The sequence below is a fragment of the Tiliqua scincoides genome, chromosome 2 (assembly GCF_035046505.1).
Source record: "Tiliqua scincoides isolate rTilSci1 chromosome 2, rTilSci1.hap2, whole genome shotgun sequence".
Lineage (NCBI taxonomy): Eukaryota > Metazoa > Chordata > Lepidosauria > Squamata > Scincidae > Tiliqua > Tiliqua scincoides.
The window spans coordinates 111,844,217-111,905,817 of record NC_089822.1 but is presented as its reverse complement, the minus strand read 5'-3'; the positions used below and the strand labels follow the sequence as shown (position 1 = coordinate 111,905,817).

At 45.5% G+C, this 61,601-nt stretch overlaps 2 protein-coding genes across 5 annotated transcripts; both read left to right on the top strand.

Moving 5' to 3' along the window:
- Positions 1-3,988: 3,988 nt before the first annotated feature.
- On the top strand, positions 3,989-7,222 carry RLN3 (relaxin 3). Its single transcript, XM_066612695.1, has 2 exons — positions 3,989-4,148; positions 6,969-7,222. Exons 1-2 carry the CDS (start codon positions 3,989-3,991, stop codon positions 7,220-7,222), a joined length of 414 nt encoding a protein of 137 aa, XP_066468792.1.
- Positions 7,223-12,655: 5,433 nt separating this feature from the next.
- On the top strand, positions 12,656-40,470 carry IL27RA (interleukin 27 receptor subunit alpha). Of its 4 annotated transcripts, none has more exons than XM_066617904.1 (15): positions 12,656-12,724; positions 15,205-15,368; positions 17,980-18,112; positions 20,296-20,462; positions 21,444-21,598; positions 21,770-21,920; positions 23,298-23,374; positions 27,244-27,442; positions 31,192-31,383; positions 31,815-31,916; positions 32,510-32,674; positions 35,913-36,041; positions 36,540-36,630; positions 36,801-36,915; positions 39,473-40,470. In XM_066617904.1, exons 2-15 carry the CDS (start codon positions 15,302-15,304, stop codon positions 39,626-39,628), a joined length of 1,899 nt encoding a protein of 632 aa, XP_066474001.1. In that variant the 5' UTR covers positions 12,656-12,724; positions 15,205-15,301; the 3' UTR covers positions 39,629-40,470. The 4 variants fall into 4 exon arrangements, with proteins under 4 accessions (XP_066474001.1, XP_066474002.1, XP_066474003.1 ...); XM_066617905.1 differs by having other exon boundaries at positions 12,658-12,724; positions 15,167-15,368; XM_066617906.1 differs by having other exon boundaries at positions 12,662-12,724; positions 15,294-15,368.
- The last annotated feature ends 21,131 nt before the right edge of the window (positions 40,471-61,601 follow it).

The window sequence follows — 61,601 nt, the reverse complement described above, 5'->3', positions numbered from 1 at the left end:
GGAGCAGATTGATAGGGAGTTCATTCTCTGTTCATCTTCTAGCCTCCGCTGGTCCTCTTTCTCTTTCCACTCAACTCACTGGATTGGAAAAGGAAGAGGAGGTGAGAGGAAAAGGAATATGGAAGGGAGGGGAGTGCTGAGCTAGAACATTGCAAGTGGAAGGAGCAGAGGCTGGCATAGCATTGAGTAAGGGCGGCAGCATTGTTAGCAAAAAGGGCTGTTATGTTTTAAGGGGAATTATTATATTACCCTTTTGGAAACTTCAGGATCACAGGCTAGATAACAAGACAGCATAATGCAAAGAAATTCCTTTTTAGCTTGAAAAGAGACTGGGAGAAAGATAACTTTCAATCAACGATTATATTTATATTACAAAAACACACAGGTAAACATAATGCACATGGAGAATGGCAAGTATATGTTTCTTGGTTCCTAGTACTTGGATCCTGTGTACGTAGCTTTATGGTGGTTGCATGTGCCGTGTATTTGGTGCATCCAAAGAAATTAGAAAAGGATAGGTTGTAGGGAAGGATTTTAGGGGTCCCTGGTCTGCATAACCCAGTTGCTAACTAAGATGGGGAGAGAAGGGGAGAAATAGGTAGGATAGAAGGGAGAGAGTTCCAGACGCAAGATATAGTTACCTGTCCTGAGAAGCAGTTGGGGGTGGTGGAGAGTCCTATGGAGGACCTCTGCCTTAAGGGCAGCCAGAGAGAGAGAGAGCATGTGCTCGGAGCCTCTCTTTTAAAAGGGTCTTTGCTGACCTGGATGCTGACCTAGAATGACCTGGATGTGTCCCAGAGCTGATCTGGATGCGCATGCTCACTACACACAGTGGGGCACATGGAATATGTAAAACATTGAAAGGATCAAGAAGTCAGTTATCAGCAAGGACTGGCTTCCTATGTGGGGGAACTCGCCAACCCCTGGAGGCAGTTTGCATAGGGTACTTAAGAGTGATTGAATCACAACAATAGAACAATAGACTTCTTCCCCAGAGGTGCCAGCCGACTTGTTTTGCATACAGGGTGAATGCATCAGGAGACACTTTTGCATATAGCTAAGTGGGGGTTGTGCACTCCATGTGCTTGTGGCTTGACTTGATTGTGGCCTGTATGTTGAGGTTTGGCCTACATGATATTTTAGTAACCAAATATAAAATCACAACTTAGGAAAAAGGGATTTTCACTTGGCATGCCACCTCAGGCATTAGGAGGGCTGGCCCTACACCCCTCTAGTCTATGTAAATATTGGTATCCCACCCTTCCTCATGGAAATTCATGGGGTTATTTCCACTTTTACCCTCAAAACAAGGTAGGTTAGGCTGAAGGAGGGCAACCAGATGACTCGCAGCAATCTTGTGGTCAAGAAGGGGACCATTTTCTTATTACTTTGCCATGTAAACCACTTTGAGAAGTTGTTGAAAAACAGTACAGTATATCAGTGTTCTGAATAGTGGTATTTTGAACCTAGGTAACACCAACTCAAGCTCAGCATTTTGTAAGCACATGGTTGCTCATCCTACCCAACCCTAAAGTGGTCAATTTATGCTTTTGTGATACTTTTACAGCGCAGTCCTAGGCTGGGAACAAAATTGGACCTGCTCCTGAGTAAACACGCATAGGCTTGTGCAGTAAGAATATGAAGAGCCTTAATGGATCAGATCAAAAGCCCAACAAGCCTAGCCTCTTGTTTCCATCAGTGGCCAGCTAAGCGCTTCCTGGAAGTATATGTGAGACCTGGAGTCAATTTCACTCCCCCAAAGCAAGTGGGGATGCAATGAATGGCATATTGCCTCTGAAACCTATTAGTTCCATTTAACTATCATGGCTAACAGTTATTGATCCCCCCAAGAACTTTCCTCAGCAGCTTTGTTTTCTTCACTGGTTTCAAAAAATAAGCCCAATGTGAACCCTTCTTGATCCCAATTGTTTGTTTGGCAGAACAAAATTTTCCTTGCTCGCCCCAGTTAGAATGTCAGTCGAGCTGTGGGTGAGACATTGCTCTTTTCTCTGAAATGTTACACTTATCACTGCAGTAGAGGGCAACCAGCTAGATGACACTTGGGCCAAAGTTTATCTCTTCTGCAGCAGACCTGGATGCTGGCATTTGCTACATTCTGGAGATGCTCTGAATTTCTTATGGCAGTACAGAGAAGCAAGGCTCCTTATCTCCAGCAAGAATGAATTCAAAAAGATAAAGAAAGTTCAGCTATGCTCTTGCTATCAGCACAGCATGAAAAATAACTTGTGCAGACAGAATACAAACCGTGAGGCCAGGTGGCAGATTTTGGGTGCCATCAAGAACAGCAGGGTGGACTGATTCAAGGTACACAATCCACTGGAATGTTTTCCTATGCAAGTGCCAGTGAAATGAATGGGAATCTATGCAGGGGTGGGGTAGAGCTCTTTTGCAGCTTTGTTTTGCAAGGACCCTGCAGAATTGGGTCCAGCACTTCCCAAGGCTGGCCCTGGGCTCTTTGTCAACCTGAAGAGGTATTGAGGGGAGTACTACAGGCCTCTTTTTTGGACCCTCTGCTGTTCAAAATTTTTATAAGTGATCTGGGTGATGGAGTAGGATACTTATCAAGTTTGCAGATGATACAGAACTTGGGGTAATAGCTAACAACCTGGAAGACCAAGTTAGGTTCAAAATTGTCTTGATTGGCTCCACTAATGGGCCCATGCCAATATGATAAATTTCAGCAGAGACAAATGTGAAATCCTGCATACAGGGACAAAAAAATCAGAAGCACAAGGACAGGATGGTGGAAACCTGCCTTGGCAGAAGCATGTGTGAAAATGATATAAGACAAAATGGACCACAAACTGAACATGAGCCAGCAGTGCGATATGGCTGCAAAAATCAGATGCGTTGCTGGGCTGCATTCAAAGAGGATAGAGTCCAGCTCATGAGAAGTAATACTAGTTTCACTCTATGCTGCACTAGTCAGACCTCATTTAGAATACAGCACCTAGTTTTGGGCACCATGTTTTAAAAAGGGCAGTGAGAAACTGGGGCATGTTCAGAAAAGGGCAAACAAGATGGTTTCCATCTTACCATTTATATTATTTATATTTATAATATTATGCCAATAAAGGTTCCCATACACTTGTACATACATAGTTTCCCCTCGAAGCCAGTCAGCAGAGTGACACAAGACTTCATGCTGCCACCTGTAGCTGCAGTAGCAGCAGTGAAAGAGGACTCTTGCTGGTCCACTGCCTGGTTCCTAGCTATCTGCACTGATGGTACCTGACTGTGAAAGCCAACCAGGTAGTGGCCAGTTTACAAGTTCTCCTTGTAGCAGGCACTACAAGGAAGACACTGTGTCAACTGTTCTACACTGTCTCCTTGTAAGCTTCCCCTTTGGACCCTGGCTGGTGTACCAGGCTAGGGTGGAGAACAACAGCAGCAGTGGGCCCTCACTCTCTCAGGGTTAGCTAGGGGACCAGACTCCCAGAGCTACCCCTCCAGAAATATGTGCAGAGCCAGCTACTAGAGGGAGGACACTAGTTGTGCAGAGCCTGTTGGTCTTCCTGTGTTTGCACATTTGCACCAGCAACTGCCTGTATATGCATACATAGGGATGAGAAGACTTTGGGAGTTGCTCTGCCTTTGCTACCCCATGTGTTCCATGCCTGCCTCTGTAACTCTCTGTACTGGGGCTAATATACCTGCATGCCATTGTGTGCCAGGAAAGGCCAGGTACACTCTGAGCACAATTCTGTAACCGCACAGTGCTGATAAGGAGGGAAAGGTTATCTTAGAGTAGCTAGCACAGTCAGCAGCAGAAAGAACTCTGTCCAGTCTCCAGGAAAGGTCTCACCCCTCCCTGCTGATAATTAGGTAGATAGCCTGGGCAGATGTCCTTAGCCTAGCTGGATGTACTTCTGAGTGGCATAAATAGAGGGATGAGGCATACTGAGAGAAGCTGCCGAATGGGAGTGATCCTGCTGCAGGCATCTCGCTTCCTGACCTGTACCCAGCCATGCACAAGCTCCTCTTGGTTCTGGCGTTCGGGATGCTGCTGTCTGAGATGAGGCTGGCGAGTGAGGCCAGGACTCCCCCATACGGTGTTAAACTGTGTGGCAGGGAATTCATCCGCGCAGTCATCTTCACTTGTGGAGGGTCCCGGTGGAGACGGGCAGGTGAGCACTTGGAGTACTGGGGACTGAATGGGGTCTAGCCTTGTTATTAAGGTAGGGGCCTCGGAATGCCAGATGCAAGGGATGGCACCAGGATGCCAGTCTTTTGTTGTTTTGTGTGCTCCCTGAGGCATTTGGTGGGCCACTGTGAGATATAGGAAGCTGGACTAGATGGGCCTATGGTCTGATCCAGCGGGGCTGTTCTTGGGGGCAGTTAGGAACCAAACCCTAAAGCCCAACCCTTTCTGAGTTGCAACCCAATCAGTGGTAGAGAAGCAGGCATGCCTCCCTCCACTCCACCCCTATAGGTGGTCTACTTAGAAGCCCGTACCAGATTTATACAATCATTCTCCCCTTTTTGTGGAGGAAAAATTGTATGAATCAGGCTTCTGTGCACATTACTGTAAACGCATGGGAGGGCAGCATTTGCTGATTCACCCAGGTACTCTGATCATCTGTATAATCCTACCAAGTGTAAAGGAAAACCACCGATGTATGTTCATACATGAGGTGCAGACATGCAGGACAGTGTAGTCTATGATCGTCTCTATCCACCCTACTATTCGAGGAATAGCTGCTCACAAGTTTGAGAAGAGATTAAGTTGTGGAAAAGTAGACAGCACTGATATTCTTTAACTACACCCTTGATACACCATTTGTAGAGAGTCAGAAACGCTAATAGTAATAAATAACTCTGAGTGAGAGATGGAGTTGTACAGCATCTATCTTCCCCAGCTTCTGCTTGCAAAACTAAAGGAAGACACCATTATCAAAGGTGTAAGGAAAGTTGCATCAAGGGGGGCAGGTGTCGGAAGGACTGGCCCAAGAAGTCACTGGAGGTGGCACAGGCTTTAGGGGCATAAACACAGGGCATTGCTTGCAGTTTCTAGCAAAGTTCTTGCAGGGCCTAGGAGAGGAGGGGTAAAGGGGGTAATTTGTACCCGGGCCCAGAGTCAGAAAGGGGGCCCAGGAGCCAAAGGAGGGGGCCCAGAAATTTCCTGGGATCTTACATTTTCCTATCTACTCAGACGTTGCCTGCATGGGATGCTGGGCACACTATCACAAGCACACAGCTGCAGCTACTGGCAAGCCCATATATGCTCAGGAGTGTGTTTGGTTTTCCGTGTTGTATCTATCTGCCGTTGCCACATGGGTGGGTAGACCAGGGCTCAGAAGACTTTTCAGCTGTCTCCACCCTCCCCCCATCCTGTTTTATTCCTCCCAGCCCCCATTCTGCTTGCCCATCACCACTCTCCCCCACTCTGTTTCACTTCCCCCCCTTTGCAAAGGGACCCAAAAGAAACTGTACCTGCTGATAAAATTTCTCTCAGAGGCCCTGAGTTCTTGACTCCTTGCAAGCTAAAAGATAGCTTGCAATTTGAAAATCTAGAAATGGCCACAAAACAAATAGACTTACATCTTTGTCACATATAAATTGCACAAACATCAAGGAAGAAGTATCTGGAAAGCGCTGGGAGATTTCTCTGCTGTCCACACAGCTCAGATCCCCATATGACTTGTTTGTACACTACAGTGTCAATGAGTTATGCATCTGGAGCTGTTTTCTGACTGCTTCTTATCTAGAGAGAAAATATAGCAAAAGTCCTAAGTAGCAGCAGCAACAGACAACAGTCTAGAACAGTGAAGGAATCTGAAATCATAGAGAAATATTGGAAAGGATGGAGGGTGCTCCTTTGACCCTCGCTCAAAGAGATCACCCTCTCCGTTGTCACAGCTCCTCAGATATCATCAACCTTATGCCATCCAGACCAAGCAGAGGACAGTTCCATGTTGATGTCCATAAAAGCTTCCTTTCTAGGTCTTATAGCAACAGCTCAAGGGACTTTTTTTTTTTTTTTAACATAACTGAAACAGTTAAGGTTAAGTACTTACTTGCCAAGCACCGCAGTCCTGATCCTGATTCTTCCCCTGCCATGGATGCTAATTAAGATATTTTTTTAAATGGTGGCAGGACAAACTACACATTTAAAGTAATAGCTAGTTTAGCACTTAGCTGCTCTAGACAGATCAACAACCTCTATACTGTATGGGTTGAATCCGAGGTTTCTACCTTCACACATTTTTTTTCATTTTCACTTAGGAAGAACATCTACTTTGCTTTCAGGCAGTGCAGTTTGACTTATTTCCAGTTGTTTTAAAAACAGCTGCAAAAGCTATGCTACTGGCAAAATCAAATCTAGCTCAACATTTTCCCATGAGAGAAACTGAGGCTGCAGCAGAAATATATTTGTCCCACAGATTCCCTTCAAAATTCTCCTCTGTGTATTGACATAGCAAATATTCTCAGCGTTATCTCCAGGTGTGTGAATATTTGGCATTCATGATCCAGAATTTAACATCTGCCAACATTCTTGGCAGCGGTCAACATTTGACAAATACCTGCTGGCTCACATAATGTTTTTACTAACCTAATTCATACAGCTGCTCCGAAAACATTGCCTTGACTGGAAGAAAAACAGAGTCACACTTCAAATTTGGATGTCAATGTGTTTATTTATTGCATTTCCACATTATCTTTGAACATAAATATCTCAAGGTTCTTAATTTAAATTCTGAAATATGAATTATAATTGAAATAATATGAATAGCCAGATCTGAAAATCTGCTGAATTTAGAATTTACTGAAAATTTCGTTAAAGTTTACTATAATTAATCTCACAGTTTCATTCAATGCCTGACTTATGCTGGCATTATGAAATGACTTGATTTTGACTTGACCATCTAAACATTTCCAGTTTGCAGTGTCATGTACTGTAAATCCCTCTTCCACCTTCCATTTTTCATGTTTGCCTCTCCTTACAGGAGATCTTGGTGCCCTTCCTGGAGGAGATTCTGCAGAAGCCTTTATTGCTACTTCCTCATCCAATGAATGGGACCCCATCCACGTACCTCCAAAGGATCCTGATTATTATGGGAGCTGGCGGGCCCAGCAGAGCCACAGTCCCTCAGAAGAAACTTGGGCTTTGGATCGCGGAGGCCGTGATGTAATGGCAGGGCTGAGCAGTGCCTGCTGTAAATGGGGCTGTAGCAAGAGTGAAATCAGCTCACTTTGCTAAGTAACTGTGTGCACATGCAGGCATGTGTGGCAAAAAAAGGAAGTATACTGAAATGGTTATGAGCTTGTAGACCATCAGCTACTAAATTTATTCACATAGCTGGCCACAGACATGTCCATTAAACAGCATTTTTGAAATCGTAACACCTGTGGACTCACTCATTGTTCTAAAATTGACATTTGGGGGGGACTGATTTTTTTGGCTTTAAATTGGTGCAGGAAGAATGAACCTCCCCATCCCTACATGCCCTGGTCCCAACTGGGGTTGCTCCCCCCCTTGCCCCAAAGCAGAGGAGCTTCTAGTTGGAAGCATCCTTGGGTCAGACACTTTTGCATGTACATTTAGTTTGACCCTAACAGTAGCCTGCACTGGTGGAGTGCAATGAAGCAATCAATTTGTGTGAGAGGCTAACTACACAATTTAAGTCACTCTAACTATACTGAGCAAACCCATTACGGCTGCGAAGATGTTACAGGGATCTATCTTCCAGCCTCCTGCTTTGTGGTTAGCTCTCCTCTCATTGCTGAGGTTGGTAGACCTAAACATTTTTTTCCTGAAGTTACTATAATAATAGAATGTGCTTGCTGGTGCAGAACCAAGAAGTCCTCCCCGCTGGTGCAGAGAAGTGCTCACAGCAAGGCATGATGCACAGGGTCCCTTGAAGGTGTGTTTGAATTTGTAACAGGGTTTTGATTTGAGCAGGGTGGCATCACAAATCGCCTTTAGGCAGTTGCTGTTTTTTTGTTCATGACTTCCTTCCTCCTGGAGAAAGGACAATGCCTTCTCTGAGACCAAACATACTGTATATGTCAAAGCTGAAATAAAAAGGTGAAATGAAACAGTGGGGTGGACTGTGTTGACTTGAAATGGGCCCCTCAAGGTGGAGGGAATGCCGGTGATGCATGCAAGCCTAAAACTAGAAAATGCCACAACCAGAATGCTGAGGGGAGTCAAAAGAGTTGGGGGACAGGACAGGACACACCAGCAAAATTTCACAGAATGGTTTTGCTCATCTGGATGAAAAACCATCTCTTCAGTTCTTCCAGGCAGCATCAAAGTCTTGGCCATCTATAGGCAATATTAGTGCTCCCTGGGGCATTTGGTGGGCCACTGTGAGATACTGGAAGCTGGACTAGATGGGCCTAAAGCCTGATCCACTGGAGTGGAGAAGGTTCTTCTGTTCTGTTCTGAAGGCTGTTATGTTCTTAATATCGACATCTCAACTGGGCTAGATACAAGGAGCAACTCTTATGAGGTTCTGTGATGGAAGGAAATAATGATTGGGAAGTTTAGAAAACAGATCCTCTCTATAAGAAGTTGCCCTTAGAGAGCTGAAGCAAACAATATTTGTCAACAAAACTTTACACAATCTCTGTTTGATGTCACTATTCTATCCCATTGGCCAGGGCGGGGTCACCTGATCATCCTTACCTGACTCTGTGAGGTGTGCTCATCTGACAGTCTGGGCTCTGGCCTGCTCTGGTAGCCCAGTCTAGGCTCCGGTCTGCTCTGTAGGAGTGATGAGCGAGGCTGCTGCCACCTGGGATAAAGGAGCTTAGTTCCCCAAGCAACAGATAATGTGCTTAATTCATAATGATGGTAATTCTAAAGAATTCATCAAGTCCTTTGCGGGAATGGTGAGGTAAGAGCCCCTACCTATCATCACAGGATCGAATGGAACTCCAGACAAAGTAAATGTAATAAATACCCAATGACCTACTTCTGCACTGTAAACCAGAATAGTGAACAATTTGAAGCAGAGAGGTTTCAGGGGAGGGGGGAGACACTAAAACCTTCTCTTCTCCAGTGATCCCCCCCCTACCCTGTGGGCTTCTAAATGAGCATTTACCTCACAAAAATATGTGATGTGGGCGGATTGAATGTGTGTGGTTTGCAGCAGAAAAGCGGTGGGGTGATTATCAGTGGAAAAATGGTGGGTGGACACAAGGTTAAGCACCCTCTCCCCACCCCAGCACTTTTCCACTCCAAATCACCCCCTCTGTTTTCAGCAAATGAGAAAGACACCAGGCTTTTACTACATATGATTGCACATAGTCTGCATGTACATAATTGAATGTTTCATTCAGACCACCCAGAGACTTGTGCAGACCTGGTATTTTAAGGCCCTGTCTTCTCTCATATTCAAATCTCATGAATCTCTTTCAAAGCTAGCATATTTTATTTTGTGGTTACATAAGATGACTCTACAATAAGTTAAAGTAAGGTAGCCACATTAGGGCCCAATCCTATCCAGTTTTCTAGTGCCGGTGCCAATGGGGCATGCACGCATCTTGTGGTGGGGCAGCAGTCACAGAGGCCTCCTTGAGATATGGAAACATTTGTTCCCTTACCTTGGGGCTGCATTGCGGCTGCACCAGTGCTGGAAAATTGGATAGGACTGGGCCCTGAGATGGCAGGCTTAGAGTGCCATTAAGGACCAGAGAGTGGGAGACAGACAAACCTGAACAGTGGGGCTCGAGGCCCTGGGAAATTTTACAGTAGCTAGGGCAGTAGTGCTCTTATGTAGCTCCCACTTAGTTCAACTGGGCTTCTCGAGAACTTCCCTATGGATTGTACTCTGCATTAATTCTTCAACTGATGGTTGATGGTTGTACCTTATTAGAATTGTCTAGTTATAATGTTGATCACAAAAAGAGACACCCAGGATCTGTCTCAAGCATCTCATTTGGAAGGCTTTAAGCTTGTTCATGTCTGATTTGAGCAGAGTTCATGTTTCCGATCCATATAGGAAAATTGGCAGGATCAGTGTTTGGAAGAGCACAATTTTGGTATTGATGGAGATATTGATCTTCTCCAGAGGCACTATTTGAGCAAGGCAAATGATACTGTTGCCTGGCCAATCCTATGGTGAACTTCGGTGATGGATCCCCATTCTTGTGGATCCCTGGCAGATACCGAGGCCCTATCTGTAGTTGCATTAAGGTTACAATCTTATGCAACATTTCCTGAAAATAAATCCTACTGAACACAATGGGATTTACCTCTGGAGTCAACGTGCTTTTTATATTTATGGTATGCTTTTTATATTTATCTGGGATATTTTTTAAATATCGTTTTTCAATGTACATAATTTGTTTTGAAACTATTGCAATGTGCTCCATGAATCTGAGATTGAAATCAGCTAGTTGTACAGGTTGGGCCCTGTTGGCAACCTTCAGTCTCGAAAGACTTGGGCGTCCCTTATCCATAGTGCTTGGGACCAGTAACATTTTGGATATAGGATTTTTCCATATTTCGGAATACCTGAATATGCATAATGAGAGATCTTGGAGATGGCCCCAAGTCTAAACACAAAATTCATTTATGTTTCAATTACCCCCTTTACACCTAACCTGAAGGGAATTTTATACAATATTTTTAAAATAATTTTAGGTTACCCCAGAATACCAGATTTAAGGGAGGACACCAGAATGCAGGGTCTCTTATCTTGTGTGCTCCCTGAGGCATCTGGTGGGCCACTTGTGAGACACAGGAAGCTGGACTAAATGGGCCTTTTGCCAGATCCAGTGGGGCTCTTCTTATGTTCTTATGCGCAAGGTTTGCGCATGAAACCATCTGTGATTTTATTGGCACTCAAAAAAGTTCTGTATTTCATATTTTGGAATTCCGGATAAGGGACGCCCATCCTGTAGTAAATTTCAGAGAAGGAATATGTAACAGGAGAAGAAGACTCTGCAATGAAGAAATTTTAAAGTGGGCTTTTTAGGTTCTGTACGGTGTAGCCTTGGAGGCTGTCGTGACCCGCTCTTGCACTTCAAAATTTACCATCACTCAGGAGAGGCCAGGGCTGGCTGTGACCAGGGTGATCAGACATCCTCTCTTTCCAGGACATGTCCTCTTTTTTAGCCTTGGGTCCTGGAAAAGAACTTAAAACACCCTCCTTTCCCCTGTGAGCAGGCAGCGCATAGTCTTCTTGTTAATAATAAATTATGAGCACAATCCTAACCAACTTTCAAACAATGCAGCTCTGAAGCAAGAGAACAAACATTCCCTTACCTTGAGGAAACCTCCGTGACTGCCACCCAACTGCAGGGTGCAGCACATGAACCATTGCCACAGCTACAATCCTATAGGCTACAATGCCACAGGCTACAATCCTATCCACACTTTCCTGGGAGTAAGCTCCTTTGACTACTGAGTAGACAGGCATAGGATTGGGCTCCCAGTTCTGGAAGCTGGTTAGGATATGTAACAAACTGTAAGTGATCTAGGGTCCAATCCTATCCAACTTTCCAGCTCTGGTGTAGCCATAATGCAGGCCTCTGGTAAGGGAGGGGAACACAAGTTCCCATACCTTAAAAGGCAGCCATTTTCAACCACTGTGCCAAGGCACACTGGTGTGCTGCGAATGGTCCGCAGGTGTGCTGCAGAAGTTTGAGCAAGGGTAATTTATTAGTAGGACCATCTGGGGATGTGAACATAAGAACAGCCCCACTGGATCAGGCCATAGGCCCGTCTAGTCCAGCTTCCTGTATCTCACAGCGGCCCACCAAATACCCCAGGAAGCACACCAGATAACAAGAGATCTGCATCCTAGTGCCCTCCCTTGCATCTGGCATTCTGACATAATCCATTTCTAAAATCAGGAGGCTGCACATACACATCTTGGCTGGTAACCCATAATGTGAGCCCCCCACCAATAGCATGGTGTGCCTTGCCACTTGTCAAAAGACTGATGGTGTGCCCTGTCAATTTTAGTACCTTGACAGTGTGCCATGAGATGAAAAAGGTAGAAAATCACTGCCTTAAGGAGACCCCAGGGACTGCCCCTCCATCACAGGATGCAGTGCACAACCCTCTGGCACAACCACACCAGCACTGGCAAACTGGATCAGATTGAGCCCATAGTGTTGAACCAGCTGAAGTCCATATCCATGGATGTTTGCAGCTTTTAAATGGTCACGTCCTCCGTTTTTCTGGGATGCCCTACATCTTGGTCCTCTTTAGTGGTGATGACCTCTGGTCACCCTGGCTGTGACTGAGCCCGCTCAGCGCTCCCCAGCAGCACGTGCCCCCAGAAGCGTGGGAGGGCAGCGCCCCTCGTGAGTCATCTGGCTTCTTCTGCGCGTTTTTGCGCCGAGCCACTTCCTCTTTAGGACGGCAGCAGCGCCTTCCCTTTTCGCCCTCTCTCGCTTCCTCCTCATCCCCCCCTCCGGAATAGAGAGGACGGGGAAAGGGGCGCCGCTTGGCATTCACCCTCCAAGCCACTGGCTGCGAGGAAGAGGACCGAGGAGGCGCCTCTGGCAGCCGCCAGCCCAGCCCAGCCCAGCCCGATGCTTGCTGGGCTCGTCACCCCCACTCCGCGCGGAGGAGGAGCCTGAGCCGGGCTGCGAGCTGGTCCGTGCCTGCCTGGCGCTGGCTGAAGTCAAGGGCGCTCCTTTGCTGCGGGGCTTCTTCTATTGAGCAGGGTCTGAGGTGGAGTGAGAGCATCGGCAGGGGGGCGCCTTTGCCGCGGCGTCCCCCCCTCCTCCAGGGAATCAGGTTGGTTCTCTTGTTGGGAGTGGAAAAGATGCTGAGCAGGGCGCGTGGCGCTCAGTTCCAAGCCGGTGGGTTGATTGGGTCCCTAGATCTTCCTAACTGCTGCTAACTGGGTAAGAGGCACTTTTTCAAGTGGGTGGTCCTCTTTTATTTAGCAGAGGGAGAGTAATTGGCCCACCTCACCCCAGCACTGTCTGTTCTAGTGGCTGTCTGCTGGTATTCCTTTGCATCTTTTCAGATTGTGAGCCCTTTTGGGACAGGGAGCCATTAGATATTTGATTTTCTCTGTAAACCGCTTTGTGAACTTTTGTTGAAAAGCGGTATATAAATACTGTTGTTGTTGTTGTTGTTCCTAGGGAGCCGGGAGAACAGGCTTTGGGTTGGATGGATGGGTCCGAAATCTCACCCTGGGAAAGCTGGACTCGGGTTAACTGAGAGTTTGAACTACTAGACCAGCGATTTTCAGCCTTTTTCCATCTCATGGCACGCTGACATGGCACTAAGGGCCCAATCCTGTCCAGCTTTCCAGCACTGGTGCAGCCACAATGCAGCTCTGACATTAGGGAACAAATGTTCCCATACTTTGAGGAGGCCTCCCCACCACAGGATGCAGTGTACACCCCATTGGCACGGCTGCACCGTCACTGGAGAATTGGATAGGGTGTGTCAAGGCACACCATCAATTGATAAGGCATGCCACACTGCTCATGGGCGGGCTCACATCCCCCAATGGCTTGACTAATAAATGACCCTCTTCAAACTCTCGCAGCACACCAATGTGCCATGGTCCTGTGGTTGAAAATTGCTGTACTAGACTTGGGGCCCAATCCTATCCAACTTTCCAGCACCTTTCCTTGATGCTTATGGTAGGTGGAAAGAAGTCATCTGAAGCCTCAGCAGCTTTCCCCCCCTTCTTCCTGCTGCTGCTGGAAGAAGAGGGGGAAGCTGCGGTAGGATCACCTCTCCACCCCTTTGTTGCTTACTAAGTACCAAGCAGGCAGGGAGAGGTAATTTGGACCCCCTGGCCTTCCCCTTCTTCCCTTTACTTGCCAAGAGTGCAGCATTCAGTCTCCCTGCTTCATGCTGCTTCTGTTTGCAGTGAGTAGGAACAGTTCATACCAGGTTTCCAGCAGATGCTGCTCCTGGTCATTTCAGATAGAAAGCAGCATGAAGGAGGGAGGTTGCATGCTTGGTAAATATACGGGCGTAGGATTGGGGGCACACTCACTTGCCATCTTGTCTTCCCCCTCATCCATGGGGGACCAGAGTGTGCAAGTGCATGCAGAGGGAGCGTTTTGAGGGATTCTAGCAGCCTGGGGACATGTACTCCCACTGACCTCCAGGAATTTCCAGCTTCAGGTTGGGGAAATAAAACTCCAGGAGTCAGTCAGAGTTAGCAGCTTTGGTAATACTTAGGGAGTCTGACTAAGTGCTGAGGCCTTGTTAATCTCTAGAGCAGTGTTTTTCAAACTGTGGGTTGGGACCCACTAGGTGGGTCATAAGCCAATTTCAAATGGGCTCTATTCATTTCAATGTGTATTTTATTTGTAATATATTAGACTTGATGCTACCATGGTATGTGACTGCATATGGGGAAACGTTACAGATCTGTACTTTTAACAGGCTACTGTGTATATACTTTTAACAATGATAGTCAGTGGGGCTTACTCCTGGATAAGTGTGGGTAGGATTGCAGCCTTTGGGATGTTTGGGAAATTTTTTTTAAACATATGAGCAACTGCTTGGGAGGGTTAGAAGAGTTTTTTCTTTATTTTGAATACATTTTTTTTAACTTATGCTAATTGGAAACTTTTAATTACTTAATTACTTTGATTTGATTTTGTTGTATGGGGGTTGAAAAAATGTCAAGTTGCATCTCCTTGCAACATGATGAACAGATCTCATTTGTGTTTTGTTACATCGTGATTGTGCTTTGCATTTGGGACCTTAACCAAAGTTAAGCCTAGGAGTTCACAAATAAGGTCCCCTAGGCTGCCAGGGGCAACCAGAAATTCGGTTCTGGTGACCAAAATTCAGTTCTGGTGACCAGCAGGAAAACCCTCTAGTATTCAAACCTATGGGAGTAATGCATTTTAAAGAAGCTGTTTGCAACACAATAAAGTAGAGAGAGAGTGTGTCTATCAAAATGGCACTGGGCTGCAACTTGTGCTGGGACATACAGCTTAAGAGTCATGGGCTGAAGAAAAGCATTGTCTCGCAAATACACAACTGACAGCTCATCCCCTGTAAAACCACAAACCTAGATAAGACATTTATTTTACCTCTGTGCAGCAGGAAGTGAGAAAACCAAACCTCTTACCAGCCAAAATTTGACATACTGTGCTAAACGATAGTTCCTTCTTCCCCCACTTGTTGAATGAACTTAAAATATTGTTGCTTTATTATTTATATAACTATTAATGTGTAATAATTTTTTTAACGTAGTACTTCAGAGACTGAGGTTACTCATGTGTGCTCCATAGGCACAGATGTAAATGTGGTGAATTGGATTCTGTGCTGGCCATTTGACTTCATCCTGTCTTATGATCCAAACTTTGCTGCCTTGTCATAGTTGACATCATGAGAAGCAGATGGAATTCAGCCTGGCTCTTGCTTCTGGCATTAAAGGCATTTGGGTTGAAAGAAGGTAAGGAAACAGTGTTTGACACTTTTTCTGAGCAAGTCAGTCTCCAGAATTCTGCAATTTAGCTCTTAATTTACACAGTTCAGCTCTTTAAAAAGGGATATGACAGTTATAAAATTATAGATAACAATAAGCAATTGCTGCCTTTACAGGTGAGCACAGTTACAGAAAGTTAAAAGAGAAAAACTGCTAATAATTATAAATGAAACAGAACCAAAAGATGATTTTTGAATATGCAGCTGAAACTGCTCCCAGGAAAAACATGGAACTCTCAGCGGAGGCAGCAATCAACAGGAGGAGAAAATAAAAAAAGGGGGGGGATGACAAGGTAGCATAAAGAAGATGTTACCTATTCTTGAAGTTGGAGGGTAAACTGTCTTCAAGGGGGAGAAAGAAGTTAATTAAAGTAGTTCCCACACCTGTGTGCATGCTTGTCTACATCTTGGCTCACATTCTTGCACTCTTGGAAAAGGGATATCCTTTTGTTAAAGGATTTTGCCAACTAATGGGGGGGATTGGAGTTTCTAGTGTGGTGGTTCTCAAAGTGGTGGGTTGTGACCCACCATAGGAACAAAAACTAATCACTTTCCCCTTATGGGGAGTGACCCATTAATGGGTGTCCTGGCAGCACCACAGTGATCATGGCGCTGTGGGCGCCCATGTGCATTTACACATACCTGGGGGAACTGTGCAGCCTCCCAGCAGGTCCTAGAGGCATGCAACCCCCTCCACAAGCCTCCCCTCCACTGCAGTGAGCTTTGATTTGCAGTCGAAACTCTCTTCCAGTTTCAGAAATTCCAAGCTCCAAACGCAAACTGGAAGTGGGTTCTGACTGCAAATCAAAGCCCAGTACAGTGGAGGGGAGGCTCACGGAGGGGGCTGCGAGCCTCCAGGACCTGCCAGGGAGCTGCACAGTCCCCCCAGGTATGTGTAAATGCGCCGGAGTGCCTTCGGTGCTACGATTGCTGTGGTGCTGTGGTCCCCATCTCCCCAAGCACTTACCCCAGGTACTCAGACTCCCGGAGAGTTTGAGAATCTCTGCTCTAAATGAGAGCCTGCAATTAGAACTTCACTAATAAGGAAAAACAACCCTTCCTAATTCGGGGGGGGGGGAGGGAGAGAAAGGGAACTGTCACTTTGTTGAGAGAGGCACCCATCCCAATTATTTTGGACTCTTATCAAGCATCTGAGCTCACTCTGCCTTGGGGTCAGCATACTTTCAGGCATACTCTGATAGCCCAGTTTTTGAGGTGATGCAAAGGTGAGATAAAGCAAATTCATTGTAATTGTCACTTCGCTGTTTTTGGCAGAAAGACTTACAGCTTCATAGGACCATGAGCATCAGAGAGTGTTGGGCTTATTTTCACAAGGACACCCAAATCCCTTGTCTTCTGAAATACAGAGAAGGCCTGGCTTTCCTGCTTAACACAAAGCATGCTCCCATGAGACACTTTAAGAAACCAATGTTTGGTACAGGGGATCAAATGCTCCCTCTGGGGTTATAGGCCCTTTTAGGGAATACCAAAGCATGTCATGACAGGGCAACTAATTCAGAGGATCCATTCTTAGACACTTGACCAGTTTTCATTTGTACCAGTCTTGTAACCTCTTCAATACCAGGGCTGAAGTCTGGGTTACAGACTTTCAGTATTACTCTGAACTTGCTATTAAATCCTTTGACTTCAGACTCCAAGTACTGAACTTATTCTGGCCCTGTCTTCCCAGCTTCCTCTGCATTTGAGGGTATGCTATATAAATCCATGAGTGGTCTGCACATAGTCTGTCTTGGGAAACTCTTGCTGCCAATGAACCTTCTCCTTTAAGATCTTTTCAAAACCCTGTTTGGGGTCCAATATGGAGATTTAGGTTATGGGTGCATAGACCAGAGCTATCTCTGCAATGATTCAGCTCTGTAACTTTCCAGAAAGGCATGCCTGGGTATGCCTGTGATGTTTTAGACCACTTGTTAAGAAGAGCCACTTTTCCTTCTTAGAAGTTCTTGAACCAGTTGTAATGAACGTACCCAACTTGTGTGTTGATGGAACAATTACAGCTCCCCACCTTACTTATCGCAAGAGCCTGTCCAGTCTGTAGATCTGTAGGACATCCACTGTGGCGTGTTCTGTTGGCATATATCCTGTGCATGAAAATCCTAGTCTGTGCAGACCTGAATCCCTTGGTCAGTTTCCAGATTTTGTATCAAATAACAATTCTGCAGTTTTTCTGCATTTGGCTTTTGGTGTGTTGATGTCTGTTAGGAAAGTTTCTCCGAGGGAATGAAGTCCAGTTCCATTCTCTCTGTAGTCCTTTTTGGAGATTATGAAACAATGGAGAGTCCCGAAAGTCACACAGCATATAGGAGCACACCAGCAAGCCCCACCACTGGTACCTCCACTCACCATATTGGTCTTCCCTTACTATACCATTTGTCTGTGCCAAGAAATGCTATAACTGTGGTAGGCAAGGGGGCAAGCTACGCAGCACTTCATCTTCAGGTCTTTCTTCTCTGCCACTCAGTCAAATGTGGTGTCCCTTTCTGTGAGTTATAATACAGTTCTGTAATGGCTGCAATTACTGTGGTATCAGATGCTGATTTAGGAATGTGTCTTTTTAGGTGATCCAGATGCTTCCATGGGCCTGCATTGTTACCAAATGGTACCCAACCATTTTATGAACTGCAGCTGGATAAGTCGGGCACCTCCAAGTGTTAACATCACTTATGTCTTCTACTACCAGAGCCTAAAATAGTAAGCAAAATACTATTGGTAAGCTCCCTGTGGAGATGGGCCTGTAGCTCAGTGGAGGCATATCTGCTTTGCATGCAGAAGGTCCTAGGTTCAACCCCTCACATTTGCAGGTAGGGCTGGGAAAGGCCCCTTCCCATCCAAAACCCTAGACAGCCACTGCTTTGCTGTATCTCTAGCATAGACAAGACGGAGAGCCCAGTCCTATGCATATTTACTCAGTAATTGTCCCACTATAGCCAGTGGGGCTTACTCCCAGGTGAGTGAGGATAGACTGCAGCCTGAAGTAGTACAGTGACTCACTATAAGGCTCTGACTCAGTGTAAGACAAGACTGAACTAGTACTCTGACTTGGTATTAGGTGCCATTCTATGTTCCAGTTGCCCCAGGCACTCTGGGAATTTAGATTTGAGGGAAGCAACACTTGAGTCAGAGTGCATTGTCAGCCATAGGGTTGATTCATGTTTTGTTAGCAATACCCACACTGGCTAGCTAGTGTTGATGCTGTCATATTCCAGCATGTTGTAATAGTTCAGCACTCTCTAAGAAGTACTGAGCTGACACTTGAGAACACTGTGGGAGCGGGGGGGGGGGGAGAGATATTTTATTTATTGTAATAACATGAAGTATAATATTACTGTTGTAGCACTTACTACATTAGCTTAAGTTGTAGTACCAGCTATTCAAGCCTTTCTCCACTGGGATATTAAACTATGGATTTTTAGTTCTCTTTTCCAGAGTTTACAGCACTTACTTGGCTCTTCAGCTTCCCTGTGCAAAATAACTCCTTGCTGGTAGCAAATTAGCATATAAGAAAGAGAGGTGATAGCTGTGCCCTTAATCCAATAGCATTCCTGGGAGGGGGGGAACAGTATGTTTTGCGGATGCCTCCGTGTGCTGTGTGAGCAGCCCCTCACCTTCAGAGACAATCCAGGCAGCGAGAGCAACAAGGAGGAGATGCCTCCATGTTGCTTTCGCCACCCAGAATGGCTCTGAAGGAGAGCGGGAGGGGCCGCTTACACAGCCAGGTGCCTGCAGAACTTACTGTCCCGTCCCCCCCAAACACCACTGCCCCCCCAAACACCACTGCCTGATCTACTGTGCTGGTTTTTTGTTTGCAGGGAATTTTTAGTGTAGGGGAACATTTAAAAATGTGATTTTTTTAAATCCTCCCCTGCAGTCTGAAATGGTATGTTCCACACTACCATCTCAAAGTTCTGTCACCTCATTCTGCTCCATGTGTAGCCTGGGCAGATATGAGAAGGATCTGGGATTCATTATTTCACCATTGAACCCAGACTTTCATAATGGAAGCTGTTCAGTTGAAAGGATTGGATGCCATCCTTTCTTATTTTAATTTCCCTTCCTTTCTAACATGTCTTGTCTTTTCACTTTGGGTTCTAACCTTGAGAAATCAGACTGTATGAACATTAATCTTTGTGCAGCATCTAGCAATTTTAGGAACTTTATAATAATTATATGAAGCACTTTGAACACTTAAAGGACTATACACATTCTAAGCATTATTAGTAGAAGTTACTTGGGGCCTAAAGTGTTAAAAATAAACTTGGCTTCTCTGTCTGGTTGCTGGGAGGCAGTTCATAACTCACCACTAGCAACCAGACAAGAGACTGTTTGCAAGCCTGGCTTAAAACAACTCTTCAGAGCAGTGTTCTATAGAGCAGCAGTGCTCTCTTCCCTCCAGAGAACCAAATAAAAATTATGCAAATTAAGACTAAATTGTGGAAGTGCATCTTTCATCATGTCTGAAAATTTTGAACATCGCTTAGCCATAGTTTAACTTGTGAGTTTTTAAAATTTAACTCTGAAGCTAAAGTATTCTGTTCTCATAAAGGCCATTACCATGAATATTCTGCGTTTTTACTAGAGAAGCCAGTGCAAAGCCATCCCTATATGAAGGAAATGCCAGATCAAGAAGCTGCAAATCCATAAATTATGTGTGCAGACTAAAGTATGCAAATAACAGTGCATAAATTAACCACATTTTATAACTCTGTATGGTATGTGTTCTGAAGTTGATATGGAGAGTTTGCAGAACTTAAATTTTGCCAGGAAAGCAAAAGTGTGGCAGTGTGGAAGTTTAGTTCGTGGAAATTCTCAGTTCTGATTACATTGTCTTATGTTGACTATTGCTTCAATTTTTGTCACTTTGGTTTCCTCACCAGCCATCGTGGCCAAACTCGAACAGCAAAGCCTCAGAGTGAACGGAACTGGTTGGTTATTGAAAGAAGCAAACTGACACAGGGGGAAATCTACAGTGTTTGGCTGGAAGCTCACAGCGCTACTGGGACTACAACATCTGATAAGTTAAACTTCAACTTGGATGACATAGGTTAGAGATAATAGATTCAGAGGTAGTGTATCTTTGAGGGAGGAACCAGACAACGTTGTGGAGATGTATAAAAAATGTTACCAGCCCACCAAAAATGCTACCACCCAGTGCTTTTTTTGTAAAAAAAAAAAAAGTGCAGGAACTCACAACTTGTTAATCTTTTATTTATTTATCCCATGCATGTATAGTCAGAAGTAAGTCCCATTATAGCCAATGGGGCTTACTCACAGGAAAGTGTGGATAGGATTGTAGCCTGAGAGCCCAAGCCTTTGCATGCCTACTCAGAAGGAAGTCCCATTATATTAAATGGGGCTTACTCTTAGGGAAGTGTGGACAGGATTGTAGCCTGAGTTCCCTTGGGATTCAAATGCCAACTTTTTCCACCAGCTCTTACTCCAGTGGTGTTTATCAGCAGGGTAAGCTTCAGCAGCTGAATTTCTGTATATCAACCTGCTGCTAAAGCTTTGCACACTAGCAGCAGGTCTGTTTTGCTGGCTAGTTCACAGTGGCAACTGGTTGACCAGTAAGTGTGGGGCACTGGGGCTTCAGGCTGTGATCCTAGCCACACTTTCCTGGGAGTAAGCCTGATTGACTCTAATGAGACTTCTGAGTAGACATGCCTAAGATGGGGCTCTAAGGCCCATAACTATCTTGATACTTAGAGGTTTCACTTGGGAATTTTGTAGTTGTGCCATGAACTGTGAAATTTTGGGAATCTCAGCTTTGTCTCTTCAATAGAAAGTCAACCTGGTCTTAAAGATGTTGGCACTTGAAATCATCTGGATGGGACTTTCAGTGGGCCATATGAAGAGGGATACCATATTATATTTACTCAAAACTAATTTGAGATGAGGCTGGTTAGAAGCTGTGTGTCAGATCACCGTGCTTCTCTTTTTTTGCCCTGGGAATAAAATGGAATTGAATGGTGAGAGACAGCATTGCTGGTGCTTGAGAACTTTTTTCCTTTTTTGCAATTTTCAGTGAAGCCTCCTCCACCTGACCTGGATCTTGGTGAGTTACAGTCCTCTGAAGTTACAGTGAAATGGAGCAACCCTACCTGGTCTGAATCCCTGGGTCACCAACCTCTCATCTATGCCCTTCGATACAAGACCTCCAAAGACCATGACTGGACCTATGTGAGTTGAGTGAGTGAGTGGGCGGGTGAGTCTGTCGGTCTGTCTGTCCACCCTCCCATTACTGACCAGCAGGCCTAGGAGAAGAGAACTCCTGCCTGAGCAGACCTGATGCTATATGCTCCCATCTCTGCCTAGAAGCATTGCATTAGACCTACTACTTTTCTTTCTCAGCTAAACATGGACAGTGTATATGAGGAGAGTCATGACTTGGAGGATCTGAAGCCATTCACTTCCTATGAAGTGCAGGCACGATGCATCCCACATCAAAGTGGTTCCTGGAGTGAGTGGAGCTCTTCTCACACCTTTGTAACCCTTGAGGCTGGTAAGTGCTATCTTCGGAGGAAGCAAAACCCATCCTGACTAGAGAGAGATGAAGGGCTCAATCCAGAGGTGCTCTTGTCATCCCTTGCACTGGCCCAGGAGGGTTGCAAACATGCCATAAGGCACGTTTGCACCTCCTTGGGAGTCAGCAGGGCTGGCGCGCAGAGGTGCGCTGGCTTGCGGAGGCTGACACAAGCCTCTGCACCAATGGAGGCACTGGGTTTTGCTTCGGCCAAGCTTGGCCAACGCAAGACTCTGGGGTAGGTGGGGAGGAGGCGGGAGCGAGGTGTTCTGGGGTAGGGGGAGGGCAGATGGTGGGTGGCCCCAAGGGCGGGTGGGCAGGCAGGGAGTGGTAGGCGGGGCTGGGACCTGGTAGTTATGCCAGATCCCAACCCCCGTTCCCAGGGAGTTTGGAGCGGCTTCAAGCTGCTTTGCTCTCCTCGGACTCACCTCAGGAGGTGGCACAAGTCTGAGGAGACCCATTGGGCCAGGGTACCTTACCCAGAGGTAAGGGGAAAAAGTTTCCCTTAACCTCTGGCTAAGCCACTTTGGGCCTCTATCCCATGCTGGATACAGCGCAAGCCTCTTGGCTTGCCTGTTCCAGCGCAGGATAGGATTATGCATTACAGCAAAAGCTTGTTGATAGATATGTTTGTCATATTCACATATTCCATTTTGAATTGGATACTTGACAACTTTAAGGGTGCAGTCTTAACCCCTTTCCAGCACTGACATAAGGGCAATGCCGCTCTGAGGAGAGGGAACAAACATTCCCTTACTTTGAGGAGGCCTCCGTGAGTGACACCCAACTGCAAGATGCAGCACGTCCCATTGGTACTGCTGTGCCAGTGCTGGAAAGCACTGACAAAAGGGGTTAGGATTGCACCCTAAGTGTACAACTGTGGACACTTTGGATAATGCATGTGCTGGCATGTTTGTTTCTTTCTTGTTAGGAAGCACTTTGGGAGGGATCCCAAACAGACAAAACCATGGCAGGGAAATGCCAGCACACACATTCTCTGTAATGTGTCCCTACAGAGTGAAATGTGCAAAGAGCATCTTTATGTAGAAGTTACCTTACACTGAGTCAGACTGAATGGGGGGGGGCAGACTTTGGACATCCAAGATTCTGTTTCTATCTCTGGGAGAGGAATGGTGCTAGTGAACTAAAATAGTGACCTCAGAGAAGTGACATCTGGAGTCAAAACAATTGCCTTTGTACTTTTTGTTTGCATCAGTCTGAGAAGGGCAAATTTTTCATGGGGCTAATCCTAGATGATCAATTTCTTGCCTTTTTTTCTTGGGGGAGAGCAGTTGTGATGTCCAGCTGCTCTGCTAGCTCTTGCTAATCATGTGATGCATCTCTGTTGGTTCTTAGCTCCTCAGGGCCAGGTAGATGTTTGGCGAAGAATTGGTGGTTCTGAGACTCGTGAACAAATCCTCCTCCTGTGGAAGGTAAAATGAACCCCCATCAATCAATTCTTTGCATGCACCATTCTTTGAATTGGAATAAGTTCATTGTCTCTGGGACCATCTCAGAACATCAATGAGAGAATTTTAGAGAGAAGTTAAAGATGATCTGGGGGAGCAAAAAGATAGTATTGCTAAGGAGCAAATCCTTTGTGGCTTATAAAAAAGAGGTTAAGTGAGAGGTTTTCAGGAAGGAAGTATTACAGGCTTTGCTAGCAAAGAACTCACATGAACCCCTTTCCCCTCTCTCGTTTTCTGTGCATATGAAGCTGCTTCATAAATGAGTCACACTTTCTGTGTACGAAGCATGTGCTATACCACTGAGTAATGAACTTTTCCTAAATGCTTCTTGTTACAAAGAAACCAATCCACACCTGTTACATACAGTCCTGTGAGCATTGGCACTGGTACCACAGGGAGACTGAAGCTCATCGTGGAGATAGTCCACAGCTTAGAGGATAAGGGGGCTGCATGCTAAGATGGGAGTTATGAGCTTGTGGCCTAACAGCTCAATCCTAACTGGGTTTATGATAGAGGAACAGCAGTTCTACTGCTGTAAATGGCCATATGGTGGTGGGCACAACATGCCTACAGAGGCCATTCCAAAACTGCCACCCACAGATGGCAGTGGTGTTAGAAGCCTGCTACCAGTGGAAGTGCAGGAAAGCTGGCATGATGGGCAGGTGGTAGGAGGAACAGGACAGGGTTGAGGAGGAATAGGGGAGTGTCATTTGGGAGGGTCATGGGCAGGAGGCAGAATGGAGGAGAAAGGGAGTGGATCCCAGTGACATCAGCACACACCAGGATCCTATTCCTGTTCCCCTCATCAAACTTCCCCCCTCATCAGACTGCCCCCTCCCCCAGGATGAAATGCATATTTTGTTGGTGTGGCTGCATCAGTAAGGGGGATGGATTGTGCTGTTAGCCACTCTCCTTCCTGGGGGACAGAATTGCATGGATTTGATTTCTAAGCTTGCCCCTGTTGACATAATCAAAGAACCATAGTCCAAAAAGCACTAGTGAGGACCATGTCAATGGGAGATAATTCCTCTCATAGATGATGGGCACTCTGGCTCTGCCTTACTTGTGGGACTATTAGGAGAAGGCTGCAAGCATGTTTGGGGAGACTGTCTTTTGTTTTGATACAGTGGGCTCTTGTTGTCTTAAAATGGAAAGCAGAATTGGGGCATGTATTGGCTTCAACTTGGCTCATACCATAGACAAGCTGTATACATTGCAAATCAAGAACATTCCCATAATTTATTCTGTATTTAAAAAGCTCAATTTTGTATAATTTATCTGCTGTTTCGGCTAGTCACTGGAATAAATAAACAGTTCTGCAGGGCCATTCCCCATCGGTTCCCCCTCCCCTAATTGGGAAATCTTATTTAGCAACTCCACCAACTTCTAGGATTTCACCAGGCCCACATTCTTTTAAAAAAATGAAAACTGGATTTTGTAGGCATCTCACAGCCATGGTCATGTACTGTATTGCACAATATGCTTGCACATATACACACAACCTTTAGGAAAATGGGATTGGGCAGATGCAGTCTCTGCTGTTGATTACGAAAAGCTGAAGCTTGTCCTAACAAATGAAACTGCGCACCTGCCCATTCCACTTCTCCTGAGCTGGAGCATCTCTGTGTATAGCTTTTGAGAGTAAAGTCTGTGGGAACTGAGAGCGCTACACAAACCCAAAGACTGGCAGCAAACATGCTGACCTCTGTGGCAGTAAAGTTGCTGTGCTGGTCAAGAACAGAGAGGCCAACTCAACAGGTATTTTCCTCTTAGAGTCAGTGCTACCCTAGTGCATCCTGGGTAGCAATGCTGAGGGGAACACGCTGATGTCAGGTTAGTTTTGGATCTGTTTTCTCTTTAAGGATCCTGTCTGGTCTGCAAAAGAAGAACCTGTATAGTACTGAATTTGGATCAGGCTTCTGTAAAATGAAGAAAATGTTGATCTGCTACAAATATCTATGACATTGTGCACTTCCACTCATATAATCTACTATTAGATAGTACATGAAAGTACTGTGTAGGATGTTTACCACCCCACACCAACAGTGCTTGCATAAAATCGTGGTATACTGTATTTGCATGTATGCATGCTTGTATGTATATAAGATATTCAAAATGAGAATACAATAACTCATAAGTTACACACACATCCCAAATTGCAATTCCAAACAGATGTAGCCTGATCCTGTGCTGAGTACACTGAACCCTGAGTACAGTGAAACTTAGGGCACAATCCTAACCAGGTCTACTCAGAAGTAAGTCCTATTTTGTTCATTGGGGCTTATTCTCAGGAAAGTGTGGTTAGGACTGCAGCCTAACTGCCTAGTAATTGTGCAAAGGATTGCAGCCTTAAGATCAGAAAACAATTGACAATAAAGACTACTGGCTCTTAGTGAATCACTTCAAAAACACTTGCTATGGAACACGGGGTGGCTCCAAGTTACATACTCTGTCCTTCTACCATAGCTCAAGGTTGAATCTGCTCTTTAGGTGGTGCTCTGAGGATCATATCTTCTATGTTCAAAACCTCTCCACCATACAAGGTTGTTTAGGAGGCCTGTCAGCTCAAATTCATTTCAAAAGCTGCTTCTTTCTGTCATGCATACTGCTTAGCAGCAGTAGAACACCACCTCTGGTCAGTGAACAAAGGCCAAAGAGCTTGTATCTTTCAAGTTTGCTATATAGCTGTTCCGGAACCCTTCTGTGGATACTCAAATCCCCCAATATGAGGGGACAGCCCCTCCACCCTTCAACTGTGCTCCCCTTACCTCCAGAGGGTCTTCTGAGGACTGCAGAGGCTGTGCACATGCGGCCACCTTGGGTTTCAGCATGGCTGAAAAGGCAAAAAAAGTGACTTCCGGTTTTATCGTAAAACATTTTAATGCCTTACAAGGCAATCCCTATAAGGCATTAAAAGTCACTTCTGGTTTTATTGTAAAACTGGAAGTTGCTTTTTTTTTTTTTTTGCCTTTTTGGCCATTTTAAGGCCTACAGCAGCTTCAGAAGACCCGCTGGAGGCAAGGGGAGTCCATCCCCCCTTCCCTCCCCTCCAGAGGGGCATGCAGGTGGGCCCCACGGACCCGATCCATCGTTAAATGAAACCACTTAATACGGGATACACAGATACAGGGGCCCCCTGTACTCAGTGAAAACCAGTCTCAGTTTTCTTAACAAAGAACATTAAAACAGGAAAGCCAATGAAAATATTTGTGGGCCAGCAAATTTTCTGGGCTTTTGCCAAGTTCACTTAAGGATAAATGTGTTTTCCTCCTCCTCCTCCTCTTAGGGCAGCTGCTTTTGCAAACACTGATTTTTCCTGTCCTTTTTGAATTCTTTCTGCAGCAGTTTTGTCTTCTCTTCCTCTTCTAAACAGCTGAGCAAGATTTATCTGAGCTCTCTTAAGCAAAGGCCAGAGCAACTTCCCATCTGGTGACCACAGTATTGGCCTGCTGGGTTGGGGTCTTTCCAATGAGAAGTGGGTGACCCAGAAATGCAGGTGATAAGAGAGAAGGTGCAGGAGGAGGGTCAGCCTTAACATTTGGGTAGGGTGGGATTTGAAAAATAACTTCTACTGCACCTTTGAAGCAACTCTTCTTACTAAAATCCTGATTTTGCTGGTCTTTCATTCACCAGTTCTGTGACTTTAGCTGACAATCTTATGTATGATTTGACTTTGGTGAGGGTGAGAAGTGGCTTCATGACACATGACCCTGCTGGGCAGGGTGTGTGTGATTGTGGTGTTGCAACTTGGCATTGACTCAGAGTACTTAAAAAAAAACACCAACTAATTCCTTGACTGACAAAACCCCTGCCCACACCATCTCCTTTTGCAGGCACTTGGCCCAGAAGCAGCCCAAGGAACCATCATCAACTATGAAGTTTCCTTCCGTGATAGCAGGCAGAACAGTGTCAAGCACAAAATGTGCCTTTGCTGTAACACTACCCTTCCCCACACAGCCAACTATGTCTGGCTCTCAGCACATAATTCTGTTTCAAAGACGCAGCCTGCCAACCTCAGTTTGGAGCAAACAGGTAAGTGTTGAGGATGGTGTAACACTGGCCTTTGGTGCTACCTGCAAGGGGTCTGTCTAGCCCTTTGCCTCATGTTTTGCCTCCTGTCTTTCTCATGAGATTATAGGTAAGATCCCCTGAAGAGAGAGGTGTTGGTGTGCTGTCTTCAATGTGGCCCCCACATCCTGCCCACAAGAAAGTCCATTTCCTGTGGCCCGCTAACTTTCCCAGGCTTCATAAGAAATAAAAAATTACATAACCTATTCTCTCTCTCTCTCTCTCTCTCTCTCTCTCTAGATTTCCCTAACTCTCCTTTCTGGTAATCAGTCTTCTGCCTGCCTGACTGAAATGTTGTGCCTCTGGGCCATCAGCCCTGACACACAACTACTGTTGTGTAACCCCTTTGTCAGGGGAAGGAGCTCCTGGGAGAAGTCTGGCTGACCAAGGAGAGTAAGCACTTGGGGTTAGTGCACATTCAACCCTTCCTGCCCCCCTTTGCTGTACCAGGCTACTGTCACCACCCCAGGCTACGCAGACCAGGTGGTGGGGACTATCTGGTAAAACCCCTTTCCTAGAGGCACACTGAACCCCAAGAGTTCTTATTAAAAATTAAACCAACAATAATGTTGGTTAACCAACAAATTTAACAAATTGTTGGTTAACAAACAAATTGTTGTTAACCAACAAATTAAACCAACAGTAATGCTTTCTCAGCTCCTTTCCATTCTATCTCCAAGAAAAAAGTGTTAAGAAGAGCAAGAGATAGGAAAGAATCAGCCAGTGGCTCCTTCTTCAGTGTGTGTGTGTGTGTGAGAAAGAGAGAGAGCCCTGCAGATTCTCTACCTCTTGATTAGGGGGAATACTCCATACATAGGGCTTATGATGTGCATGTAACCTACTCAGGGTTGTGTACATATAACCTTTCCTCCTTTTGTCCTTACAACAACCCTGTGAGGTAGGTGGGCTGAGAGATAGTGATCAGCCCAAGGTCACCCAGGAAACTCCATGGCTGAGCGGAGATTTGAATCTGGATCTTTCAGGTCTAGGTCCAACTCCACAACCACTACACCAAATAATAATGTTACCAAAAAGGCTGTTCTGTTTAGGGGAATTATTTATATTAGCCTTCTGGAAACTTTTGGGACCATAGGCTGGATACAAGACAGTGTAGAGCAAAGAAATCCCTTGTTTAGCTTAATGAGGAGACTGGGAGGAAGGTAACTTTCAGTCAAAGGATTATATTTTTATTGCAAAAACACACAAAGGTAACATAATACACATGGAGAATCGATAAGTATATACTTGTCTGGTGTACCTAACTCGTGGTGGATGCATGTGCTATGTATTTGAGTGCATCCAAAAAGGAAACAGAAATGGTTAGGGTGTAGGAAGGTATTTTAGGGGTTCCTTAATCTGCTAAACCCAGTTGCTGACTAAAGATGGGGGGGAGAAGGGAGGAATAGGTAGGGAAGAAAGGGGGGAAGTTTAGACACACGATATATTTACCTGTGGGGGGGGGAGCAGTTGGATGAAGAGAGTCCTGTGTATGGCCCCTCTAGCAGGTGGACAGTCAGAGAGAGAGACCTGAGCTCTGCGTTCTCTCTTATAAGAGTTGTCTGACCTGGAAGTCCATCTAAACTGACCGGAAGTATCCCAGAGCTGTGGGCATGCTCAGTAACACATAATGGTACACATGGAGTATGTGATAAACCGGAAAGAAGGCAGCTTACCAGCCAGGCTGACCTTCTGGGGGAGGGAGGCAATTTGCATAAGGTGCTTAAGAGTGTTAAAGCTACAACAAAAGAACAATAGACTTCCTCCTCCATAGGTGCATGCTTGTTTTGCATAATCAGGAGACACAGTGATTAGGTTCTACATTGACCTGCAAGGAATTGGGGGTTGTGTAATTCATGTGCTTGTAGCTTGGCCATGGCCCTTAGAAACATGTGCTGGGGGAGGAGTGGCCTGCTTGCTTGGTCTGTATAGTCTAGTATACATATAGTCTAGTATACATAACTAGATATAAAAACACAACTTGGAAGGGAAAAAAGGGGGATTTTCACGTAACAGAGCGGAGATTTGAATCTGGATCTTTCAGGTCTAGGTCCAACTCCACAACCACTACACCATCCTGGCACTGAGTTTTGCATCAGTGTCCTCCTCCAAAAATCTGGCAGCCAGGTCTTAAAGATGTTTCGTGATTGAGTCTCTCTGAATGAGAAACCAGTGTATCTGATTTTTAGGGTACAATCCTATGCATGTCTACTCAGAAGTAAGTCCCATTTTGTTCAGTGGGGTTTACTCCCAGGAAAGTGTGTTTAGGATTACTGCCTTTATTTTTTAATCCCAAGAGCAGTGTTTCTCAAACTGTGGGCCACGACCTGATCTCTTGATGAGTCATGATAGGCTGGCGGCTGCCATCTTGCAAGATGGCAAGTGAGCTGGGTGGCGCCATTTTGAAAGTTTCCATTCAGGCCCTAGAGACGTTTCAGGACTGAAGAGCTGCTGGGGTGAGTGCAGGAGTATGTGAAATGGAGTGGTGGAAAAGGGGGAGTGAATTAAGCATGTTGGTGATCTGCAGGAGTGTGTGAAATGGGCTGAAAGAATTGCAGTGATGGCAGTGGGGGTGGTTGTCCTGGCAGCTGCCCTTTAAAAAAAATTGCCTCTTAGGACAGTGAGAATGTTACACTATTCTCAGAGAGCATTTTTAGGAAAATCTCTTCCACTTCTTTTTCTCCTTCCCCCAGTTCTCCTCTCCCTTCCCACTACTGCCAGATTCCCAGTTTTCCAACCCCAAGTCCCCCTGGCCAACCTTCTGATTTCCTATGCTGCTCCCTTCCTTGTTGACACCATTACCCACCTCCTTTCCCTTGAAAAGTAGAGGAGGAAAGCCTTACTTCTACCTAGAAACCATTTAAAATTATTTAGAGCTGGAGGTGGGAAGGTGCATCTGTTGAACTTGTGCAAGGAATGGTCTCTGAAATGCAAGGCAGAAAACTGTCTTTGGGCTCTCTTTTGTAGCCTTGCTGGTGTGTGCGCAAGACACAGTTTTGTAAGCCTGACTTGGGATTGGTGCAGTAGGTAGCCCTTGCTTGCCAGTGTGGCTCTGATAAGCTGGCTGCAGTTGCCTTCATTTTTCTGGGTTTCCAGCTCAAGAAGTCGTGGCTTACTGTGGCTGCAATAAGCTAAGATGCTGACATTCTTCCAAGCTGCATAAAATTTACTCTGGCAACCAAACAGTCCAGGATATTATTTTGTGGTATCAAGGTTGTAAATAGGCTTTTTTTCTTACACTTTGCTATTGGAAAAAGGCTGAGAAATAACCCAATAAAAACTAATAAAGTGCCAGGAGATACACTCCCTTTAATACAGTTTAAGGCATGTGGAGTTGACTGGATTAAAAGGAGATGTCACTTCCTGCTTGATAACCTAACTTCTGGCTCTGGCACCTCAATGAGGGCACTTCCTGTTTAATGATGTTACTTCTGGCCATGACATCACTTCTAGGTTGATGACATCACTTTCAGTGGGTCTCAGGCAGATTGTCATTCTCGAAAGTGTTCCTGTGCTAAAATGTTTGAGATCAACTGCCGCAGAGGACTTACAGTTGTACTCAAATAGCAGCATTGACTCTGAACTGTCTTTATTGGTGGGAGACACATGGAAACATTCTATGCTTTGGTCACCACAGATGGGAACATGTTGGGGAAGGTAACCAGAGTCCCAAGGGATGCTTTGTGTAATGGTGAACCTTTGACCTTTTTCCCCAGATCTCCCTGGTCCTCAGGAAGTCATGGTGCAGGTTGCACAAGGTCTGGGTTTCAATGTGACATGGAAGTCTATGGCAAGCCCCCTAGGGGTCCAGCCTCAGGAGTATGTGGTGGAGTGGTCAGAGGAGCTCTTCAGAAACAAGTTGAACTGGACCCGCAGGCCTAGTGGCAGCAGCAGTGCCCTGTTGCAAGGTGAGATTGATAGGGGAGAGGGGGAGGCCTGACAATGGTGCCAGCCTACATGGGAAGGGATGCTTCATTTTGGAAAAGTGGGATGAGGTGGATCCTGGGATACTGGGCTTGATTTCCTGGCTTTGAGATAATGGTGGAATTCAGAGGATAAAAGTAATAGCAGGAATGTTGCCTGCACTTCTGGGTTCTACTCTGGCTTTTCTTTAGACAATCTCAAGTTTAACATCCATAGTTCTATACAGTATTATACACCTTCAGTTTCCTCTAAACGGGGCATAGAATCTTTTCATTTTAAATGTGGGGTAAAGAAACTGGTAACAAATCACAAATAATTTCTGGGATCATGTGCCTTCATGCTTTCAGCAAAAGGTGCATCCAGCACATGAGCTTCCCTGATTGCCTGACTGCACCTTTGTTCCCCCCCCCCTCAGGTAACTTTACTCCAAAGATACCATACCTGGTGCATGTTTATGCTCTGTATGCTGAAGGAAGCAGTGCCTCAGTTGCTGTTCGAGCCTACTTCCAAGAAGAAGGTAATCCCAATGGGCTCCACAAGGTGGAGTGGTGGTGGTTAGCTTCAGAATCTAGAATGGGGCATCAATAACGAGTGCAGGTTTCTTCCCCAGTTCTATGAGCAAAAAAGGGCAGAGTGAATGTCGTTGGAATCCAGAACTTCAGAATGGCTAGCTAGAGGCTCTAGGTCTGTCCTAGCTATGTAGCAGAAAGGAGTGTTTCACTGAAAAAATGAGACACACCTTGCTGGATCAGGTCAAAAGCCCATCTCTTCTAGCATCCTGTTTCATGTGGTGGGCAGCCAGATGCCTCTTTGGAGCCCACAAACAGGAGATGAGAGTACATCCTACAACTGATATTCAGAGACATACGGCCTTAAATCTTTTTTTCAAATCTTTTTGAGTACATGTACTCAAATTTCTGTTTGAAAACAGATGGTTAGATTTTTGCATGGGATATTGGGGGACTATCAGTAGACACCAGAATAGAAGGCCTTCCTTCCATTGCTCTTGTTAAAACATCTTGAAATGATACCACACTTTGTCCATGTCCCAAGGCAAAAACTCTGCTGCCACTCTCTCTTTAATCATAGCCTATCCTTCCTCTTTTCTAGTACCATCAGGAAGTCCCAAGGCTCTACAGGTCAGAAGCATTTCTTCAACTGCATCTGTCATCTCCTGGGAGGAAATTCCTTTAGCCAGTCGCAATGGGCATGTCACTCACTATACAATCTACCTGCAAGATTCCACTTCAAGGACCCTCAAAACATATGGGCCCAGTAAGTCAGTCCAAACCCAAATGGCACTTCATAGAAGTATTGGGGGAGAGATTGGGTCTTAAGTCCCCCTGGAGGGGTTTGCATGGATTTCCTCCAGAACTTGCAGTCACAGAAGTTCTGTGACAGTTTGAGATCCGAATGAGGTTTTCCTGCAACCTCCAGGGATTTTGTTAGGGCCCAGCTAGACATGACATGAGTAACTGTGTTTGACTTTTTGCGTGTCTGCTTCGTTCATGTTGAAAGAAACATTGCCACCTGACATTAAACAAAAGATGTAAGAATGCAAGGATAGCTGAACCCTCACCTCTCTTGTCTTAGCTTGTGGCATTCAGTCATTTGAACCCATTCTGTCCTTGACATGTCTAGTTTTCACTCTTACAGCCTCCACGGGTTCTGAAGTTGCTAGAGAGATGGCTAGAAAGACGCTGTTGGGTAATTGCACTCTAATAACATGTCCTATCAAGCGAGTCTGCCTTAATTTCCAGAGGAAGGTTCAGCCTGGCTCTGCTTTTCCGAGGTTTGGAGGGTTGCCAAGGAGAGCGGAAGTATAATATGTGTTAGAGAGAATAAAATTAGAGATGAGAGAAAATTAGAGAGAAGAAAATAAAATAACAGAAGTGAGAGAGAGCTTATAAACAGAAAATGTTCTAGGTAAGACAAAGCATATATATGCAACAGGCATTGGGCAAACAAAAGCTTGCAGCAACATCGCTTCAGCTTGCTGAGGATTCTGGCCAACCTTGAATGGACTCCAGTGGGGCAGATTGTGGGGTATGCCTGCACAGTTTCTTGTCTGCTAGTTAAATCCAAAGGGGTACAGGCATTTCTGGAGTTGTGTAGGCATTTCTAGAGGAGCTGCTTAAGGCCTGCCTCTAATACAAAATGCCTTGAAGCATCTTCATTCCCACACAGACAGATCTGGCACCCTCCCCCCATACTCCAGTTTGGGCCTTGCCTCATCTAAGATATAGATCTTATACCTTATCATCTTAGCTCACTAAGGTTAGCCAAATAACAGCCCAATCCTATCCACACTTTCCTGGGAGTAAGCCCCATTGACTCTAATGGGACTTACTTCTGTGTAGACATTCATAGGATTGGGCTGTAAGGTGTCCAAATAAGGTTAACCTAGTGAGCTAACTAGGCTAAGCCCTAAACAGCAGCTGTGTAGTTCTCAAGTCTTGCTAAATAAGCAGGCAGGCAGATACAAAGTGTGCATGTGGTAGGTCAGGTCTTACTAAGATGTCAGATAGATAGACCAGCTGGTCAAGTTAACTTTATCTCCAGGATTCATTAAGTGGGCAAGCAGAACAAATTGCAAATGCTCACTGACTCCTCATGATTACAGTGATCTTCTAGTATACAATTACGACAGACTGTAACCTAGAGTCTTACTACTGTTTGCCCCATTTCATATCCTTAATAGCACTCCTCAAGGTGCATTATGTGATAATTAGTCCAGATGTTCAGACAAGTCAGCAATAATACCCTTGCTCTCAACACCCTTGATCTCCCCTGTAAATTGATGTTTTTTTCTGCAAGATCTGTAGGGTTGTTCACTTCAGCAAGAACTTGCAGCAGTTGGCAATATAGACACAGATGAGCAGTTTGTTGTAGTTGAGTTGCAACAATTGGGAATGCTTGTTCAGAAAATAATTTTTTTAAGTGATCAAAGTGATCAGGTGTCCAAATTGGGTGGAGTGGCCAATGACAGTCACACTGGGTTTACATGCCAATGGCAATAGTAGTAATTGTGCTGGTGTGTATAAGGGAAATTTGACATTTTGGGGTTTAAATGTTGGGAAAATACAATATTAGTGCAACAAAAGTGATACCTGAGAGACACACAGGCAGACCCATACCCCCCCCCCCTGTTTCTCACTTGAATCATCTGGAGCTATTTGATCTGTAAGCATTTTTCCAGAAGACCACATGCTTTATGGTTGCCAGACTCTCTGCGGTCTGAAAGAGGTGGGGGCTGGTTGCGTTTGGCCTGCCTTGAAGCAAAAGTTAGTGCTCATAACCCTTTAGCTGCAGTTCAGACTGTCTTTGGACATTATATCATACCAACCAGAAGGAATGGATATGGAAGTATGGTCATAAAGATGAACTGTAGCAAGAGGGCTGCTTTGGAAATGCCATCACAGTATTCCAGCTAAACCTGTTTCTTCTTTCTGGGGCCAAGGTAGTTGAAGGGGTGGGGGATGGTTCTTGTTGGCATCCTTCAGTCTCGGAAGACTATGGTATCGCACTCTGAATAGTGTTCTGGAACAGAGTGTCCTCTCCAGTGCGCGAAGCCTGGTAAGGTAGATATGGAGGATAGACTGTTACCCATGCAGCAAATCCCCCCTCTCCACGTCACTGAAATGGTCCAATGGAAAGGCAGAAGCCAATACGGTTGGTTCCAGCGACGTCGCAGGAGTTGCCAGAACGTGACTGTGTTCAGCCATGAACTGCCTCAGGGACTCCGGCTCCGGATTTTGCCTCGAGGTTGACTCCTGAAGCCTTTTCCATAACTGGATGTAGCCACAAGGCAGTGGAGGTTTGGGATCAGAGTTTGGTTTGGCTGTACTTGTCGTAAGAGGCGACTGAACAGCCACCGGGTAGATGGGACTCGTTAGCCTGGGAAGGCAGCTCATCTGAGAGAAGGGATGGTTCTACAAGTTTGAAATAGAAATCAGATGTGCAGTGTGCTGATTGGCTGAACACTTGTGATGCCAGGTTTCCTACTATTCCCAGAGTAGTTTTTTTTAAATTCATAGAACAGATTAGCAGATAAATTTACAGCCCAATCCTAACTAATCCCCCCCCCCTGCTGATGTAGCACATGTTGCATCCAGAAGAGGGGCAGTCCAGAGATAAGGGAACTCTGTAATTCCAGTGGGTCTTCTTGGATCTGTGCCAGCTATTTTGCTGGCACAGAACCGAGGAGAATAAGGGAGAGGGGATACCAGCATGAGTGCCATCGGTAACTGTCCCCTCCCAGCCAGAAACTGCCCTGTTCCTTTTGGCATTCATAGGACATAATGGCCAATATTGACATTCAGTTTAAAGTTCAGGCTGTGTGAGACTCTAGAGCCCCCCCCCCACCATGCCTGTGATTAGAATATGCTATCAAGATAGCTCCCACCTCTTCCTTCCTCCTATCCTGTTCCGTAAGAGACTGGCACTGTGAATTCTAGATGGTTAACACTGACTACTGCCGGCCTTAAGTCAACCTCTCCTCTCCTAATTACAGTTGGTGCTACAGAGAGGAGCTACTACCTCTCAGGACTGAACCCCGGGATTCAATATCTCCTCTGGATGACAGGTTCCACCTCAGCTGGGGAAGGCGTGCGCAGTACTTTACATCATTTCCATATTCCAGGTAGGAAGACTGCTGGATGGAAGCTTTGTGGTTTAAATAAATTGAGGCACATTCATTGCATGGGCAGGAGTGTTAATAAGCACAAGAACAGGAGAGACCTTGTTGAACTTGCCAGGGAACTTTGGAACAGGACCTGGCCTCAGAAAATCCCTACAAGTACTAGGGCTCTGTACAGATGGCTAGTGCTGACCTAAGACATTTTGATGCTTGCTCTGTGCAAAGACGATGTACTATGCACAACCATGAGAGATGTCTATTAGTGGGGACTGGACCACAATGTCAAGGGTTTGGTGCAGATGGTTTACATAAGATATCTCCCCCTCCCCCCTAGTGCAGTGCTTTACTATTCACCCATTGGAGGAAATGGCAGCCATTTATTTATTACAAGAGAAAGTAAAACTGTTCACTCGGGGACCCCGTTAGTGTGTGGGCCAAATAAAAACAGTAATTCAGTGGCATGTGAGATTTATCTGATCATGTCCCCATGATCTCCTGCAGATTCCCACTGGCAGTTTGTCCTGATAATCCTCTTGGTTCTGGGATTGCTGGTCATCCTGGCCCTCATTGTGGTGTTTGTTAAACGCAACTGGTAGGTAATGAAAGACAAAGGAGTATGGTGGGAGGGGAGGGGATAGTTTGGTGGAGAGGTAGGCTGGTTGTGTAGTATCTTGCCTGACATCTGTGGCACAGATCCCTTTTCCCTCTCTGTGACAGTGAAGTTGCAACTCTGTGCAAAAACTCCTCTTCTCTCCTATGCAGGTTTTTCAGCTTTTGCCGCAAGGTGTTACCACAGTGGTGCTGGGAGAAGATTCCAGATCCAGAGCACAGTGGTGTTGTCCTTAAGATTAATGATCAGACTACGGTGCCTGACATGGTAGGAAGCAATTAGGTTTTTTAAAAGTATGTGTATATAGTTAGAGAGGAGAGAAATGGAAAGTGTCTGGTTTCTGGAAAGAGCCAGTAGATCCTTCTGCTTCGATTACTGGTCCTTCTACCTCAGCAGGGCTGGCCAATCCAAGAGGCCAATTGAAGCAGTCGCCTCAGGCAGCAGATTGGTGGGAGGGGTCCATCTCTGTCCACCTACTTGCTTCCTGCTCCTGCTCCTCTTTCCACGCCCTGGATTAGAAAAAAGAAGGTGACAGAGAGGAAAAGGAAATGGGGAGAAGAGTGCTAAGCTAGATCATTGGGGAGTGGGAGGAACAGAGCTTGACACATCATCAGGAAAGAGGACAGCATTTGGCATACCACCTCAGGCATCAAGAGGTCTTGGGCTGGCCCTGAACCTCGGTATTGTATACTCTGGTAGTGACACTCTAGGTCACTGGTCTCCAAACTGGAGACCGCTGTGTGTGGCAAACAGCCTCCCAGGTGCCACCAGAGCTTAACATTCCACTAAGGAGGTTGCCATGGTCACCACTTGTCTTCCCCCATGTACGCTCCACCCCGCCACATCTGCCAGGAAATCCTGTTGCAGAGTCTGCTGGGGCAGCAGAACACAGAAGCAGCAGGGCAGAGCAAATATTGGGGTAGGGGGGAGATCAGCAGCAACAATGGCAGCCTCTCCTGTGAAATGGTAAGCTCCATTCACACAGGGGAGGGAAAAGGCAGGGCACCAGATCCAGCCTGCGGGCTGCAATTTGAAGTGCTCCGCTCTAGGTTCCATTCAAAGGTCTTTTTCAACCCTGCCTAGAGACTCCAAGGATTAAACCTGAGACCTTCCATATGCAAAGCAGGTGATCAGTTATTTATTTATTTTTATTTTCCACATTTTTTATTTTTATTTTTCACATTTTATACCACCCTTCCTCCAAAGAGCTCAAGGCGGTGTATACAGCTGCTCCCCTCCTTCTTGTCCTCACAACAACCCTGTGAGGTAGGTGAGGCTGAGAGAAAGTGACTGGCCCAAGGTTACCTAGGAAGCTTTGTGACTGAGGGGGAATTTGAACCTGGATTGTCCAGGTCTATTAGGGTTGCCCAGCCCTAATAACCTAATAAGTGACATAGTGCATTCTGTAGGCTATGGTACTCAAATCCCCAATTAATTGCATTTTTGTTTATTTTCTTTAAAGTGCTCCCCACTTTGTTTCAAGGGCAGGCCATAGTACACTCATACCTTTGTCCTTGTCCATGTAACAAATCCATGGTGTAGTAGGGATTGCCTCCTTTTTAAAAAACCTGCTTCTACCTGTTTAACAGCACCTTAAAAAAATACACTAAAAACAAATAAGGGTCTTGTGGCACCTTATGGACTGAGGGCCCAATCCTACTCAGCATTCGCCAGCTCATGGCCAGCATGCACTGTCACAAACGTGCTGTAAGGCACATTTATGGGCCCTAGTGCTGGTGCTCCCTGGTGCTATCCCAGTGCTGGCGCTGGGTTATCACTGGTGGAGCGCCAGAGCTCTGCCGCTCAGTGGTTGTGCGGACCACCAACCAGCAGAGAGGTAAGTGGGGGCATGGGGAGAGGTGGGGAGGAGGCATTTTGGGGCGGAGGAAGGCGGAGGGAGGGCGGGGAGGAGGCATGCCTGGGGAGGGAGCAGGGCAGGAAGGAGGTGGGACCGGTGGAGCTTCACTCCACCTGATCCAGAGCCTGTGTGTCAGGCTGACTACCCAACACGGAGGCTCTTCATTCTATGCTGACCTTCTGGTCATCGTGGAATCAAGTAGCCCCATTGTGGGACTACAAGGTTTACCCAGGAGAAGGGGATGAAAGTCCCCTTCTCCTGAGGAGGAGGGGGCAGCAGCTGCCTGGAGTGTGCTGGATGCAGTGGCAGCCATTTTTTGCGCAGCTGCAGCCTCACCCACCAGGCAGCTCAGGATTGGGCTGTAACACATTTATTTTGGCAATAGGATTTCATGGCATAGAACCCATTTTATCAGGTGCAGGAAGTTGAGTTTTAGTTCATGAAAGCTTATGCTAAAATAAACCTGTTAGCTTTCAAGGTGCTGTGAAACACTTTCATGTTTCCTGCAGCTACCTTCTCAGGGAATTTGTCACAGATGTATTAAGCAGGCAAAATTATTCTTGGCAGGAAAGTGAAGGTTGATGGATTGTTAAAGGCACAGGAGCAAAGCCAGTAAAATAAACAAATGGCCAAGCTCATCACAATCCACTGAATAAAGGAAATTGTGTTGGGTGAGCCATTTTAAAATGCAAAATTACACCTTAGCTCTCTGCACTGAAGATTGTTGACTCCTGGACTAACCTTCCACTATGTGTCATGAAGAGTCTGGGAATCCAGTGTGGGAGCCTAAAGAATGGGACTCAGTGACTGCAGATCTATGCTAAGCAGGGCTTGTCTGTATGAATTTTAGAGAGGCTTTTTGATACAGTGCTACTGTAGCACATGCCAGAAGGATGGGAAGATCGATTGTCAGAGTTTGCTGACAATCAAGCCCCCCCCCCATTACAATGCTTTGTTTCTTTGCAGGATGCCCTGAGCAAGACCAAGGCCATAGAGGAGCCAATCATTGTTGAGATAAAGGAGCCAGCTCCACCTGAGCCAGCTCCCCCAATCACTATCAATATTTCTGGATATGAGAAACGTTTCATGCCCACCCTGGAGGAGCTGCAAAAGTTGACTTGAGGAGGAGAGAGAACACTTCAACCAATGGGAGAATGGGGCTATGATGCTTCACTCTGTGTGGTGGGCTTTTTGCTCTGGCCTAACCCCAGATGAGAATGCTGGCCATTTCTTATGGAGGTTCACAGTTCTTCAACCTTGAAGGCACCTTGGCAAAGTGCTGTGACATTGGCTTTGGCCACCAAAGCACCTGATGTGCCTTATGATCAGTAGGATAAAGGAACTGTAGGATACAGCCTCAGGTGAATGTTCAGATAATATTCTAGGCCTTAGTTGGCAAACACTGCAGAGATAACGTTTGTGCCTTCAAACAGCCACTGTTTGAAGAGCTCAGGGAAGGTATCCAATGAACTTGGTAGATGTCTAGATCTTCTGATGATACACCACTGTATCATGAGGGTATCCCCTCAGAGATAAGGATCTCCTGCTAAATTGGAAATCTCTCAAGACCCAGTCTTTTCACACAGGATTCAGGAAAGCTGTTTAACCTTCATACACTGACTGGATGTTACAGTCACAGTGCCAGGTGGCAGTTGTGACCAGTGGTTCTTTCTTCTAGCTACAACAGACTCTTTTTGTATTAACAAGTTCTGCTTCAGATCCTGTCAGTATGTGAAATACAGAACAGCAGCCAGTAAGAGCAGAGCTCTTTCAGCTGTAGCCTGGAAGGACATGAAATGACCTCCAGGCAGATCTGAGGGATTGTTCCTCTGCTTTCTTCTAAGTAAAGTTGTAAAAGCTTCCTTTCTTGTCTGGATCCCTCCGGCCTATGTGATTTTTTTCAATTGTTGGTTGTTACTTATGACCTATCCTTTTTGTATTAAATGTATTTTTATATGATGAGAGCAACTTTGAACTTTTTTTTGGATTAATCACATTAAGTCACCTGTTCTACTTCATATCTCTCATTTTAATTCCTAGGAACCAAGCTGACATGTTTAGGTGACTGGACAAAAAGGTACCCAAGATGTTTCTAGCCCTACTCCCCTACCATGCTGTCCATGTTTTGAGAAGTGCAGGCAGCTCTTTTTAATTCTTCAGATTAGGGTCCCACCTGGACCCTTCAAATGCGACTCCAGCATTGTCCATAAGAAAGGAACTGTGTATCTTTAGCAGGGACTCAGTCAGGTCAGAATAATAGCTAGACTATGTCCTCTGTTCTGTGAAAGATGGCAATAATGTTGGGGGGATGGGCCCCTTTCCCGCCCAACATTATTGCCTTCTTTCACAGAACAGAGGACATAGCCTAGCTATTATTCTGACCTTCCCCAACCCACCCTAGAGTGACAGATTGCCAAAAGTTCCAGAGCACTGAAAGTCTATCTCCACAGAACCAAAACATTAAGGTCTTCACAAAACAAGCCTATGCATGTCTACTTAGAAGTAAGTCCCATTGAGTTCAGTGAAGCTTTCTCCCAGGTAAGTGTGCATAGGATTGCAGCCTCTGTCTTTGCCTTCTTCCATCTGGCCAACTGGAGGGAAAAAGCTTCCAAGGTCTCATGGGTCAAATGGATTAAGGGGGCACATTGCCCTGGCTTGCAAGGCCTTGTCACTCAGCACGTCCAGAGCCATCACTGCACACTCCATGCAAAGTGCAGCCACTTCAGCAGCACTCAGCACAAATGCAACATTACTGTATCTGAAATTTGCAGTGGCCACTCAGACTTCTGCTACACTGTTTATTCACTACTACAAGCTGCACTCCTACATTTCAGCAGACCTCCAACAGGTATTACAGGACTGAGGAAAAAAATATTTCTGCCCTTCTGGACTGGGAAAGTAGCTGTTGAAGATCTTTCCAGAGGATGCCCTCCTCCTCTGTGAGAGAAACACTGGGTGTCAATTGATAAGTTCTTTCTTTGCAGTGGACAGATGGCAACCTGCCGCTCCCAAGGGATGTCAGTCTCACCTGGATCTCCATTTCCTGCAAGTTACCAACCCCACAAGCTGAGGCAGCTCTTTAGTTTGGGAGTTGGTTTGATGTGTAATCCAGAGAAAATACATGAAAGTAGAAAAACATTCCTCTCCAGCCATGGGAATCAAACTTGGGAGGGTCGCTGCTCCCACAGCTCTGAAGTACAACAGATTTATATTGCTCTGTCTATTTGGAGCAAGTAGGAATAGCAAGGATACCATTCGTGCCCTGAGAAGAAAGATCTTATCAGGGGAAGACCAATGTTTTTTTCTGTTATCCAATCTGGAAGTATGAATCTTTTGGAATGACAATTATTGTGAAAAGTATATTGACAGCAGTGGTTTTTTCTGGGTAATGTTCTGTAACCCCATAACTCTAGGGACACAGGTTTGGATGTTTAGGAATTACAGTACAAAGTATTATTATTGCTTAAACATTTTCCACACCACTTTTCCAGCTCTTATGGCACAGCCGAAGCAGCTTACAATAATCAAAATTAATGCTATAAAAATACAAAACAATAAATGCAAAACAAACACAAACTGGGTTAAATGACAGGTCTGAGAAAAGTGTCTTCAGTAGGCATTGGAAGAAATACTGGTTCAGGTGGGGACTGCCTCATGTCACAAGGCAAGGAATTCCATAAGCTGAGTGCTGACATGGAGAAGGCCCTTTACCTTTTCACCTTTCACCTCATCACCATCAGTTGCATGACTAAGGGCGCAATCCTAACCAACGTTTTAGCGCTGGCATAGCTGTGCCAGTGGGGCATGTGCTGCATCCTGCAGTTGGGGGGCAGTCGTGGAGGCTTCCTTAATGTAGGGCAATGTTTCTTCCCTTACCTCAGAGTTGCATTGTCCTTAGGTCAGTGCTGGAAAATGGGTTAGGATTGCAACCAAAGAATGGTGGGATACATACACGGCTCAAAACCAGATGACTTTGGGATTGGACAGAAACATATGGTAGTGGGTAGAGAGATACTTTGATCTTCAGTATCTCTTTTGCTATGACTGTTTCTCCTCTCCCCTTTCCTGTTCTGTTCAGTTTTGCAGTTGCTATAATTGTCAATACAAACTTAAGTAGTGAGAGAGTTAGATGGTGTTTATTTTGCTAGAGGGTAAAATTCCAGAGCTAGAGCCAGTGAGACCCAGCACATTCCTGTAGCCAGAGAATTGCACTTTGATCAGGGAGATATGAGCAACTCTCCCTCTGCAGTTTCCTTGGCAAGCCCCGATCTCTGAGCCTTGCTTTCCTATCTGTGAAATGGAAATCAGAGAGATTGTAAAAGCATTTTGCGAACAGGCAACCCAATCCAGTGTAAATTCCCCTGTGCTGATGGAGCAGCACTTGTACATTTGTCCCCTTGCCCTAAGGAAAACCCCAGCCTCTGCTATGGATCAACTCAGACCCACACCAGACATATCTCTGGCACAAGTCCATATTGATCTGTGTTGGCAGTTCAGGCCCAGGAAAGGAGATAGGATGCAACTCTGCAGCCAGCGCTGCAGATCCTGCCCCCTCAGACCCAGTCAACCCACTCTCATCACTGCCCAACCTGCTCTGTTACACTTCCTCTCCCTCCTTCCATCCCTACACTGCTTGGCTGGTGATGTACCTGCTCCGGCAGGCTGCTATGCTGGCAGTGCCATAGCATGCTTTATGGAACATTTGTGAGAGCTAGCGCCAGCGGAACACATGCTCCACTGTCGCAGAAGGGGGGTAGGATTGTGCCATTAAAAGAACACTAGATATTTGTAGGGAGCAGAGTGTGAACAAAGAACACATTTGGGGGTGGGGCTGTGGGTATTTAAGGCTGCAATCCTATAACACAGGGGAGTAAGTTCCATTGAATTCAATAGGGCTTAATTCTGAGTAACATGAATAGCATTGTGCTGTAAGTGTAGAGTTGCAACAAGGAGATTGAGCTATGTTAAGGATGGAGCAGCAGCAATAGAAATGCAAGAGGACGGAAGATAAGGAAGGCCAGAAACTGGGCACTATTTCTGTTTGCCAGCAGGTGTCACAACAAGTCTAACTGGAAATACTCCTGGCAGCTTTTCCCCTCCAAGGGAGAAGAAAAGAAACAGAAGTAAGCAGGACAATAATACAGTAGTTCAGTGTTTCTCAAGTTGTGGGTCAAGACCCACTTGGTGGGTTGTGGGCCGATTTCTGGTGGGTCATAAAGAGCCTCCACTGAAAACACGGGATAGAAAGATCAGCTAATTACCACAAGCCCTGAGCCTTTTCAAAAATCATATAGCAGCTAACTGCCCTGCAAACAGCTGAGCCAGTGGCATAGCTAGGTCATTTGACACCCAGAGCCCATAAATTTTTGGCACCATCCATATGACAAACTTGTATTTTTCATATTTTTATACCACCCTTCCTCTAAGGGGCTCAGGGTGGTGTGCATGGTTCCTCACCTTCTTTTGTCTTCACAACAACCCTGTGGGGTAGGTGAGGCCAAGAGATAGAAATAGTTATGACATGAAATTAATAATAATATATGAAATTAAATAAAAAATTAAATTATTGTTATTATTATTATTATTAATAACAGTATTTATATACCGCTTTTCAACTAAAGTTCACAAAGCGGTTTACAGAGAAAAATCAAATAACTACATGGCTCCCTGTCCCAAAAGGGCTCACAATCTAAAAAGATGCAAATGAATACCAGCAGACAGCCACTAGAACAGACAGTGCTGGGGTGAGGTGGGCCAGTTACTCTCCCCCTGCTAAAAAAAGGAGCACCCACTTGAAAAAGTGCCTCTTACCCAATTAGCAGGGGTTTATATAATAATAATGGCCAGAAAATAAATATTTCCCCATAAGCAATGGACATCAGTACTCACTGACATACTGTCCCTGCATCTGGAGGTTCAACGTAGCCATCATGGTTAATAACCACTAATACACTGTAGTCCACCATGGATGTTTAGAATCCATTTTAAAAGTCATCTAAGCTGTGACCAACAAAACCCAACCTTCCCACCAGTGGCATCACTAGGGTTAGTGTCACCCCATTAACTTTATTTATTTTACTACAGAACAGTACAAGTCATCCAACCAATCAGTAACCAACAACAACAACAAAAAAAGACAGTGGCCAACTTGCTAACACTCACACAACTGAATAGGAGATTGAGGAGATTGTGTCACTCATGCAGCTGAATAGGAGAGACATGGAAAAGGGAGCTGACTCCCTTTTTGGGTCCTTTCTCTGTCATAACACTTTATTAGCTCTCAGAACACTCAGACACATTGGTCAGTTGTGAGTTAAGGAAATCCACTTTGTTAAATACTATAAATCTGCTGTGTTTTCTTTTTCTGTTTATTGGCTGTAGCTTTTGATAGAAAACATATCTCAGTGCAGTTTGTTTTATTGCATTCTACATTAGATTACACATTGAATGATATATAACAGGGGTGTCCAAAGTTTTTGGCAGGAGGGCCACATCGTCTCTCTGACACTGTGTCGGGGGCCGGGGGAAAAAAAGAATTAATTTACATTTAAAATTTGAATAAATTTACATAAGTTTACATAAATTAATTTATTAAAGATGAACTTATATGAATTAATGAAGGTCTTGCAATAGCTCAAGGCCTATAAAAGGCCTTGCACAAAGCAAGGCTTGCCTTTCCTTTGCTGCCACTGCTGCATCACAGATGTGAAACAGCAAGCAATGGAGGGAGCCCTCATACCACAGCTCATGTGAAAGGTCGAACAGTTGGCCATCAGGCTGAGAGCAGTTGCATCAGGCCAGTGTGGGCTCCAACAAATCTCAGGAGGGCCAGAGGCTCATTGGAGACTGGGGGCTCCCTGAGGGCCGCATTGAGAGGCCTCAAGGGCCGCAAGTGGCCCCCGGGCCGGGGTTTGGGCACCCCTGATATATAACATGATGTTATTATTCCTAAAAACAACCATTTCCACAATTTTGGTTACTAGTGCTGTTGCTCCCCCCGCCCTGGGTGTCACCTTAATAACACCTTATTATTGGTTCCATGCTGTGTCATAACAACATCTAATTGATCGATTTTGAGTTAAGAAAATCTACTTTTTGTTACATAAGACAGTTATATTTTGTTTTCTGAGTTTTTGGCAATAACTATTGAAAGAATGGAGATATTTCCCTCTGGATTGTTTCATTGCATCTGCTGTAAATTACACAACAAATGATATATATCTTGATGGTATTATTCCTAAAAACCGTGATTATCACAATCTTGGTTACTAGTGGTGTCACACACCCTCCCGAGGGTGGCACCTGGGGCAACCTGCCCCTTATCCCCGCTAGCTACAACACTGAGCTGAGCTCCTACAGTTTGCAAGTTTGTGTAAATATAGGGAGATAAATGTGTGTCTTTTTCTAGGGTTTTTTTTTTCTTTTCCAATTTTGTCAATGACAGGTAGTGGGTTAAGGCTGAGTTAAGGCTAATTGTAGGTTGAGTCACATAACTAAGCCCCTAAGGCAGTGATTTTCAACCTTTTTCATCTCGTGGCACACTGGCAAGGTGACCGGAATGGTCAAGGCACACCATCAGCTTTTTGATAATTGACAAGGCACACCATGCTGACAATGGGGGCTCACATCCCCCAATGGTCCTATTGATAGGACCCTCTCCCAAATGACCCTCTCCCAAATTCCTGCAGCACACCTGGGGACCATTCGTAGCACACCAATGTGCCACGGCACAGTGGTTGAAAATGGCTGCCCTAAGGCTATTCATTGATGTTGGCATCCTTCAGTCTCGGAAGACTATGGTGTCACGCTCTGAATGGTGGTTCTGGAACAGAGTGTCCTCTCCAGTGCGCGAAGCCTGGGTAAAGTAGGTGTGGAGGATAGGCTGTTACCCATGCAGCAAATCCCCCCTCTCCACGTCGCTGAAATGGTCCAATGGAAAGGCAGAGGCCAATACGGTTGGTTCCAGCAGCGTTGCAGGAGTTGCCAGAACGTGACTGTGTTCAGCCATGAACTGCCTCAGGGACTCTGGCTCCGAATTTTGCCTCGAGGTTGACTCCTGAAGCCTTTTCCATAACTGGATGTAGCCACAAGGCAGTGGAGGTTTGGGATCAGAGTTTTCCTTCTCTCAGATGAGCTGCCTTTCCAGGCTGACAAGTCCCATCTACCAGGTGGCTGTTTAGTCGCCTCTTATGACAAGTACAGCCAAACTGAGGGCCTATTCTTATCCCCAGCCCCCAGGGGATGGCTATTCATTAGGGCTGCCTCATTATGAGAAATGGATCTAGATGTTTTTGCAAATAAATAAATAAATAAATAAAATATTACTTGTAAATAAATAAAAATAGTTTTTCTGTCTAGATCATCTTTTTTACTGTCTTGTAAAGCTAGGTGGGTCCCAACAGCGTGTCATTTTAAAAAGTGGGTACTGGTGCTAGAAAGTTCGAGAAACAGTGCAATAATTCATGCCTTAGCACACATGGTGAAATTTTCTGTGGAGCTCCCTTTTATGGGATGGAATTTGCAGAGTTTTTGAATGACAGCCTGTTTAGATAGCCTTGATAGTATTATAGCTGCATTTGTGTCTCCTTCAAATAGCTCAAAGCTTTTCGACCTTACAGCAACTCCACAAGAAAGTGACTGTCTAGCCCAGGTTGCTTCATCAGGGCCCACAAATTTGAACTACATTTGACCACATTCATGTCCAACACTGTGGCCACTACACCACACACTGGTTCACTGCCTGGAGCCGTGGAACCTCTACCTATTTAGTAAAAATGTGTAAAGAAGCACAGTCATAATTTGGCTACACAGCCACCAGCTGTCTCTCTTGGCAGACTGTACCTATCAGGGAGAAAGGGTTACTCCCCTTTTGCCCAATCCAAACCCTCCTTCTCCTATTCATTTTTAAAGAAAATTATGGATATATGGATTTCCCACATCATATTTAGTTTGACCCTGAATCTCTCTCTCTCTCTCTCTCTCTCTCTCTCTCTGCTAGTCACCAGAAGAATTAAAATAAGTTCCTAATCTAAGGCTTGGCTCCACAAAGTCTGGAGGTAATGACAAATTGGATTATCACACTAGAAAGGAACTAGCAGGAAGTTTTTGCACTGCTCTTGCAAAAACAGAAAAGAGACAAAAGCTATGAAAATATAACACGTCTCCTTATGGAAGTAGGGAAGTGTGGTTACTTCTCCGCCTGTTGGTTCCTAATACTGGGGGGGGGGGGGGGAGATGGCCAGTATAACCACTGAACCTTCAGTACCGGTGGTAGTGGTAGCACCTAGTGTGCCACCAGGGGTAGTAGAGTGGTCCCAGGGTCCCCAGCAACTCTGCTGGAGGGACAGCGTGTCCTCAATGTGTAATATGTGTGGCCAATTAGAAAAGCCTGGCCTGCCTTAATAACTGTTTGATTTGTAGGCATTGTAGGTAACAAAGTTATCTTCATGCTATCTATTATCTGCTAATTGCTTTTAACCACTGTTAATAGCACAGCAACATAAGCTAGTTCAAAAGTTGGCTGCCCTAGGTGTGTAGCACCATGACTTCTTAGGTAGGCAGGCTGTTATCCTTTAAATCTCTGACTAGAGCCAGCAAAACAGATTCATGACTCTTCCTGATCACTCTCTCTGAAGTCCAATTGTCCAACCCTTTCCTCACCTCCTGTGGCAAGCAGAATTCCAGGTGCCCAGTGCAGGAGGTGAGGGAGGGGGACACTTTACAAGATTACAGTGGGAATGAGCAGGAGAGAGCACAAATACCTTTTTTCCACTTCAATTGGAGGTTTCAAGGGTATCATCTGCATTAAGAACCCAAGGCCTGTGCTTAACACACACTTCTGTGAACAAACACTTCCATTTAAGCTGCTATTTCAAAGGGAGGAGCAGGAGAGCAAGATTCTTAATATTTTCCCCAACTGCCCCTTCTCTGCTACAGATTACATCCCTCCAGCTCCCCTTGAGAGCTTCCAAACATTTGTTGGGGGGGGGGGGGTCAGCACATTTAGCACTTACTCAGGCAGGGATCAGCTTGGAATCATTAGAGCAAAGCGGCAACAGCAGTGAAGGAAGGGGTTAAACACTTGCTACCCCATTCCTGGCCTTTCCTGAAGCAGTTTTTCTTTCTCTTCTACTCCACTGTTTTTGCAAGTTGCACAATAATAGGGTCACTCATGTGCAGAACCAGCTCATAGAGGGGTAGCATTAGTCTACTGAAGGAAAAATAACAAAGGTTCTTTTGGCCCCTTACAGTGTAACACATTTATTGTGGTTATTGACTTTAGTTTGTCAGTGCCTGCTTCATTAACATATGTGAAGTGGGTAGTTGTATGCAGTGCTTTTTTTGTAAAATAAAAGGTGCAGGAACTCACAACTTGTTAATCTTTTATTTATTTATTTATTTATTTATTTTTAAGCCATTTTTTTTATTGGAGAAATAAAATATTTTTATGTGCTTCCCCCCTAAAGATGAACTTACTTCTGAGTAGACATGCATAGGATTGGGCTGTCAATCTCCACATCCCCTTCCCCCTAGCTACTTTTTCTACACATGGGGAAAAATACTGTACAGGTGCACTTGTGGCATGTAGTATGTAGTGTGGCACTACTTCGAGGAGAGGAAGCAGTGAATGGATTCTGAAAAATGGCTTACATGAGTTCCATGTAGTAAAATTACTCTAAGCAACCGTGGGAATAAGAACAAAAAAGGAATTCTTACACGAGAGGGGTCCTTAGGTGCACATAGAAACAGCTATGTTTGCAAACAAACAATTAAATATGGTTTAATTCAGGTATCAGAATACTCTGTGTCTTTGGGAAGGCGCTTGGCATGCAATTGTATGTTCTCTGCTGCCCTGAGCAGCTGCTGTGCATTGCTGGAGAGGAGCTGCAAACGCTGGCTGGCGGAGGGCATGCTTGTGGGGGAAGGATGAGGAGGATCTCTGGCAAGGCTGGACAGCATGTTGTACACACGTAGAATCCCTTTTCACCTGCCCTTAGCAAGTGAAAACGGGTGCAGATATATATCTCTGCCAAGATTAAGAGCCCAATCCTAGGTATGTCTACTCTGAAGTAAGTCCCATTCTAGTCAATGGAGCTTACTCCCAGGAAAGTGCCTAGGATTGCAGCCTAAGAGCCCAATCCTATGCATGTCTACTCAGAAGTCCACTTTAGTGAATGGGGCTTACTGTGGATAGGATGGCAGCCTCAGGGCCTAATCCTGTGCCTGTCTACTCAGAAGTCAGTCCCATTAGAGGCAGTGGGGCTTCCTCCCAGGGAGGTGTGGAGAGGACTGCAGCCTCAGAGCCAAAGCCTATGGCTATCTCCTCAGAAGTCAGTCCCAGTAGAGGCAGTGGGGCTTCCTCCCAGGAAAGTGTGGAAAGAACTGCAGACTGTGTACTCAGGCTGCAAGGCTATGACACTTTCCCGGGAGTAAGCCCCATTGAACATAATGGAACTTACTTCTGAGTAGACATGCATAGGCTTGGGCTCTCAGGCTGCAAGGCTATGCACCCTTTTCCAGGAGTAAGCCCCATTGAGCACAATGAGACTTACTTCTGAGTAGACATGCCTAGGCTCATGCTGCATATTGGGGGGGGCGCACCAGCCAGCTTCCTTCCCCTCCTCCTCCATCAAGCCAGTACCTGGGCATTCCGTGGGTGCCGCAGCCCGTCTCCCTGGCTGGCTGGCTGTCCTCGGCGTCGGCGCATGTCCCCTGCACCCTCCACCGGCTTAGAAGCTGCGCGGAGAAGCAGAGCGCAGGGGAGGGGAGGCGGGCTGGGCTCAGGCGTGAGCTTGGAGATGGGGGCAGGAGGGGGTCGTTGTGCGGTTAGGGCAGGGCCAGGGCCCCGCCCACCCAGCACCCCCCCCAGCACCCACCCAGCGAATGCCTCTCTTTTGCTCCCCCCCTCCTGGAATGCCTCCAAAGGGGAGGGGCCCCTGCAAAAAGGTGCCGGAACTCCGTCCCCCCGCGTTCCATTAGAAAAAAAGCCCTGGTTGTATGTACCATGAGTATGGAGGAAAGAAAGGAAGAAAGTGGTCTTTAAAAAAATTAAACAAAAGGCCAAGCAAGGAAGCAGTGCAAAGTGTGAGTACACATACAAGTATGGGGGAGGGAAGGAAGAGGTAAACAAAGAGAGACAAAACCTCAAGCACCTGCTCAAAGCAAAACAAAAAAATGCTTTTTCTGTGTTGTGTGCATGCCTGAAATGTTTTAGCTGTGGCTTCTGTCAAGGGTGCACTGTCAAGGGTGCAAGCTTTTTAGCACTGATATTTTTTCTTCCAAATGCCAGGGCTATGCTGGGCACAGAGCAATAGAAACTCCAACTCACTGTGTAGAACCAGTGCTCCTGAAATGAGAATGCACGTGAGAAATAATCACTTGTCTGCTAAAAAGCCAAAGGAAGGGAGCCATATGTATGCTGCAGTGGTATATAGACAGCCTGCATGGTGTAGTGTTAGCACGTTGGACTAGGGCAGTGTTTCTCCTCCACTGTACCATTTTACGTGGTCCACTATTCAAAGTACCACCGGAAGTAGCTGGTGATGACTTCTGTGTTGGGAGGCCAAATGCGATGTGACAAACACCAGTAAGAGGCTTAGGGTGGACAGGAGGGCTTTTTTCAAGCATGGAAAAGCATGCTTTGGAGCTCTGCCTGCTGAGCTGAGCCTCCTACTACTGTTTGTTGCATTGCTTTTCTGGTCTTGATGCCAGATAGCAGGTGTACAGGGGTCCTACAAGTACCACCAGACATCACCTCAAATACCACTGGTGGTACCCATATCACTGGTTGAGAAGCTCTGGACTAGGACAGGGAGTCTCAGGTTGAAATCCCCCTCAGGTTGAAATTCATTGTGGGCCATTCACACACACACTTGGCCTAACCTGAGGGTTAGCGTTGTTGTGACGATAAAATGTATGGGAGGGAAACGATTTACAACTTCAGGAGTGCCTTTGAGAAGGGCTGAATACAAATGTAATTTGTAATTGTTTGTAATGTAGGGTCCAGTAGTAGCATATTATGAGGGAAGAGTCATGCTGAGAAAAAAAGGAGGAGACAAAATAGGTAGGTAACCAAACAAGGCAGCCCAGGAATGCTGGTAAATAATTCAGCAGGACAGCTGATAATGTCTCTAACCCAGGAAAGTTCTCACTGCGGAAAGGTTCTCAAGGGCACCTGGACCCGGAATTGCTTGCACTGCCTGTGAGGAAACTTGCCTCCCTTTGCCCAAGTCTGCCTGCTTCTCAGCTTTCCTGAACTCAAACCGGCCTGACCAGCTCCAGCAAGGTTTTCTTCCCTATCTCTGCGTTTTGACTCACACACACAAGGGAGGCTGGAGCCAAGTCGGGTCCTGCCAACTAGAAGATGTGAAAAGATGCCCTCTTTTTGACTTTGCCACTCTGGCTTGCAAAGGCTTCCTTCTGCCTCTGAACTGAACAGCACAGACGTCTTCCTGGAAGTGGGGCCCACCCCCACTCTGCAGCAGCAGGAGCTTACACCTGGAAAGCCAGTTCACTACTGGGGCAGCTGACCAGGTAAGAGAAAAGTACAGGGGGATCAGGCAAAGCAGCTATGGGCAGTTATACTCCTATGGCCTTGGACAGGTCATCGTGCCTTCATTAGACCAAGGCAAAATGCATAAAAAGAAACAATCAAGGTTTTTTGCTCCTGGAGTCAAAACCTGCCTGGGTATACCCTGAATATAAGGAGCTAGCCTTATATTCTAGTTATATTCTAGGGAGAACTGCTTTCTCCCACTAGCATCCAAGTTGTCAAGCATTCTCAGGACATTTGCTGTTCACGACCTTCAGAGTTGGTGGGACGAGTTGTCCATTCTTTTTAGCAGTTATGTAGAAGAGGGACTTTCAGCTGGTGGAGCCTGGCATGTAGGTACGGGGAAAGCTGCAGTTACTGACATTTTTACTTGGTTCCTCTCCTGAGGGTGCTGTTTGACAGCACCTGTTCTGGGAAACGGAAATAAACCCAGGGCTGCAATGAGGGTCAAAGCTGAAGGAAGGGTGGGTAAGCTTCATGTTCTACAATAGCTTACATGCACAAGTGACTGTGGGAAAAAGCATGTATATTTGTAACTTAGTGAATGGGTTGGGGGAACCTAACCTTTGTCTCTCTGGATGCTTTGCATGATGGGAGCATACTCTGGGGTGTGCTTCCCCAGGAGAAGTAGCTGTGCTCAAGGAGAGATTTCACGGGAGCCACAGCAGCTTATAAAGACATTTTCCTAGTGTGACTGAGGGCATAACTTCTGGGTGTTCACACCACTTGTGAAAGAATTTCCAAGGTGCGTAGTGAGGCTGACTTGACATGTATTTAAAATCTTTTAGCCACCATGTTTTACTCACAGTCAGGTCTGGATGTGAGGAAAAAGCATGGCTCTCCCCACAATACTGCTTCAAGGCTTAAGGGAAGATGAGGAATCTATTTTGTATTAGTGATTGCATAGATCCCAGCCTTTGGGGGGGGGGGGTAGCTATTCCAGGTTTACAAAGGGCTAACAAGCTCTGTTATCTTGTACATGTTATATTTGACATCTGCATGTTCAAGAATAACTATAACATTGCAAGAGATCCAGGGGTGCACTTGTTAGATTGCATGCTGCTTAAAAATATTGGTGCCTTGTTTTAGGTGACTGGGTGGTTTGTGCACTCAACTAGCCCTGAGTGGAAATGATTTAGTGAGCTAGGAAAGTGCCATTCTCTCTCTTGGCAATTCTCTCTCTTCTCCCTTCTTGTCCACAGACCTGGCTAAGATGTTTAAAATTCCATCACCTTATATAACCACAGTGAGAGATGGAGATGATGGGTCCTCTTGGGACATAATGCCAAACATTGCTCCCAATCAGTCATCCTCTGCTGCTTCTTAGTCAAGTCTTGGGAAACAGCTAGGCATGTATACTACCCAAACTTTCAATCTGATCCACTTGCTCTAATCCCCATAAATTCCCACTGCCCCTGCTGGTGCTTCCATAGTGTTTGGACCTGTGACTCCAAGCCTATGCTTGGGATCATTAGGAAAGGTATTGAGAACAAAACGGCTAATATTATAATGCCGTTGTACAAATCGATGGTAAGGCCACACCTGGAGTATTGTGTCCAGTTCTGGTCGACGCATCTCAAAAAAGACATAGTGGAAATGGAAAAGGTGCAAAAGAGAGCAACTAAGATGATTACGGGGCTGGGGCACCTTCCTTATGAGGAAAGGCTACAGCGTTTGGGCCTCTTCAGCCTAGAAAAGAGACGCCTGAGGGGGGACGTGATTGAGACATACAAAATTATGCAGGGGATGGACAGAGTGGATAGGGAGATGCTCTTTACACTCTCACATAATACCAGAACCAGGGGACATCCACTAAAATTGAGTGTTGGGAGAGTTAGAACAGACAAAAGAAAATATTTCTTTACTCAGCGTGTGGTTAGTCTGTGGAACTCCTTGCCACAGGATGTGGTGATGGCATCTAGCCTAGACGCCTTTAAAAGGGGATTGGACAAGTTTCTGGAGGAAAAATCCATTACAGGTTACAAGCCATGATGTGTATGTGCAACCTCCTGATTTTTGAAATGGGCTGTCAGAATGCCAGATGCAAGGGAGGGCACCAGGATGAGGTCTCTTGTTATCTGGTGTCTCCCTGGGGCATTTGGTGGGCCGCTGTCAGATACAGGAAGCTGGACTAGATGGGCCTATGGCCTGATCCAGTGGGGCTGTTCTTATTAAGCCTATGGATCTCTGCCCCCCTCCCCATGATTAACCACTCTTCTGTTTTGTCCCAGAGACCAAAAATTAGTGGACTTTTGCAAATGGATAGCTTTGTGCAAAGAGCTGACCTGCACAATTCGTTGGGAAAAGGAATTAATAAGCAACCATATATTAAACAATCAAATTAATCATTTATTTAGCCATTATAAAGCAAGCTGGCTCCGCGTCAGCTTTCCTAAACTTCCTACAGCCAAAACACTCTTTTCTTGCTGAATTTAAATTGGAGGCCCGCTTCATTTTTAAATCCCAAGAGATTTATTCTTAAGAGTGTGAATCACCTACCTTCAGAGGAGTTCATTCTGTATTTCTGCCCAGAGGAGTAATTCAGGCAGAGATGCAACAGGCAGTCTCCTCTGGGAGCAGGTAATTGTGCCACATTTCTGCAATTCTGGAGTAACTGAGCAATCTGATTATACTCAATGCACAGATGTGGCAACCTCCCAGCAGGGGTTGATTGAAAAGAAGGAAGCCAAAGGAGTGTATCATGTAGAGGTGCCTTGGGTAACCTCCTCTGCTGATGGGTACATTGAATTTTTATTCTTTTGTTTATTTTAGTGCTCTGGCACAGTTACTCACACTGTACCTTATTAGTGGAGATCCAAGGAGTCTATACAAACCCTGGGGGAAAGTGTTGCTGGAAAAGCTGTGGAAGGAGGACAGACTGCATCTTAGCATCAGGAAGGCAATGAGTGCTCTTTGGGCAGTAGAACAGCTTGATTTGGCTTTCATATGGGTCTTATCCTGCTTGCAAAGAATAAAAAATCCCAGACTCAACCTATGTCCACCACCTCAGCACATCTTTATTTGCAAACTGTTTCACAGTCATTCTCCTGATTGCCAGTTTCTGTGTGAAGTCATAACTCCCATTTTACAGATCAATATAGGAGAGGCTCAGGAACAACATATAAGTTCGTGACTGTGTAGGGATGAGGATTGTCCACCATGACTCTATAATCAAGTCTTTAAAAAAAAAATTTGCCATATTGTGATGTTTGGGTGCAGGTCCTCTCAGCTGGCAGCCTGCATGGTGCTTTTACTTTCACAGGAGGACCTCCCCAGGATTCAGCTCAAGGAGCAACCTGTGATGCTCTGGGATTGTTGATGTGGCAGAAGTTCAGTTTATGACAGCAGCGAGGAGTGAATCCATTTGACAGCAGCAGCACCTGTGGAAGCATGGAGGCAAAGACAGCCTATCAGAAAAGGGATCCAAGGTATGTGTCCGACTGTAAGTGTCAATGCAGAAAAGCACTGTCAGGTGCTTGGGTCTTTGCTTGTGAGGTATCTTGCTCTGGAGCTGGCCGGAAGAACTTTTGTGCCTGACGGGATAGCAAAACCAAATGCAGCCATTAACCTTTGCTCCTTAACATGGGGCAGCATCCTCTGGAGAGTGATCCTGTGCAAGTCTCTTTGAAATGAATGTAGAAGGAGAGGAACATTATTAACATCCATCAAGCTCTCTGAAACTCCTGCCACAACAGAAGCTATTGATCTATCTTGTTGTAAACATGCTCCTTGATGTTGCAAAAGGGCCTTGTTTTCACAGAGCCTGGCAGTGGTGGATAGTAGGACCTTAATGAATGGCCTTTGATCATGGCTTGTAGCAGGGCCAGCCTAGAAATGAGGCTGACTGAGGCAGCTCTTTCAAATGGAGAATTGAAGGGGAGAGGGGGAAACTGACGAGTGCCCACTGAGGCACTTCAATCAACTGAGATTGTGAGCAAGAAGCTAGGCAGCCCTCCTCTTTCTTCAGAGCCACACGCATGCAAAACTTTTTAAATAAACAGATGCTGCTGCTGCCTCACACTCCTCCTTCAGAAAGCAGCCAGGAGGACAAGAAGAGCCTGTGCATGGTGATCTGGAGCCCACCCCCTGCCACTTACCTTGAGATCTGGCACCACCTCCTTCCTCTGTGCCATCCTGTGCCAATATATAGGATGAACAGACCATGCTGAGAGCTCCTGTTATTTCAAACAAGACAGTGCAGAGGAAGGAGGGGATGCTACAGCTCAGCAGGGGTGGGTACCAGCTCACCATGCTCTGCAGTGTCTTGCTTTACCTTGCCCCCTGTCCTTTCCATATCCACCCAGCTGCTTTCTGAAAATGATCAAGGGGGAGGTGGTGGCTGCAGTGGTAGCAAGAGCAAGGCTTGGGAGGGCAGCAGGGTGCTTAGTTGCAGGGGCGGAGTTAGTTACTGTAAGCCAGGGTGCCCAAACCCCATCCCAGGGGCCATTTGTGGCCCTTGGGGACTCCCAATCCAGCCTGCAGGGAGCCCCCAGTCTCCACTGAGCCTCTGGACCTTGCCGGAGCCTGTGCTGGCCCGACGCAACTGCTCTCAGCATGAGGGCAACAGTTTGACCTCTCACATGAGCTATGGGACAAGGGCTCCCTCCATTGCTTGCTGTTTCACGTCTGTGATGCAGCAGCAGCAGTGAAGGAAAGGCTGGTCTTGCTTTGTGCAAGGCCTTTTTCTTGCCTTTTTAGTGCAAGACCTTCATTCATTCATTCAAGTTCCATCTATAATATATTCATTTATGTAAATTTCTGTAAATTTATTCAGATTGGAAATGTAAATTCTTTTTTCCTGGCCCCTGAGACAGTATCAGAGAGAGGATGTAGCCCTCCTGCAAAAAATTTTTGGACACCCCTGCTGTAAGCTATTAGAATTTGTGTCACATCCTATCCAGATAATGGGACCAAAAAGAAACAGCTTTTGTGATCTGGATGTGGATTTAAAAAAGGGATAATGTTATCACTGGTAGCTTGCTGCAAAAGATTCCTTCTTAAGATGCCCCAGTCGGCAGAAGCAGTTTTGGGATATGGGGGTGCTGGACAAGGAGCCCAATCCTAACAAGCACTGGTGCAGCAGGGCCGAGTGACCCATTCTGTATCCTGTGCTGGTTAGGAGCAGGCTGGGGGTCTATTCAGTGTAAGGTACATTTGTCCCCTTACGCCAGGTTAAGCCTCAGCATGCACAATGGGGCTACTTGGATCTGTGTCAGCTAAATTACTAGCACATGTTTGAGAAGCTTTTTATAGGGCGTTCTGACCTGGGAAGGGGGTTAGGATATGGTGATGGCCTCCTCCACTGATCCTGCCCCTCTCCTGGACCTGATCCACCCCCATGCCACTCTTCCCTCCCCCAACCCTCGCCTCTCCCCTGTGCCACATGGACCAGCTCTTACCTGCTCCAGTGGCCGCAGCTTTGGATCTGGTGCCGGCGGCGCAGCCCTTCCCACCTGAGCTCCTGAGTTGTCACAAACATGCTTTACAGCATGTTTGTGACATTATATGTTAATGCAGCGGCTGAGTAGATTTGCACTTGTGTTGCAGCCACAGCAAACACATGATATTGCTTGTAATGTCTGTGGGTGCGCTTGCTGTCCACTTGCTCAACCTGTACACTTCTAAGCATCTTATTGCAAAAAGCTCCAGTATTCAGGGCTCTCTTCTCCCAAGGAAATTGATGGGAACATACGTGCTGCGTTATGAACACTTGAACTGTATTGTATGTAAATGCTGGATGTAATTAAGTTTCAGAAGGTTGCCTGGAGACTTTCCACTGCTCAGGAAAGTGGGGAGCATAGTCATACTTTCCACACCATCACTGGGTCACTGAAAGTGGGTGTGGTAACATAGGCAGGAAGTCTGTTTTGAAAATGGTAGAAGCTGATGCTACCCTGCTTTTTGTGATACATTTGCTCATTATCCAGGCAGTCTTAATTGTTAAGTGCACAAGAACTGACCTCTTCTGAACCAGACCAAAGTCCATCTAGTCCAGCATTCTTAGCAATAGCCAACTGAATGCTCTCAGGACGTCATCTTATATAGACATCCCAAGAGATTATGGAGAGGAGCTGATACTGCTCTTCCTAGCCAGGACTGTTGTGGAGAATGGAGACCCCATCCTTTCTTTTACCCCTTTTTTAACAAAAGAGAATTTGGCCTGCTTGCATGAGTCAACTGAGCAGAGGTTTCTGGAGTGCTCTGTTTCAGGCTCCACCCTGTACTAGTAAGGGGCCTACTAATGTCCTCACACTCCAGGGGTTCCAAAATCTTGAAGCCAACTCACAGGAACCTATCTGGTGACTGACTGTCAATCAAATGTTGGTAATATCAAGGAGAGATTATTGCAATGTGCTGTACTTGTCCTCATCCTCGAAGACTGCTTTGAAGCTGCAGATAGCGCACTCCGCAGCTCCCCACTTCCTTTCACTGAGCGCATATAATGAATGCTTTGGCAGTTGCACTGGCTGCTTCTTAGCTTCCGGGCTCAACTCAGAGTGTTTGTGGTGACCCTTCAAGCCGTTTACAGCTTGGATTTCAGGCACCACAGAGAATACCTTTTCTTTTGTGAACATTCTAGCTCTGTGAAATCTGCAGGTGAGACACTGTACAAGATACCATCTTCTGCTAACACACTGAGCAGAGCTTTTTCAGTTGTGCCCCCACAGTTGTGGAACTCACTTCCGAAGGAGGCCTACCAGAGTTGGATTCTGTCCTATTTCAGAAGACAGGTAAAGACCTGCCCACTTAGATAGGCATTGTTGAATATTTAACCATTGAATAGAGGTGTTTGTTTCTGGTAAGATAGGTTTACAGCCCCAGTCTTTCTGAACACAATGGGCTTACTTCTGAATAAAGGAAATAACACCATTTTCAAACACCTCTACTTATGTATCAGTTTGTTCCTTGTTGTATTTTTATGGTATTTTATTGTAATTTTATATGTCCGTCAGTATGATTTTTGTTGATACATTGTATGAGATCCAAACTACACTTTTGGAGGAGACGTTCGTGTTCTGCTGACCCATGTCTCCTCTCTGATAATATGTTGTTGGAAGAATGCATGACATTATTCATTGTGTTAGTGTTTCCGCACTCCCCAGCCACCAATGAAGTAGAGTGGGTGGCCACAAGAAGACATAATGATATCGTGTCATGCACTTTTTCAGCTACTCATTACTGGGGTGACATATGAGTTGGCAGCATCTGTGTGATCCCTGTAATCCCTAGTATGGGTTTGAGTTGCCCATTTTGGTCACAAAAGCAGGATGTATATGTAAAAAAAAAAAATTCAAATGGATATCGACAGATGAAATATAATGGACGTGACTGAGCCAAAATGAAACCTGGTTGTTTTTCCTGTAAGAGATAAACAATTGGCCAAGTATCATGCCTTGAAATCAAATGTGTTTAATTTTGTGTTAAACATCAAATCTGTTTTATATTGTGCTTAATGATTATTTATTGAGTGTGTTAATAACTAGAAAATGAACAGTCAAAAATGAAAATAATATACCATTTAATAATAACACAGGTATAGAAAGGCACTGTGATGTATCTCAGGACTGGCCTTACCATTAGGCAGAATGTTTTGGATGGTGGATTCTGGGTAGTGGTTTGTCATATTTTTCTGGTGTGGGGGTGGGGAGCCATGTGGATGATCTTACTCAGGCACCAACATTCCCTGGGCCAACTCTACAGGCTTTCAGCCCTCAGCTGGACATAGCATGCACTTTTGCTGGGGAGCAGAGTAGCTCAAGGACAAGTTTTAAAGGCACATCCTGCATGAATGGAGAGTGCACCTCTAGTGCACTCTAGTGAAGCAACTGAGGATTTGGAGAGCTGGTGTGGTGACAGATGTCCCTTGAATTGTGCCACCCAGATGGCTATTGAATCTGTCTCTATGGCAGGCTGAAGGTGCTGAAGTCCCCAGAGGTCAGGCCAGCCATAGTGGCAGCACATTAACCTCTTTCCTAGTATGGCTTGGCTCTCTGACAGGAGGCAGAAAGTGGCTGCTGCCTTCATTGGCTGCCTCAGCCTCCCACATAGTGACCTTTGGTGCTACTCCTGGAAGTTGCAAACCTCTCTTTCTCCTTTCTCAAAAAAGTTGCACTTTTTTGTGGTTGGGAATATTAACCTGGTTGATGCAGGAGGCATCTGGGAGGCGGCTCAAAGAGCAAGGAGTCAGCTTCAAGACTGTGCATAGTAAGTTGATGCTGGCCTCTGGCAGATGTTGTCCAGTAAATGGTTAATGGGTACAAATTAAACTGGGCTAATGTACTTTTGTAGCTAGGGTAAACTCTGTGCAAATCAGAGGATTAGGCAATTCACTCACCTTACAAACGATTGGGCATTAGCTCAGGGTCACAGAGAGAGATGCTGACATGGCAGTCCAGGGAAACAGCATGGCTTGGTGGTTTATCTGCAGTGCTTTCATTGGGAGTTTGCCCATGAACTTGTGGTATCAAATCCCTTGGTCCCTTGCCATTATTGGTCGCTAATTGAGTAAATATAAATAGCCTATAACTCACAATGAGAAGATGGGTTCAGCTGGGTACATGGAGTATTATTTGTGTGTGTGGTTGGCTGATGTGTATCATAAAACCCGTTTGTGTATAAGTCTCTCTATTTCTCCTTGCCTCTAAGTGTATATTTCTTCCTAGAAAACATGAATCTTGGCATATCAAAATGGGTTGTTTTCATTATATGTATGTTTGCTTTCCCAGTGTGTGTGTGTTTGTGTCTGTGTGTGTATGCATGCAATGTCTTATGTAGTTGCTATTGTTTTCTTGTGCAGCTCTTGCTCATTTCAACAGGCTTTGTGTAGGAGAGCAGCTTGATTTGTCTGTCTCCTACTCTGTTGCCCAAAATGATGCCAGAGTCTGCCATTTGAGCTGTTTGCTTTTCTTGGCCTCCTGGTAAGGCTAATTCTTTTCAGAAGAATACATGATTGGGGTAATCAGCACTCTGCTTAAGGAAATTTTGATTAAACACATCACTATTTCAATAGTCTCATGCCATTTACAAGGCCCATATATTTTGTACTTGGTTGTTTGCACTGTACATTATTTTTATTTCTATAAAGCAGTGTTTCTCAAACTGTAGGTTGGGGCCCACTAGGTGGGTTGTGAACAAATTTCAGGTGGGTTCCCATTCATTTCAATATGTTTTAAATCTATTAGACTTGATGCTCCCATGGGATGTGACTGTGTATAGGAAAATGTTACAAACTTGTACTTTTAACAACCTACTATGTATATTCTTTTAACCATGACAGTAAATGGGACTTAATCCTGGGTAGGATTACAGCCTAGGATTGTTAAGAATTTTCCTGCTTGATGATGTCACTTCCAGTCATGACATCACTTCCGGTGGGTCCCGACAGATTCTTATTCTAAAAAGTGGGTCCCGGTGCTAAATGTGTGAGAACCACTGTTATAAAGTATATGAAGTATTGTTATAGCAAAAAAAAAATTCCAAAAATCTTCACAAATACTCTAATGCAGGGGTGTCCAAAGTTTTTGGCAGGAGGGCCACATCATC

What these genes read in the sequence shown, in the direction of transcription:
- RLN3 (XM_066612695.1), top strand. Translation starts at nt 3,989, where the DNA reads ATGCACAAGCTCCTCTTGGTTCTGGCGTTCGGGATGCTGCTGTCTGAG. An exon ending in GTCCCGGTGGAGACGGGCAG is followed by an intron (nt 4,149 to 6,968) that starts GTGAGCACTTGG and finishes CTCTCCTTACAG; the next exon opens with GAGATCTTGGTGCCCTTCCT.
- IL27RA (XM_066617904.1), top strand. Translation starts at nt 15,302, where the DNA reads ATGAGAAGCAGATGGAATTCAGCCTGGCTCTTGCTTCTGGCATTAAAG. An exon ending in TACTACCAGAGCCTAAAATA is followed by an intron (nt 18,113 to 20,295) that starts GTAAGCAAAATA and finishes TTTCCTCACCAG; the next exon opens with CCATCGTGGCCAAACTCGAA. An exon ending in AAGACCATGACTGGACCTAT is followed by an intron (nt 21,599 to 21,769) that starts GTGAGTTGAGTG and finishes TTTCTTTCTCAG; the next exon opens with CTAAACATGGACAGTGTATA.